Source organism: Chaetodon trifascialis, chromosome 3 (assembly GCF_039877785.1).
Source record: "Chaetodon trifascialis isolate fChaTrf1 chromosome 3, fChaTrf1.hap1, whole genome shotgun sequence".
NCBI lineage: Eukaryota > Metazoa > Chordata > Actinopteri > Chaetodontiformes > Chaetodontidae > Chaetodon > Chaetodon trifascialis.
The window spans coordinates 26,616,195-26,688,283 of NC_092058.1; the positions used below are offsets into that span (position 1 = coordinate 26,616,195).

General features: G+C 41.6%; 3 protein-coding genes across 4 annotated transcripts; 1 reads left to right on the top strand and 2 right to left on the bottom strand.

Moving 5' to 3' along the window:
* Positions 1-10,738: 10,738 nt before the first annotated feature.
* Positions 10,739-32,022, top strand: wnt4 (wingless-type MMTV integration site family, member 4). The gene is made up of 6 exons (XM_070958882.1): positions 10,739-11,377; positions 27,556-27,637; positions 27,956-28,109; positions 28,459-28,590; positions 28,953-29,095; positions 30,051-32,022. The coding sequence occupies exons 1-6, from the start codon at positions 11,301-11,303 to the stop codon at positions 30,519-30,521; spliced, it is 1,059 nt and encodes a 352-aa protein (XP_070814983.1). The 5' UTR covers positions 10,739-11,300; the 3' UTR covers positions 30,522-32,022.
* A 9,839-nt stretch (positions 32,023-41,861) lies between these two features.
* cdc42 (cell division cycle 42) lies at positions 41,862-57,055 on the bottom strand. 2 transcript variants are annotated; one of them, XM_070958346.1, is made up of 6 exons: positions 56,981-57,055; positions 49,034-49,174; positions 48,118-48,190; positions 47,663-47,772; positions 46,955-47,152; positions 41,862-43,747 (listed from the first exon to the last, which is right to left on the bottom strand). In XM_070958346.1, exons 2-6 carry the CDS (start codon positions 49,136-49,138, stop codon positions 43,658-43,660), a joined length of 576 nt encoding a protein of 191 aa, XP_070814447.1. In that variant the 5' UTR covers positions 49,139-49,174; positions 56,981-57,055; the 3' UTR covers positions 41,862-43,657. The 2 variants fall into 2 exon arrangements, with proteins under 2 accessions (XP_070814447.1, XP_070814448.1); XM_070958347.1 differs by lacking the exon at positions 41,862-43,747 and adding an exon at positions 44,529-45,625.
* Positions 57,056-57,806: 751 nt separating this feature from the next.
* Positions 57,807-62,689, bottom strand: snrpe (small nuclear ribonucleoprotein polypeptide E). Its single transcript, XM_070959020.1, has 5 exons — positions 62,511-62,689; positions 61,890-61,916; positions 61,735-61,797; positions 59,957-60,035; positions 57,807-58,002 (listed from the first exon to the last, which is right to left on the bottom strand). Exons 1-5 carry the CDS (start codon positions 62,562-62,564, stop codon positions 57,947-57,949), a joined length of 279 nt encoding a protein of 92 aa, XP_070815121.1. The 5' UTR covers positions 62,565-62,689; the 3' UTR covers positions 57,807-57,946.
* Between the last annotated feature and the right edge of the window lie 9,400 nt (positions 62,690-72,089).

Here is a 72,089-nt window from a genome sequence, read left to right on the forward strand (position 1 = left end):
GTATCACATTTTCTGACAAAACTCTCCTCAGACCTCCCTCATGCTTGTTAATCTCATGGAGACAAACCCATTTTCAAGGTCTAATTATGATTTCATCTGATTCCACCCAACTACGCAGGACTGTGTTTTGATTATTTTTGTTTTAGATATGTGAGCAGACATATCATTCCACTGTGGTGTGGGAGAATTTTTCTCTAACGTCTATAAAACCTGCAGTGAAACTTGCCTCGCCCAGTCTGCAATCATAACTTATAAAATTTCACCAGTTTGACTTTCATGGGAGAGTTTACGTGTCCCTTCATGGTCAAAACCCTGTTCCGGTGGCATTTCCATCCTGACAAGAGGAGCACTCTGTGGCAGCTGATTTTTCCAGTCTTTATGCCAGCTTGAGTGTGTGCATGTCGGTTAAAGTGTGTGGTCAGTGTTGGATTTTTGCTGAAAGCCAAAGCTCTTCCAAAGCCACAGACAAAGCCACAGCAGGTGGATGGGTAGGAGGGTGGAGGAGAGGAGCAAGGGGGGCCGAGGGGTTTCAGAGAGCTCAATGCCTCTCCTCATCACGCTCCTCGACTCTGAAGAAAAGGCTGATTAATCTGAGCCTAATAGGATGGAGGGGCCACACTCATCCTTTAACTGATGCTGGACAGGCCTGCAGGACAGCAGCTGACTGACAGACGAGAACCTGTGGAGTGAAAATTGAGAGGACTGGTGGAAAAAATGCTTTATATCAGCAGGATGAATAATATATTTTTCAAGAGCATATTTTTTCATAATGGCCCCTAAATATGGGCCTGAAGTTGAATTTCCCCAATACAATGATGACTATGTTCTGCCCCGTCTCTTCTAATTAATTTTCAGTATTATTATTGAGACAGTTGTTTTGTTTTTGATGAAGTGAGAAAAGAAGTTTCAGGCTAGAGGGATTCCCGCTGCTTTGATTAGATTAAGTGAAATAAAATTGCTCTGTTTGATTGCCTAAAAGGAGGGAAGAGGAAAGTGAGTTATGCAGCAAGTCCTCGCACCTAAATGGCAAAGTAAAACCAAAACAATGAAGTCTGAAATGCTCTGAAGAGCTGAAGGAGAATGCATAGTTCCATTGTTAATATTAAAATAATGATTAGTGCAGCTTTAAGGTCAGAGACAGACTGTGGTTTTGGTCGAAAGAAATAAATTTTCCACTTGTAGACAGGTGATGAAACTCTGCTGGAGGCTAGCATCCTGAGGCCACATTAACCACTACTTGCATGACACACTATTCTCTTTTGAGTTTGGGGGAATGTAAGTGCCAGGTTTTTGACAAGAAGAAGAATGTGTACAATAAATAAGCCAATATCTCTATCTTTTTAGCTGGTTATGATACTTGCTGATAAAGCATCACACTGTCACAGTGACTGAGAGTGCCAGGGATGGGGCCCATGGGTGACCCATTGACTGCTGTTGTCCTATGACGCCTGCAAGGCTTTGTAACGGACACCTCTTGGGTCCTCTCAGGCAAGCTCAGTCTGGCCCCTGGACCCTTGCAAGGCCCCTGGGAGCCTGCTGTAGACTCCCCATTGTCTGTGTGTGTGTGTGTGTGTGTGTGTGTGTGTGTGTGTGTGTGTGTGTGTGTGTGTGTGTGTGTGTGTGTGTGTGAGTGTGTGTGTGTGTGTTCATGTGTGTGTGTTCAAAGGGGTCTTTGGAGGCCTCCTGGGGGCCGGTGACTCCTCTTTGTCTCCGGTTGGCCTGCTGTCAAAGTGTCTTTGTTATGACAGTTGGGCTGCTTTTATACAGACTAAATCACCGCTCTCAGCTGTTCATTTTCTGGCCTAACCCCAGACAGCCCTCGTGACACCTAGCAAACACACTCTCTCTCTCTCTCTCTCTCTCTCTCTCACACACACACACACACACACACACACACACACACACACACACACCTCCAACATCATCCTCTTCTACTTCATTGCATCCCTCGACTTTACAGAGAACATATCTACGTCCACCCTGTGAACCTCTCTATGGCTTCTGCTAAGTAGAAGGGGAAGAGAGAAAAGAGGATGAAACGAAAAGGAGGATGAGAAGGGAGGGTAACAAAGTGAGGGAGGGGAGGGGGCAGGCCAAAGGGCATTTGACCTCTGACCTTTGTGTTATGGCTGGGGCACTGGGGGGTCAGAGGACGCAACAACTCAGGGTAATCAGTAACTATAGGTTAGATACGACAAACAAATAGACAGAAGAGAAGCGCAACAAAATTCAGTCCAATTGAAATCTGACTTATCTGTGTGACAGGAAATGAATGAATGAATGAATGAATGAATGAATGAATGAATGAATGAATGAATGAATGAATGAATGTGTTCAAGGTAGTTATTATAGTGATATTGCAAGCAGAGCAATTAAACACAAACTTAAAAGATTCCCTCTGAGGCCTTTTAGTCCGTACAGCAGTTCAGTAATAACTGGGCCCCTCCAGAAGACAAACACAATAAAACAGTAAATCACATTCAGAAAGTAGAATCAGTAAATGTGAAGTCATTTTATCCCGGCCCCTGCTTTACTGAAAAACAACTTGCAATTTGGTCTGATTATGAAGCTATAGTTCCAGTCAGAATTACTTACAATTATCTTTCCATTGACAGATTAGATTCAGTTGTTTGGAGCAAAATTACACATTAGGATTCATCAATGAAATAAATGCTCATGGAGTGCAGAGAGAACGGCAGCGTGATGTCATCACTGATATCTACTGTCAATATTGAACAGCATGACCTCGCCTGTGTTTGAGACAGGAAGCGCACACAGCACTGTGTGCGTGTGTGTGTGTGTGTGTGTGTGTGTGTGTGTGTGTGTGTGTGTGTGTGTGAGATGATGGTGATGATGATTATGAAGTTTTCTTATTGTCTGCAGCAGCACAGGTATGTCTGTGGTAGTTTCCACACCTGTAGTAGGACAGGACACGTTGTTGTCTTTTAGTTCGGGTCCACGTCAATTTCTCTCTACTTGTTTAGTGTGCATCAAAGTTTGACTGACAGCTTTCGTACCAAATAAACCCAAAGCACTTTGTTAGGCCTTTTCCAATACAAAAACAACTTCCAGTGTAACCATTGTCACTGTTGCTAATTTAATTACATTTCCCACTAATAGAGCAGAGTAGTTAGTTCAGATTATCATCTAATATTTTATGTGAGCTATTTTTTTCCACTAAGCCGCAGGACAGCATGACCAAATGTCACAATATTTGATTTCTCCTGCAGAAAAAACAAGCAGTAACTACTGATTCTTCACTGTCACTATTTTCCATTTCAGGAATCAAACTACAAGAGTGGGGCTGACAGCTTTTGGTGGGTACTTCAGGGCAGGCAACCTGTATTGAGTGATGCACGCACCTGTGGAGAGTCAGTCAGTACTGTTTTTGCTCTCCTATACTTATACTGTTGCTTAAAATCCACAATATGTGTATGTAAAGGAAGCTCTATACTAGCACCACTTTCACAACTGATGTCTATCCAGAACTCACCTACAAAAAAGAAAATGAAAATGACAAGGCAGAGCCGAGAACCCAGACCTTAAGGGTTCTTGCAGGATCAGGTTATTGAAGCTCAAAGTTAGAGGTCATTAAGATACGGTATTTGAATCCTCTACATCCAACAGATCTGTATGTTCTGCTCCAGCTGGTTCCTCAATAGTTTAGGATGAGCCCAGTTTGGTTTCTTAATGTCTCTATTCACAACATTGCTGGATTTTACTTTTCCATAATATCATCTGTTTATCCTTCATATGAGCAGTGACTCTTGTTTAGTGTGACATTTATCACGTTTTTTTATTTTATTTTATTTTTTTGTACAGTTAACCATTTAGTATGTAACCCGCACACAAGTTAGATGATGCCCAGAAATCTGGATCAGGCTGTTGTCACGGAGTAGCAGAATTTTTGGATTTTTCAAAGCCAGAATAAAACCTCATCTGAGTTTCTGAAAGTCTAACATGAGGTTTAAATGTGCAAACCTAAAACCAAACCTCAATTCTGCAAAAAACAAACAACAACAACAAAAACAAACAAACAAACAGATCTTAGCTGCAGTATGACATGCATGTAAATGCACTGGTTTACCTTTAAAGCATCCATGACGCCAGTTTACCTTTTTCCTCCTCATCCTCTTTTTAAAACATCTCCGATGTGTCTCTGTTTTCAGGCAGCATGACGAATTAGGCCCATCTTACAAAGGAGGAAGAGAGAGAGAGAGAGAGATAGACAGAGAGAGAGAGAGAGAGAGAGAGAGAGAGAGAGAGAGAGAGACAGAGAGAGAGAGAGAGAGAGAGAGAGATAGACAGAGAGAGAGAGAGAGAGAGAGAGAGAGAGAGAGAGACAGAGAGAGAGAGAGAGAGAGAGAGAGAGAGAGAGAGAGAGAGAGACAGAGAGAGAGAGAGAGAGAGAGAGAGAGAGAGAGAGAGAGAGAGGAAGAGGCTTGTCAGAATTGTCATAACTCTTCCAGGAGGTCACACACACTCTGTGTGTGTGTGTGTGTGTGTGTGTGTGTGTGTGTGTGTGTGTGTGTGTGTGTGTGTGTGTGTGTGTGTGTGTGTGTGTGTGTGTGTGTGAACAGTTCATTTGTGCATGACTGTGTGTGTCGCCTGAAAGTAAATGTTAGCGGGCTGAGCAGCATTAGTGTTACCGGGGTGATGGCACAGGAGTGTAAAGCCAGGGGCAATATAAAACCTGTTCTTTCCCAGAATGCCTTTGTGCCGGGCGTGTGTGCCAGCTCCCGTTGCCATGGGGATGGGGGGTCATTGGGGTAGCACGTCCTGAGTCAGACCTTTTCTCTCATGACCCCTTTCACTGTGTTGCATGTGTCCAGCAAGAACACACACCGTCCAGCTCTCTCACTGTCTTTATCTGTCACACAGTCATGCACAGATGTGTGTGTGTGTGTGTGTGTGTGTGTGTGTGTGTGTGTGTGTGTGTGTGTGTGTGTGTGTGTGTGCGTGTGTGTGTGTGTGTGAGAGAGAGATAGAGAGAGTGTGTGTGTGTGTGTATGTGTGTGTGGGCTGCCTGCACACTGTGTGTAGCGAGCCCAGATGTCTGGGGCTCCATGGGGGATAATGGTTTCTTTCACAGTCAATGGTGTGTGTGTGTGTGTGTGTGTGTGTGTGTGTGTGTGTGTGTGTGTGTGTGTGTGTGTGAGAGAGAGAGAGAGAGAGAGAGAGAGAGAGATTTAGAATGAGTATGTGTGTGTGAGCTTGTGTCTCCCTCAGCAGCGGCACATGCTCGCAGCGATCTGACTTCAGCAAACTGAATGGTAGTTAGTCACACACACACACACACACACACACACACACACACACACACACACACACACACACAGCGCTGGAGAGGAAGCAGTGGGTTGAAACTGCTGAGTGTTGGCTCGTGCACTTGCGTGCTTGTGTGTTTTGTGCAAATTAGATTTGATCGTGATTGTGAGCAGCAGAGGATACTTCAGGACACAGCAGGAGTTCAGTTCACAGCTGGAAACTAAGGGTTCAGTCAAAACCTCCACATGTCCACTGACAGCTGTGTGACTGCTCAGCATTTACACACTCTGAAATACAGAAAAAATATAGAAAGTTAACCACTTCTGTTACGTCAGAGAAAGAAAACACCAGTCAAATGTGTAATTAGTCCGCCTATTTAAAGCTGTAATCCTTAGAAGGTTTTGTTCAAACAATTCCCAGAGTTCTGTTAGAAGGACCTGTTGATCAATCGCTGCGGGCAGGAAATGAGCCTTCAGCAGCTACATGTGCAGGTTCCCATGGACACCTTTTACTTGCACTGCAGACTTCACCACTTAAAATTAAAACTGCGATAGAGAAGTAACTACCATGTGTACACACATTTCATGGATATAGCAGAATAAATGCCAGCCAGAAAAAAAAAATATATATATAAAAAAAAATTGAGTTTAATTTGATGAAAATGATTAACACTTTTAAATGCAGCATCTATTTGAAAAAAAAAAAGTGAAAATCTTTGATTGTCAGAAAATGTCTTCCACACAGAAGATGTATGTTTTATTTTATTTATTTTTTAATGTCATTTACAGTTTTGCATTTCTACAGGATTATAATTACACCACAAACATTAAACAACACAAACAAACAGATTCAGTTCAAGTTAGCCCCACCTCCACCTCCACCAATATTTAAATGCTTCTTTTGTGTTGTAGGAAATGATTAGATTCCAATTATATAATGCGTAGTAAGTTCAGACAGCCCAAACTGGTGAATGCATACTTTCATGATTCATACCTAAACAGCATTTTGTTGATAAAACACAGTTTACTGAAGTGAGACTTTTGGCTTTTATCTGTAATGGTGTCTGTTTAATTGTGTTGTATCACTACTTTATCTTAAGTAAATGATCTAAATACTTCTGCTATTGTTGATAATCAATTGTGACTTAATCCTCCATACAAGCAAATGTATTATTTGAATAAGCCTTCCACAGTGGGCACTCTCTCTGTTGCACCTCATTTCACTTTGGTTTGGCTGCTGCTGTTTTATGTTGTGTGCATGTTGTATCCATTAACAAGCCATTTAGCTTGGTTTTGACATTGCAGTTCTCATACGTGTCTCTGCTGCAACTCAATTTATTATAGGGATTTCCTTTAATCAAGTTTTTTTTTCTTCTCTGGGAAAGCTTGGATGTGGACGCCTTACAACATTAACCCTTTAAGAGCCCTCCAGGCCATCTGGTGCAGCACATTTTGCTCAAAGTTGCACTGAAGTCAGTGTGATTGAGCCATCTCAAGTACTCGTTTGAAGCATGTTAGGTCCAAAGCAAATTCCCAGGGTGCACTGCAGATTTCGAGTTTCGAGAAAAATCACTTGTGGCTAGTTTCAGGGGGCTTACTGAAAAGAATAATAATAATAAAAATGTCTCACGTTTGACAACATGCACATGGATTGGCAGAAAAGTTCACAGATCAGCAGAGAGGCAAATAAACGTCATGTTATGTCATTGTATGTTTATTGAAATTATATTTTTGTCAGAACTGAAATTATGTTATTGGGATTTCTCTGACTTTAGAGATTTAAAAACATTTTGACATTAGAAAAGAGCAGGTTATGAAAGTAAGGTTTTTGGTTTTATATGACTTCTTGAGTTCATTTTTTAATTTGTTTATATGTCTTAAGTTTTTACACATTGTTCTTATCCATAAAAAAGTGTTTTGTTTAGTGCCATTTAAGAGTTAAACACTACTTTAGCAATACTAAATTTCCATGTCATTCAACATTGCAGAATTTTCCAAACAGAAATGTCAGTTTGGAAAGAGACTCTAATTCTCCTTAATTTAACTGTTCTCCACCTCTTTCTCACAAACCAGCATTTCTCATCCATTCCTCTATACAGTATGATGATGGTTTGACAGTAAGGTACATTTCAGTTATGTAAGAGCATTCTCAACAAGCTCCTTTGCTCACTTCCCCCCTCTGTTGGCCAATCAGCAGCAGAGTTGGTGCAGGTGACCTCTGGGAAGCGTCCTGGATGCACTCGGGGATGTTGTTCGCTTCATTTCTTGTCACAGCTGGACGCTGAAGCCTTTGCAGCAGCAGATTGCGAGGCGGCACCTCTCCTACTCACTGTGTAATGCACTGCGAATTTTATATACTCCCCTGAGCTCAGTGCAGGTGCCATCTGTCTCATTGTGAAGCAGAAATGGGTTCAGTGGGAGCAGAAGTTTGGAAGAAACTGTCAGCTCAGAATGTAGGTCAGCAGGTTCCCACACCAGCTCCGCTCTGCTGTCCAGAAGCTTCGACTCGGCTTTTTCTGAGGAACCTGCAGACTTTCCGCTCAGATGAGGAGAAAACTTTAGAGCCCCTTGTCAGTTACTGTTTTCAATGTTTAGTTGATACTCTTGTTTTTGGGCTCAGGTTCAACTTTTTTCCATTGCTGAATTCATTTGGTTTGGCTGCTGCGGCAAAATGTCCCCACAGGGATCAATACACATTTATCTTATCTTTAAGTATCTAAAATCAAACAGATGACTTGTCTTAGTCAGTGCTACAGTGTGTGTGTGTGTGTGTGTGTGTGTGTGTGTGTGTGTGTGTGTGTGTGTGTGTGTGTGTGTGTGTGTGTGTGCGTGTGCGTGTGTCTGGCAGGCAGGAGCCACGCTGCACACAGCTGGTGGCGCGGCTGCAGCGTCTCGTCCCAGCAGGGTGTATTCTTAGCTCCCTAAAACCCAATAAGTGAAATGAGATTAGACTATATACACACACACACACACACACACACACACACACACACACACACACACACACACACACACACACACACATATAACCCAAACCTCAGCCACCACCACCGCCACCCACACAGGAACACACACACACACACAAACACACAAGCTTAAGACTGAGCCCATGTGTGACGTGAGGCTGCTGCTGCTGCTGAAGTCTCCTCTGAAGTCTGAGTTTTTTTTCTTTCCACATCTGCAGGTTGTGACTGAGACCAGCTCTGATCTCACATGTTAACATGTTCATTGTCCTTCACCACTTTATATGAAATGTTCTTTTTAATTTCCCCCTTAACTAGCTTTAAGGTTGGAAAATCAGCTTGTTTCACACTGTCTATTCTATATGAGTTTGTACCAAATATTCAAAGCCATTTTTTACTGCTGCATGATTCCATTTAAATACCTTATGCATTGTTTTATGCACATTTTCTGCATAAAATGCAGAAATACTTCAGATTTTAAAATTAAGTTCTGTGGGTTTGAACAGAGTTTGAAGATTGTAATGAGTTATCCACCAGATAAGTGGACTTAATGCTTAGTGTGTGTTTTTATCAGATTTGCTCTGCTCTGTTTTGTGCACTTTATTTGTTGATGTTTGCATATTGTATATGTGTACTTTTTTTAATTTATTGCATTTTTACCTATATTACATATACTAGAATGTGTTATACCATTATTATTATATTAATACAGACATAATTATATATTATTACTTATCATTTTAAATTATACCCTGTTGTACACTTCTGTAGTATTTTGCATCATTTTACTCTTATACCCACATATAAATACAATATTACATACATTATATAAAAGATATTATTTAACTGTCACGTGATCATAATATTACATGTGGTGTCCGGCATACTTTATCTTACTGACTTTCCGCTAGATTGACCTCACCACTGCATCACTTTCGTAACGCACTATTAATTTATAGTGCAACACTGATCCTGATTATTGTGTATAGCTTGTCTTGTAATTCTGACTCATTTGCTTTCATGGGTTTTATTGTGTTATGTTTTTCTATTCTATTAATTTTGCTTATTTTATTTATTGTTTCTTACTTTTTTCTAATTATCTGTACTCTGTTTTCTTCAGTATGTTATATTCATATTCATATTATATTCATTATCATACTATTATCTGTATAATATTAGTATATGTACACACACACACACACACACACACACACACACACACACACACACACTGATTTCAGGCAGGCTGTCTAACTTTGATTATCAGTATCCTCTTCCTGTCTTCCTCTCTGCTCTTCTTCTTGTAATGCTGTTGTAAAACTGCATTCCTGTCCTGCGATCAGTACATTTAGATATTATCTTATCTTGTACATGGTATAGTTTATACTCTTTGTAGGCATGTAATATATAACTGTATGTGCAGTATTTCTTTCACTGTCAATGTTGAGCATATACAAACATTTCCATCAGGTTGAATGAATTTGTATCTTGTTTTAAATTAACCTCTCACACCCTGGTTTTAAATATCTGTAATAACTGTGATAATATCTACTTGTTTTTTCCTCTTGCTTATATTGAATGGATACTCAAACCTAATCTAATGCCAAGCTTCTTATGGCAGCGACATGTTCAACACAAATACTCCACATGTTTGTGCATCTTTTAATACACCTTTCCCCATAACTCAGTCTGACATATTTGGTATAATTGGAAACTTCTGGGATTCTGGGATCCTCATTGGAGTTAAAATAAAGTCCTGTGGGTTTGAACGAGTCATTTGTAGTGATGGACAGGGGCAGCATTGATTCCTGTACAATAAATAAGGCCCATGTGTTTTTTCTCATGTTCATTTTTTTGTTATGTAAATAAAGTATCACCTTTCAGTCTTCAGTCCTCCACCTCGCTCTTCTTCTCCGCCAGGATCAGGTGAGTCATATAGAGTCCTCAGTGGTATTACATGAGGCCAGCATGGCTGCCTCACCTTATTATCCTCCTACAACGTTTTCATCAATCAATAGTGTGTAGCTGACATTTGTCATATTATTGGGATTTGCTGGTTTCAAATGCAGACATTTTGCAGCCAAGCTTTAAATAGCCCGTTGACCGCAGAATATTTGGTTGAGTGTGTGACAGGGAGAGTGAGGTGCTGCCAAGAAGTGTGTGCGGTTTGAGGAGTGTGTGTGTGTGTGTACGTGTGTGAGTGAAAGAGAGCGTGTTTATGTGTGTGTTGGAGAGGAGTGGAGGGCGGCTGGGGAGGGCATTAGTGAATGGCTGTGCTATTGCATCCTCCCAGGAGACCTCTAAAACACACACATTGTCCCGTACACACACACACACACACACACACACACACACACACACACACACACACACACACACACACACACACTACCTTCGCAGCGCACAGAACCCGCCTCCTTCATCCTAAAAAACTCCCATCTCGCAGCCATACCTCTATATCTTCGCGCCGCCCCTCAGCTAAAGTCAGCACACACTCGCTCCTCTGCCAGACTCACCGAGAGACGGTGGTGTGTGAGGACGGCCCGTGCGTATTTACGCTCAGAGTGTGTGCATGTGTCAGGGGAGAGTTGGAGAGTCCGCGGCGCGCTGACAGGAGAGCGACGCTTGTCTGCGAGCGGGACTCGGCAGCGGGTGATAAGCCTGCAGAGAGGAAGGAAGAGAGAGCTCCCCTTTGGTTTTTATTTGACTGCCCCTCCACGCGCTCTGTCGACTGGCGTAAACGCGTAGCTGAGAAGGAAAGCAAACAAGTTGATTAAGAAGAAGGGTCCGATTCAGCCCGAGCGGCTCCAGAGTTTTGATCGTATTTTTAGCATCCCTCCTTTCCCCTCTCCCCGTCCCTTCTGAGTGCGGAGTGGCAGAGGGAGGGACGGGAGAACCGGGCGGACGGACGGTGAAGCTGCGCGCCTCCCCGGTGGATGTTCCACTGGATGCGGGACGATGGATTAACAGCCTTGTCCGGAGCCTTCCACTGCTTCTTTTTCACCACCGACCCCCTGAACACCTCGGGATTATTTCAGCTCTCACCGACCTCCCCTCCCTCCCTCTCGAGATGACCGAGGAATATGTTTTGCGATGCGTCCTGATGCTCTGCTGTGCGCTCCTCTCGGCCAACGCGAGTAACTGGCTGTAAGTTGGATTCCACGTCTCTAATCCTGATTTTAGAAAGTGGGCCACATCCCTCTCTCTTTTCCACCTCCACTGTTATCACTCACCTGACCTCCTCCTATTCCTCAGCCTCACATGTCCGCTCATCTTCTTCTGTCCCCTTTCCCTTCAGCTCAGTGGCCGCTCAGGTTAATTGTTAACCATCACACACACACACACACACACACACACACACACACACACACACACACACACACACACACACACACATCCAGACTTAATAACTTACCAACACCACTGCATCCTCCCCTCAAAGACCCTTACAAAAAAGTAACCCACAAGTGAAAACGCACATGTTCTTTTTGGAAAGGTTTCCATAGGTGAAATTTCATATTCTTGATTGAAAATGACATTTTGCACGTGAAAAAAGAAGCTTTACCATGAAACTAATATGTTTAATAGCAGGTGGAAATGTGACAATAATATACATGTCCAGCCTCAGGAAAAAAGTTTCTAAAGTTGGTGTCAGATGTAAGTTAACAGGTGTGGTTTTGCCCGATTACTCTCAACTCCATTTATTCATATATCAGACTCTTTTGGAAATGATGCCTTCGAGACCTTGCAGAGAGAATGACCTTTTTTAGAGCAGCCTGTAAAAGTTTATGTGCCCACTTTCTTGTAAATGGGAAGAATAAAATGTGAAACTGAACAATTCTTTACTCTGTCAATCTTTCAAGGAACTGTGAGGAGGACCCGCATCCTTAAAACATTTTGTATAAAAGAGATAAATGTCCTAACAAATTTCCAATACCCAAATAACACACAAATATTTCACTGATGCTAAAATGTTAAACAAAACACAAATGAATGAAGTAGAATAAGACCACTATTAATTTACTATCAAATTCTGCAGGCAGACGCCGAGCGTGTATGAATGTAACAGTAAGAATATGGAAAATCTCAGCAGATCAGGAAAAATGAAAAGTTCAACAAGGTCACTACAAGCTCACAGTCGAATACCAGAATGTTTTATTATCCGTTTATTTGTGTAATTTGGGGCGCTGGTAGAGCAGTCAGGCTATGGGGGCTCTAAATCAGCGTTGAGGATTACACACAGTGTGACTCTGTAGTTGAACTGCACAGTGCCACCTCTTCCTGGGGCCGGTCTGTTGGGTCGCATGTGTGTGCCTGCTCTCCCGGCAGCCTGTGGGAGGTGGTTAGGTGGGTTTCTGCATTCCTCCGCAGGCTCCGCTCCATTTTCTGCTGTCATTCAGTCCTCTTCAGCAAATTTACAAGCAGCGTTCATCATTTAAGGGAGAACCTTTCTGTTCTCCTCCAGAGAATCAAGGCTCCAGTGGTGTGAATTTTACCTGACACTGATAGTTAGTGTTATACAATACAATTCTCTCCTCCTATAATCTTCCTATAGGGACTTAGATTGTGGTTGCTGAGCCAAATAGTGACTGGATGCTGATTTTCACATTTGCCTCTTTATTTCCACGTATTAATACCACTGGAAGATTTCTAATAAGATCATGAAAGCCTTGTGTGTTTACATCAGGATAGCGCTGCAGACGGCCTAACTGATATCGCTGACAGATTCATCAGAATAAATCAAATTAGAGCCTTGCCAAACAGCACAGCCTACCTTGAACTCTGTCACTGAGTGCAGGGTAATTTTGCTGTTTGGGGCTGAAGGCGTGGTGACAGCAGCGCAGAGCAGGCATGTACAGGCAGGCTGCTGAGCTGCCAGTCTGCTCGACGAGATTGCACTGTTGAGGAAAATGTGTGTGGGGCTGTATGGACTGTATGTCATTCGTCAACACCTCAACAAACCCTCAAGCTTCAGTTTCACCTCCACACAGCAGCAGGTGAGACTCAAGGTCGCAGGATGGGAAGCAATTAGGAGGGAGGTTGTTGCTGTTAGTTAGGACCATAAAACGGCAACAGCCAATCCGCTGTAAACAGCAGCTTCCCACAACAGCACATGATTGGACAGGACTCCTCATGACAATTGTCAGTCAAGTGAACATGTCCCTGCATCACAGCTGTTTGTTTGTCTTCACCTGTCACATGTGACTGCGACTGACACGTCATGTAGTTATTTCTTATCTGGGCTTACGGTAAATGAAATATCTCAAGAAAATCCAATCCCTTTTAAAGCCTGATTGCATTATCTAACGATAATAATGAGAATGATTAATTGACATTATGTGTTTTGTCAAAAAGTAGGCCGACTACGACTCTTTTGTTCTTTAACTTCCCGTCTACACAGGGAGTGGAAATGTGTGTTGACGTGCTGCTTGTGATCACCTTGTGTCTCCATTTTAGCAAATATATTATCTAACACACAGCATGAAGGAGTGAGCTGGTCGTCTTCTACAGCAGTCTGACAAACACAGACTGATATTTACATATCGGCACTAATTTGATATCAGTTTTCCTCCACAGCTCTGGGATCAGCTCTTCAGGCTACTGATATAATAGTCCTGGCCACTGGTCAGAATGTGTTGGTATTTGTGTTTTGTTAGTGTTTATAACAATATGATATTGTTACATAAGTTGTCTGAATTGTTGGTTTCTTTGTAGATAAAAGAGCTTGGTCTGTACCAGCTCTATATGGAAAGTGTCCTGAGACAACTTCTGTTGTGATTTGGCGCTATACAAATAAAATTGAATTGAATTGAATTGAATTGAATTGAATTGAATTGAATTGAATTGAATTGAATGGCCTCTCCAAAACTACAAATTTCACAGAGTCAGATGACACACTGTCAGGTTTTGTATGACATGGCCTTATTATTGTGTTACAAGTTAAAATACATATTATATTACATTGTTGAAGTACATGTTGATAAATCAGCTGTCAGACCAACAAAGTTCAAATCACATGCTTTAGTTAGCTCAGTTTAGTGTAGTTATGCTAATTCTACATCACACTGAACTGAAGAAGTTTTATTTAATCTCTTATCTGTGGTGGGTGTGCTGTTATCAGGTCATATCCTCCTCATGCTGAATATGGAAGTGTGTTCTTGACTGTGAGAAATGTGTCACATATGAAAATCAATCGATACAGAAACTTTTGAGCTTTTCACTTGTTTTTATTTACTATAGCCAGCATGAGCAGTTCAGATTTTTTCTCAGACCCGGCAAAGCTCCTCCAGAACCACAAGCTTAAGGCGTACCAGCTTAATTGGGTTGTTCTGTCTGTTGATACTTTTTGTAACTTTTGGTTAAAGTAGATTACAGTTTGCGCGCACAATTAATAGAAATGCAATTCAAATTCAAACTGGTACGGTCCAAGCAAAAAAACTACCCAGTCCTTGAAAGACTGTGCTTTAGAAATGATCAAACAGCTGCAGTCTTATGATTTCTTATATTATTGTCACCATCAATTGTGACAATAATTCACTGAGTCTAGCTTCTCAAATGTGAATATTTTCTGTCTTCTTCTATACTGGGTTTTGGACTGTTGGTCAGATAAAAGAAGCAGTTTGGCCTCCTTGGGCTCACCTTGGGCCCTGGGAAATGGTGACAAGCATTTTTCTCTATTTTCTGAAACTGCAGCCTGTTTGTTTACCTCACCTGTAGCTCTGCCTGTGCCTGTCACCTTTAGCCCGTCAGCCAGGATGTGATCACTTTGCCAAATCTCTGTGGCTGCTGAGTCATGATTAGAGTCCTGCTGCCGAATAGGGATTTGAATGCTACTTTTCATTAGTTTGTCCGTCACCACCCTCCTCCTCCTCCTCTTCCTCCTCTTGCCCTGCTCCGACTGGTTCTACTGCACCTGCATGCTGCTCCAGGTCTGCCGTGTGTGTGTGTGTGTCTGTGTTTCTGTGCAGGTGATTTGTCTTCGATTAAGCATGTAAGCTGGCACCTTCCCCAACAGTGGCACACACTCAGTAATTACTACACTGACCACAGATGAATGGTAGCCACTTACAGTGCACCAAGTCACACAGACGCACACACAGACAAACACAATGTTACAGAGGAAGCAGCTGAGTTGTGTGTCTGGTGTCTGCATGCATGTGTGTTGAATGAAAAGGAATACACTGGTGAGTGAGAAAGCAAATGAATTATCAATTAGACTCACTCAGCATACATTAGGCAGTGGTGGAGAAAGTACTCAGATCAGTAGCAGTACTGTAGTGTAGAAGTACTCTGTTACAAGTAATAGTCATAAATCCATTTAACTGGATTATAATCATGAATAGATTATAGAATATATACCATTTACATTAAGAGACATTTGTAATATTTTACTTCTTTAAATAAAAAATAACAAAGCTAACAGTCTGAAGTCATGCTAGCAGCTCTGTCGGTACAGCAGGGCTTCCAGCTAAATGCTATTGTCAGGTACTAACATGCTAACGTGCTGGTGTTAAGCAGGTACAATGCATTGTCACTGTTTCAGTTTAGCGTGTTAGCATTCTAACATTTGGTCATAAACCATATAAACAAGCAAATGACATTTCACTGCACATCAAGACATTATAGAAAAAAAATAAAATAAAATTCTGAGCAGAATTCTGAACAGAGCTCTGTAATGTCTCTTAATGCATTACATCTTTCTGCTGTCTATTGGTTTGAGTCCACACTCAACAAATTCCTGACTGGTCATATTATTTGGTCATAAACCGAGTTAAGAACAGACATGGTTAGGCTTAGGGGAAAGGGTTTGTAATTAGTAATTAACGTTAATTAAGGTTAGACAATTATATTAATTGGAACCAAAATTCTCCACCAGATCTGGAACGTCGTCATCTTCTTCTTCTACTGTTGCGATCGACGCTTTTCCATCCGCAGCCTGTTTGGGCTGGAATTATAAGTTTTACCGTTAACTCTTCCATCCACTCCGATGTCCTCCCTTTGCAGACAATTCACCCTGAGGTAGACATGAATGTCTATATCAGATTTCATAATCCATCCAGAAGCTGTTGAGATATTTCAGCCTGGACCAATTGGTGAACTGATTGACTGACCAGCATTTCCATCCCTGGAGCCATGCTGCCACATGACTTAACATTTAACTTAATCTGTCTTCTGTTTATATAGTTTAATCATGTGTAAAACACATTTGTAATATATATGATAGTGATTCGAATAAATTGTTTTTGTAGATAAACAATCATTTCTTCCATTTTCTGTGACTTTAAAGCAGCATGGCTCCAGGGATGGTGTCGGTCTGTCAGGCTGCCTGTCGGTCCATCACTTTGATGCAGACAGAAAAATTGATTGATTGACTTTAGTGATTCACTGATTTTTCATCTAGTGCAACGAGTGGGTCGAAGTTCTCTCATATCCTGTGAAAACCAATTAATGTTGGTACAAACATTCATAGTTTGAGATGAATCTGAGGAGTTTTGGGATCCACTGAGCAGACAGGCCGAATGACACTGTGCAACATTATTCTTTAAAAGGAATATTTTTTATATTAATACCTGATCAATTTGTCTTTGTTTCGAATGCCATGCCATTGACCTAAGAAAAAGAAAAACCCTAGTAGCTGTGAATAATAACTTTTGCACTGCTGTGGCAAAAGAAGGATTCCGTTTGGCTTCAGTCTAAAGAAAAGACAAAAACGAGAGTGGCCTTGGTTTCATTTATTTGTTTGCTTAAACTGTCATGAATCTGCTCTGGAGAAAGGATTATGATCCTCATTTATTTGCTCAAGAAAGCCCATGCCCTTTAAAACCTAGAAAGAGTTTGAGTGTTTGCTTTTTAAACACTTCACTTTAAGGAGGACAGCGGGTTCAAGTTTGGATGCCATTTGCTACTGTCAACATGAAGCAAAAGATATGGCAGCAAAGCAACCAGAAGATGGAAACCAATGTGGTTGGAAGTTCATATTATGGCTAAATGCTCTAGTTTAGGCAGAATATATGATTTTTCCTCTAAACGATCAAATACACCATACATCACTGCTCATCATCGTGTCTTTCAGATTGTGAATGTGTGAATATACATGCATGTGTCATGGGCAACCATGGTGAGGTGCTAAAGAGAGGGCAGCTGATTGGTAACCAGAGAAAGCAGAGACCTTGGCATTGCAGTACATGCTGGCGCCTCACACTTCTTTCACATGCACACACACACAAATGTGGTGAAGCTGTGGCATGTTATTTCGAGCCCTCTTGTCACCAGAGTGTGTACAATTATCATGACACACTTGGAGCCGCGGGGAATCGCTCAGGATGACCAGATTACCGCCAGGAGAGCTCGGGCTGACGAGGAAACACCTGGGTTGCTGAAAGACAAGAGACAGTTCTGGCAGATCCACAGAGAAGCGCTCAGGGCTTTTAGGAGACATAACATACCGTCTGGCGGCCATGTTGGTAGGCTTGTGCTCCTGTGCAACAATGGCTGTGAACAGCTGATTGCATTTCTGAATGTATGCTGCAGCTTTTGTTAGATGCATTTGCTAGTGAGCAAATTAAACAAGGCAGCAACAGTTATTTTCATTAAAAATGTTTTAAAAGTGTGTCTGTCATTGGCAAATATCAGTTGCTATAAAGCAGAGGATTTCAAAGTTTGAGGCACGTGTCCCCATGAGAGTGCAGGAGAGTTGAAGGAGAGGCATGGAGGGAGAGACATGAGGCAAAGAAACAGTTGAGATGAAAGGGACAGGTGCACTTATTGTTACCTATTATTACTTATTGTGGTTTGGTCCACTCACTGACACAGTCAGCAGTTCCAACAGAGCAGTGGCTGTGATATAAAACGCTAAAGTACTTTAAAACGCTTTGTGCCCAATTGTTGGGCACTCTAACTCAAAATCTGAACACACAGACATGATACACATGTTTTTAGATTTAGATTCAAATGGGACAGTTAGTTAAATGGAGTCCATGTCCAGGGCGCTAACACCAGACAAATTCATAAAATTGGACAAATGACCATTGCATACCTGTCACTTCACGTGACCGAACTCCGTGGTCAGTGATTGAATTCACCTTCACCTGTTCATCTCTGTTGCTGTCGCAGTGTTTTGGCATAAGAAAAGTTTGTTTGGGCTACACGAAAGCCTATCATTGAAAGTAAAATCGTGTCTGAGAGTTGGCAAAACATGGGGTCAACATGTCAATTTGTCCGCTGATTTTATTAATCACCAAATTCCCATCAGTCTCAACTGGACTTTGCTTTTTGTAGTAAATGTTAGCTTGCTAACATGCTAAAATAAGATGTTAAACATGGTAAACATTAGGCTCTTACATAGCATAGTCATTGTCAACATGTTAGCATGCCATACAGAAACAAAAAACAGAAAACATGTTTCAGCTAGGGCGGCACGGTGGAGCAGCAGGTAGTGCGCGTGCCTCACAGCAAGAAGGTCGCCGGTTCGATCCCCGGGTCGGGCGGGGGCCTCTCTGTGTGAAATGTTCTTCCCGTGCTTGCGTGGGTTCTCTCCGGGCACTCTGGCTTCCTCATTAGGTTAATCGGTGACTCTTAATTGTCTGTAGGTGTGAGTGTGAGTGTGAATGGTTGTCTGTCTTTGTATGTTGCCCTGCAATCGACTGGCGACCGGTCCGACCAATGCCAGCTGGGATCGGCTCCAGCCCCCCCGCAAACCCCAAAAGGGATGGTCAGGTATTGACAATGGAGAAAGTCAAGAAACAAGAAAAGAAAACAAGAAAACTAAGTGAGAGCTAAAAGCTGCAAGCCTGCAAACAAACAAGGTTTTATAGAGACTTGCTTCCTCAAAAGCTGATATGATCATACATGCCTATCACCATCATCCTACCGAACCATCACAACCATCAAGTCCTGCATTTAGGAACAATCAGCTGTTCGCGGCTATTGTTTCCAGGAGCTACAGACCTCTAATATGGCCGCCGCAGTGTCTGTGGCATCACCAGAAGGACTGTTATAGACAGAAACAAGTCAGTAGGAAACATCACAAAGACTCAGAGAACAGTGACACACACACACACACACACGCACACACACACGCACACACACGCACTCATGGAGTCCTAGCCTTGTGGGACCACAGCAGTGACACCTGGCAGGAGATTAATTTCATGCCTTTTATTGCCACTTTTCCCATATGTGTGTGAAAGCGTGTTTTGTGCGTATGTGTGTGAGCACATGTGTGTTTGTGTGAGGGTTGTGGTGTTGGCAGAGCATGTTATTTTTAGGGGGAAATGAGCTCTAGTGGAGCCAGCAGCATATAAATACACCCAGACACACGCATGGACACACACACACACACACACACACACACACACACACACACACACACACACACACACACACACAAGCAATCTCTAGTAGTGTGAGCCTCCAGCTGCTCAGTAACTGTTAATTGAACTCATCAAATAACTTTTACCTTCTCCCTGCCTGCATCCATTTCTCCTCTTCGTCACTGTCTTACTTGAAATGATTCCCGTTGACCTTCTGACCATCCTCCCCTCCTTCTTATCTTTCATTCTTTTCTTTGAAGGCACTGTCTCCCACCTACATTTAGTTTATTTGTAACTGAATACATAAGAGCATGGCTATTTTGAGCATTAATACTCAAAATTAGATCTATGTAGTCCTTCATACAGTAACCCACACACCGACCCATTATTACCAACGCCACCCTGAGGCTGCTGAACCAGCCGCTGCTTCTCAGCAGTACTTTAATGTTTTGTCTCATAAGGACTGAGGAAGAATTACAGATTGCATATTCCTTGAGCAAATGCAGGCTCTCATTCCCAAAAAGCTTTGCTCTCAATTTTTCAAAACACAGTTTATTTCATATTTTTTTCTAAGAATATTCACTCTTTTCACAAGTCCACTATATTCTTAATATTCTGTTTTAATATTTCATAGATGAGATCAACAACAGTATGCAAGATTACAATTCATGTAAAATCCTGTCCAACCTCCAAACAGACCATTGAAATGGGATGATTCTGGGATTCCTAGATTCAAGAATTGTCAAGTGTTTTCCTTCACATTTTATTATTTAACACACGCACGCATGACACCTGTGCAATAGTAAGGTGTGGCTAGAGTTAGACAAAACCATTTTCATCAATGTTACTGTAGGACCATTATGGTTATGTCCAAGAAAAGTAACTCTTGATATGATGATAAGATGCAGCTGCAGGTGTTTTCTTTGTGCTACATACACTGCCTGTTGATTAGATACACCTAAGTACAGCGAATGCAGTCTAATACAACAGCCCTGCAATAAATCCTACCTTCATGAAGGTTATAATGTTAAGTTTCAGACAGGTATTCCTGTTCAGCAGCACCACAAACGGCAGTCTCAAAGATGAGAAGACAGTTGAAAAACTGTTTCAACAAAAACAGATGAAACATTGTCGAGGTTACTCAGCCTCTTTCAGTTTAATATACATTGCTCAGTGCGTGCGTGCGTGCGTGCGTGCGTGCGTGCGTGCGTGCGTGCGTGCGTGCGTGCGTGCGTGCGTGCGTGCGTGCATGTGTGTGTGTGTGTGAGTGTGTCCTGATCTACTGTGTAAAAGGCAGCCTGGGCAGAAAACCTTCAGAATGTTGATGTCCATGAGATCCGCTGGTGGTCTGTTCTGTGTGTGCGCTTTATTAATGGGAAGCAAGTGACTCAAAATGAGCTACACAGCACTATTCCAGCCAATCAGCAACAGGTGGCGTTGGTGCTCGTGCACAGGACAAGGGGAAGGAGGATGGAGATTGGGGGACGAGGAAGAGGGTAAATCTGGAATGCTAATGTGTAATGGCATTATGAAGAAGGTGAGGCAGTAATATCAACCATCTCTCTGCAGAATGACTCACCCCACCTTTAAAATGATATGACAGATGTGCTAAGATAATTGTTAGACTTGAACACACAGGTTCAGAGGTCCATATGAGGTTTGAGCTGGCCTTTTTTTCTTCCCTTGGGTTTGGGTGTCCGCTTTTGTTGGATGTGTGGATTGATGTAACAATATCTCATTAAGATGGCAACTTAAGGACATTTTATGGATTTCCTATTATTACTCACATGTTTCTCCTCTATGCTGGTGGTCTTTAGTGTTAAGATCTATATCCTGAATTCAGACTAAATAGATGTTAAAATCTCTTTCATTATGAAATAGTCCATTCCAGGCCAGTTCAATACTTCTCCAAGACTTCTGGATCTAATGCTGGGAAGCAGAAACTGTATACACCAGTTTAAAGGCTTGTTCCATCTGCCTGTATTTAAAGCACTTAACCAGTGCACATAAATTCAACAGAGGTGTTTTCTCAAGAACATTTTGAAGACACGTGGCGTGACATTGGCTTTTCCTAGCAGTGTGATCATCTGAAACCATCAGGAGTGCCTCGAAAAGGTTCACAAGGGAGGAGAGAGAGCGCAGTGCTGTGGCTCAGTCGAAGTGGCTGAATATAAACTGAGAGAATAGTGCCCTCTACAGGTCACTGTGTGTGCTTTAAATACTGTAGGTGTCCAGTGCAAAGTGGACAGGGAGGGTTAGCTCAGGTCATACCGCAGTCACACTTGTCTTTACAAGCAGTTTAATTCTCTGCTGGCTTTCTACTACTGCTAAATGTCAGGGTTTCTGAGCTCTCTATTGGCCTACAACTAAAGAAAAATATTGTCCATGCATCAAGTCAGAAACTCGACTGTAACTTGCTGCAGTGTGGCTTGCAGGTCAGTTTGCCTCAGTAGAAAAGACGTTTCTTAGACTCTCTCTTGCAGCTCTCCTCCTTGCATTTCCCATCCATGCTATATTTACCTGTCACTGTGTACCTCTGCTGTGTGCTCAGTGCTGGAAAGGCAAACATGAGGATATTTTCATATAAATACACATTAGAGATGATGGAGGCACAGAGAGTGTGCTGCAGTTTGAGAGCATTTGTGTTATTTGTGTGTGTGTGTGTGTGTGTGTGTGTGTGTGTGTGTGTGTGTGTGTGTGTGTGTGTGTGTGTGTGTGTGTGTGTGTGTGTGTGTGTGTGTGTGTGTGTGTGTGTGTGTGTGCAGGAAAGCTGAGAAGTTTACTGAAGCACAAGACTGTCATGCAGATGTGTCCAGCTTCTACTGTATGTCCCCTCCCTCCGCTGCACTTCTGTCCCTAATTTGTCCTCCTTTGGCCTTCATTCTAGCAGACTTTTTACTTCCTGAAAAAGAATGTGTCAGGCCCGTATTTTCAATATTGAATAAACAGAGTGACAAAACAGCCTAATAGGTCTCACATTTCATGCAGGAAAGTGCTGCACCATAGGAGCCAGGTAAATACAGGGTTTAAAAGAGGCATTTTTATTTAAGCACAAAAGGAAAATACGACAAAAGTTAGCCCAAAGATAGTCCATTTAGAGTCCTACAAGACAAAAAAAAAAAAAAAGAAGCAGCAAATGTCAAGCATTTTTGCGTGGGAAATGGAAACAGTTTGACTGATTTTAGGAAGTACGCTTATGGACTTCCAGACACAGCTCCTGGCCACAATATAGAACTAGTGTTTTTTTTTGCCCATAACAGGATACATTATGTGAATTAGTGAGTTTCAGTCATACTTGTAGGTGAATTTTTGCCACCTTTTCAAGCTCGCTGTGTCCTTCATTGTTGACCTTTGGTAACAGCTTATTTAAGAAAATAATAACACGACTCAGAGGTCCACTTACCAGCTTTCAGAACTTTCATCCAGGTCTCACACGTTAGAATGAAGCTCTGAAGGCTAGTAAGTGAACCTCTGATATTATATCATTTGGAGTAGTAATTCATGAAAAATGCACTGAACTGGTTCAAATGTGATTTTTGTGTTGTATTCACCATTTTCATGTTAGCCTTTATTTCCTGTCTGGAGGTAACAACCCGCATCTCCTCTGTTTAGAGTGATCTCTTGTTTTCAGTTTCAGCCTCCTGTGAGGCCGTGGGGGGCTCTGGGTGGGATGTATGGAGCATTCCACCTGGACTGTGGTGCATTCGCAGGCCGCTGTGTGTTTGTGTTGCATTACATATCGCAGCCTTCACAACACCACTGGCTCCACTGGGCTTAGGCCCCTGGGATTTAAGCACGCAACCACCAGAGGCCAGAGAGACTGAGAGAAAAGAGGGGGAGGAATGAGGATGGGATGTGGGATGACGCTGTGTGTGTGTGTGTGTGTGTGTGTGTGTGTGTGTGTGTGTGTGTGTGTGTGTGTGTGTGTGTGTGTGTGTTGCTCTGTCCTTCTGTGGGTTGACTCCTCTGTCTCCTTGTTGAGGTGTTTTGTTAACCTTGTCTGTGAGAAGCGAAGGGTATACACAGCAGAATGAGCAGATAGAGCGAGACAGAGCACTCGCCCAAGGCCTGTGCTGAACTTTTCCCATGCGTGTATACACACACACAAACGCACATCCAGAAAAATCACCTGAATAACAGCTTATCCATTGTTTATTAAATGTTTCCAGGGTGAATGTCAGGCCAGCGGGATGCCATGCTGTCTATGTGAGAGTGGCGGTGCCGTCAGACGGGCAGGTTTCTGTCCTCCTCTGTTTTCTCAGTGGCTCGTTTTTATCGCTGTCTGACGGTCTCCCAGCTGGTACTTCGACCCAAACGTAGCACCCTGCCCAAGGCTACACTATACAACAAAGAGGGATCAAACACCACACATGGCTTTGATGAAAGCCCTGCAAAGTTCTGCAACAGAGCAAATCAGAGCAGGGCAGAGTTGGACTCAATCCACACCGGGAGGGCAGCTGGACCTGTAGATTTGAGAGGAGAAATAACCTCACAGAGAGCTCGAGGACAGACAGTGGGGCTCAGGATTCCACCAACAGTTCAGATTTACTGCAACTCAATTCCCAAAAAAATGTCCATGTTCCAGAGATTTTGAAAATGTTATTACCAGGTTTTGTTCTTACCAGTGTTATCTTCATTCCTTTCAAATGCTTTTCTTATAGCTGAAGCACTTCTTTGACCAGAGTGTTGCATCCCCTCCAGGTTTGTTAAAACGTTAGTGTGTCATGTAAAAAAAAGAAATGACACATTTGACCTCTTACAAATGAAAAAGCGACATAAACAATAAACGTACCATTGCTCAGTTGAAAACACTCTCTTGCTGCTGCAGCCTCACTTGGTCTGGTATGAGCATGAGCTTATGATGGCGACAGTTTGCAAACTATAGCTTGATATTGCTGTGTATTTGACACTGCTGAGTCATGTGCTGACTCTTACATGTCACAGAAAATATTTTAAGCTCAAAAAAAAAAAAAAACAGGAGGCATATGGTCCCCTGTCGTCCCACCTGCACTCTCTCTCTCAGTCAGGATGTCTAATGATGTCTTTAAATCTGCAATAGCTTTTTTAGCCACTTGGAGGCAGCTGAAACGAGTTGTAAACATTAATGGATAATCAACATGATATGCTAAACTTGTTAGCAATCAGGTGCCTATTTACACATTCAGCAGTTATAGAGCAACATTAGCTTGCATTCACTCATGTATATGGCCCCTTTTTTAGCTCTATTTTCAGTCCCGAACCAACTCCTGAGGGAGACATCTGGCTCTTTAGCTACTAAATGCCCAACTATGTTCACCAGCTAGTTGCTAACTGTGTCTATCTGCTCTTTGGTGCTGGCAAGGTAGTGTATTGTTGGTGCTGCAATTGAAAATGGTGCCAGTGAAGTCAGAGTCGGAGTTTGACAGCTAAACAATGATAGTAAAGCTCCATGAAGCTGAGGGGAGCTACGGATTCAGGTGATAATTCTTTGTAGGTTCATCAGTAGGTTCTGAGGAAGAGGACTGACACAGGACTTGACAAATTATACTTAGTTTAATCTGGTCAGGGTTATTGTCAATGTGCACTAAAAGATGCTAAAATGCTCCACAGAGCTGAACGTAAGAGTTGGGCCTCATCCTTTCGTGGTGCTCCCGAGGAAATTGAGTCACCCTTATGAGAGAGTGAGGTCACTCCTGAGGATGGATGTGAGCGGATGTGGCTGAGATGCAGTGGAGTGGTAGAGAGCAGGGTTATCACTGCGATGAGTGCTAAATACTGAAAATGAAGGCCATCAAAGAGAGAGAGAGAGAGAGATTATCTGAACTGTTGAGAGGAGGAGATGAGAGGGTGAATGGAGGGGAGGAGCTGTTTGACCTCTAAAAGGATGATGTATAATTATACTACGACATTTACAAATAGTACTACACATAATGCATCATTGATAAACTTGTAGTCCAACTACTTCTCTTCCTTTTACCTGCACTGCTCAGGAGGTGATCTATAGCTGATCTACACATAATGAAACAATCAGAATGTTGTAAACCCTTTTTAGCTCATGTCAGTTTTATCAGCTGGTGTAATACATTCAGTAGCATGACTTTGTGTTGTGTATTATAGCTTTGTCAATAATCTGACAGCAGAATTCTCTGAAATCTGGATCTGTGCCACAGCTTGATTGAGACGGGCTAACAGGGCTTTACAGAGGTATGTGTGGTCTTGGGAACTCATAACCCGAGACTCATAAAACAAGCTTGAGAAACCTTAAGGAAAAACATGTCTACTTGCACAGAATGGTAGCCTAAAAGTTAATTTTGCTGGCATTTGCCTTCACTTTATTATTAAGGGCCATTTTGAAATACAAATACTGAATTCATTCCTCATAGTAAAAGAGTTCACATTCATACGACTGAACATTTGTCCTTCAAGACTCTTTTTTTTTTTTTTTTTTTTTACACATTTGTGGTGCCACATGTCACATTAGATGCCAGTTTTAGTTGCTGTAATTTAGGTGAGCATGTACCACTGTGTAGATTAATACAGTGCAAAATGAAATGGGGGGAAATTATCAGGCCATGGACAATCTGATGCAGTCTTTTTTTTTTATTCTGGATGTGAGTACTTAAATATACTTTGGATTTTGTTCAACAGTGCTGTGTTTTCTTAATCATCCGTGAAAGGCAAAGTTCAACATTTTGAGAATTACACTGACTTGCTGTCTCTCTTAGAGTGACGTAAGAAGATCGATGTCAATATCTGTTTAAGTAGAGAGCTGAAGTGAAAAGTATTATTCTCACTGCATGGCACGGCTCAGCTCCTCTCACTTTTGGTACCAAGCACTTTTCCCAGTTTCATTTTCCTCTGCAGAAACTATCCCTTCAAAGCAGATGGAATTCTTTGCTGACCTGCCATGACATCATCTTCAATGCAGCACAAACAGTGCAGGAACAATGCAGGATATCAAATGGATGCTGTTCTTGATTCTTTCTATGGGGCTGCTGCTTACAACAAGGAGACAAGCGGCTGAAGGCCTTTGGAAATCCTACATCAGAGGGCAGTGATGAATCTCTGACTGTCTGCAGTGTTTTACCTCCACCTTTTAGTATTGGCTCAGCTCAACAAACCTCCTGACTCCACCACTGTATGAGGAGAGAATGTGGAAGTATTCCTTAAAAAAATACAAATGCAGTTTAATGCTGTGTTCTGCTCGTGGAAGAGCACAAATAAGCAATCTGAGAGCAGTTATCACTGAGCAGTTTTTTCCCTGCAACTGCAAACAACGACTTGAATGTGTTGGATGCTGCATAAAAACATTTATCTCAACAGTGTTTTTAATCTAGTATTTAGAGGTAAAAATACAAACACAATTTCCACTTTTTACAGTGTAAATGAGCTTGTTTAGAAAATGAGGAGTGATCCATTTCCATTGTTTGAAAAAGCTCAGATTTTCAGACTCAACATTTGTGTCGATGACAACACTTTGAATAGAGTAGACAGTACACAGTCAGGGCTGCTCGCTCTGCGGAAGACTCACTGTCAGCTTATGAGAAAACCTATTTCTGTAAGCTGCAGCTGGGACTGGAGATATGAGAGTGAAGTGAGGTGAGGTGGGTGTGTGAGGGTCAGGGCATCCAGACTGATGCCATTTTCTCACATATCTTAGATTGGGTGTGTGTATGCAGTATCTCCCTGACCCGTCTGGCCTGGAGGTGGTGTGTGTGATAAGCCACTTCCCCTCCTCTCAGTGTCCTCACAGCCAGACTTTTATCCCAAACATTCCCACAGCATCATGGGAACCATCCTCCTGTACTCGAGCTCTGCTTCATCTGAATGACATCAAATTCGGTCATCTGTGCTTTGAAACTTTAACTGTGACTGTGCCTCTGAGCAGCCTCTATCTTACTTGTATCACATCTTGTGGCACTATGGCACACGGATATCAGATTTGGTTCTTTCAACTTCTCCTCCTCGATGTTGTGTGTCCTGTCAGGCCTCTTACTGCCCACTAAGGAGGTCCTGTTCTGTTTTTTCTGTCAGGTACCTGGCCAAGCTGTCATCAGTGGGAAGCATCAGGGATGAGGAGACGTGCGAGCGGTTACGAGGCCTCATCCAGAGACAGGTACAGACCTCTACTTACTCACATCGTAACCCTGTACACCACTCCATCACTGTTGATACATGATGGACACTAGACTCACAGAGTTACTCATACACCTCAGTGGGACTCATTCACAGCCTCTCGAGGCTTTAATTCAATCAGCAGGGGCTGAATCCTAATGGGTTTGGTGATCCTCTGATTTTTCCCATGGCACCAGGAATTCAGCATTTCCACTTGTCCTGAGAAATATCTCAACATCTACTCAATGGATTAGTATTTTGTTAATGTAATGTGTACTGTGTTAGTGGCTGATGTTGCTCCTGTGTGTTTCTGCTCCAGGTTCAGATCTGTAAGCGCAATGTGGAGGTGATGGATGCAGTGCGTCGCGGAGCCCAGCTGGCTATAGACGAGTGTCAGTTCCAATTTCGCAACCGTCGATGGAACTGCTCCACTCTGGAGACCATGCCTGTGTTTGGCAAAGTGGTCACCCAGGGTAAGATTATACACTTTTCTGTCACTCAGCTTTTCTATCTGCGTGCATTATAAAATGGGGACGTTAATATCTTTGATGTCATATCAGATCTGTTTCCAAAGCAGATCTGATGTGCATTGTTTGTTGTTGTGCCTTTTTAAAATATTTTTGAGCTCGTTTCCATTTCTATTGGCTTAACCAGGTCCTGCATGGCAACGTCCTGCCTCCTTTCCTTGGACTTCCACACATTCTTTATCTTCATACACACTTTTTGCCTTTCAGAATGAGAGGGTCTTTCAGTTACATAATGAAACAATATGACTGTATGTGTTTGTGTCTGTGTGTCTGTGTTTGTGTATGTGTGTGTTAGGCACCCGTGAGGCAGCCTTTGTGTATGCCATCTCAGCAGCCAGTGTGGCGTTTGCGGTCACAAGGGCCTGCAGCAGCGGAGAGCTGGAAAAATGTGGTTGTGACCACAATGTACATGGAGTCAGCCCAGAGGGTAAATCTCTCTCTCTCTCTGTTTTTTCTCTTTTTTTCACACACACACACACACACACACACACACACACACACACACACACACACGCACACACGCACTTGCAAAGGAAACATAAGGACCAACTGATCCAGCACGTTTTAATACAATAAATTTAAACACTAAACAATAATTGTTTTATTTTGAAAGGGCCAGGCAGATATCGTTGGTAACATATCAATTATGCCATCTTATCTTATGTGTTTATATCCAGATTTTTAACAATAATACCATCAATACTGAAAGAATGAAAGGTGGCTACAAATTAGTGTTCAAGTGGCATACAGATGACCATCTTCTGTCTGTATTTTAATGTCTTACCATAGGTTTCCAGTGGTCGGGCTGCAGTGATAACATTGCGTATGGAGTGGCATTTTCTCAGTCCTTTGTAGATGTGAGGGAGAGGAGTAAAGGCCAGTCCTCCAGTCGGGCTCTAATGAACCTGCACAACAACGAGGCTGGCAGGAAGGTAACTCACTGTCCTTCATGGAAAATGTGATTTTTTTTTTTTTCTGAACTACTTTTGTATTTACTTGCAAAACATTTTGCAGTCCCTCACAGTAAGTTTTGTTTTACCTTGTAAAGTTTTTTAGATTCCCCTGATCCAGAGGAACAGTCAGTGTGTTGGTATGAAATATGCAGATACCACAGCGAGGAGATATGTTGTGACACTTTACAGTATGCTTGTGTTGCTCATTACTCAAAGGCTGAGGTCCGACAGAGACTGGCTTTGACCACAGCTGAAGCTGCTCTGCCAGGCTGTGCTGGTTGAAGCTGTGGATATGGCTGTTGCTCAGACCACAGCTGCATTCCTGCTCCTATTAACAGTAACCAAGAAATGATCATCAAGCCACACAGGATTTCAACCTGCAGTGCTTCTGTTATATCACACTAGTATATCATACATTTCAGCGTTTCTGTCTGGACCAGAGGGAGTGCAGAGTGGATTGTGAGGGAATGCAAAATATTGCGAGATGGCACAAAAGAATTTAAGAAAAAGAAAGTCCCACCATGACCTTTCAGGGGCTCCGTATTTTAATGTCTGAGGGAGATTTTTTCTAAAATTCAGAAGTTTTGCACATTAGTTTAGTTATTAAAAATGGCGGCAAAAGCAGTAACACTGAGAAGAAAAACAGATAGAGCTGTTCAGGTTTCAAGTTATTTGAAACAAGTGCAAATCAAGTTTCAAGTGATTCTTGACAAGTTAAATCTTACGGCACTGAGGTCTGATATACAGTGTGTTAAGTCTCACAATAGTCAAGTCCAAATCTTACCCCAATCCTTCATTCTGCGACTCAAATCTGACTCAGGTCCAAGTCTCCAGTCTACAGGTCTGGTAGCAGGAGAACATTTTGTTGTAGTTGTCACTGTTAGTGTGTCAGTTGTTCTGTCTGTTCACCTCATGCTCTTTGGCATCTCTGCAGGCCATCCTGTCCCACATGCGTGTGGAGTGCAAATGTCACGGCGTGTCAGGTTCCTGTGAGGTAAAGACCTGCTGGAAAGCCATGCCACCCTTCCGCAAGGTGGGCAACGTCATCAAGGAGAAGTTTGATGGTGCCACTGAGGTGGAGCAGCGCAAGGTTGGCACTACCAAAGTCCTGGTGCCTCGAAACTCCCAGTTCAAACCTCACACAGATGAAGATCTGGTCTACCTGGACCCCAGCCCAGATTTCTGCGATTATGACCCTCGCACGCCGGGTATGCTTGGCACGGTGGGCCGGCAGTGTAACAGAACCTCAAAGGCCATCGATGGCTGCGAGCTGATGTGCTGTGGCCGTGGCTTCCAGACACAGGAAGTGGAGGTGGTGGACAGGTGCAGCTGTAAATTCCACTGGTGCTGTTATGTCAAATGCAAACAGTGCCGCAAAATGGTAGAGATGCACACTTGCCGGTGATGGGAGTGGGGATAACAGAGGGCACTGCTGATGAACAAAACAAACACCCCACAACTCCTACTCCAGGAGCAAGGAGGACTTGTGAAGCTCCATCTTCCCCTGCTTGAAACCACCCCACCCCTCCTACTACTGGTCAACGGAAACAGACTGAGTGGCTGAGAGGTCAAACGTCATCCTATTCATTTTATGCCATCGTAATGGATATCAATAGTTAATGCATGGGATTTCCTACAAAGCTACAGAGGCAGTTTGTTTCTTCTCAAGTAGAGAGCATCTTTCACTTTCTGTCTCCCTCCCTCACTCTCATATTTGCTTTGTCATTGATGCTTCTTATTTTTGTAATGTTTAACTTATTTGTTGAGACTGAGGAGATTGACAGTGGGTGGACCTAGAAGGAGGGGACAGATGAGTGGAGACAATAAGGGACAAACAAACTGGACCCATGGGTGGACAGATGGGTGGGTGGGGTTAAGGGTTTGGGGTGGGGTCAAGAGGAGGGTTGTTTGCCCTCTGTCCTTGCTGCTGCTGCTGCTGCTGCTGCTGCTTCGGGGACTCACTTTGAGTGCTGGATGTCAAAAAGGGAGATGCTGAGTCTATCAGAGGATGGACTCGAACAACAAAGAGGAGCACGTCTCAGACGGACTCTGTGATTTGCTTCCTGAGTGTACGTGGCTGTGCTGCGCTGAAGTTCAGTTGCTGTTGAGTCATTCATTTTCCCCCCTGCAATGCCCTGATGCTGCTCCACTCACACTCTCTCTCTGTGTCAGAGGGAGGATGATGATGGACAGGTGAAAGCCACTGTCAGCTGCTTCCTGTCTTTTCTGTAGGCACTGGCAGGTGATGGGCATGAGACACACAAAACACACACATACCCAGCAAACACTGCGCCAAGACTACACCTGTATATCGACAGCTGCTACCTGCAATGGGAAACCAGAAACCTTATATGAAATCAGTTTCCAGATCAGATTTGAAATGAGTTGTTACCATTTCAAAGCATCATATTGTGAAAATCTTGTGTGTTCGTTTGGACTGATGTTGATATTGGGCTTCTCCTGCTCGTCGCCACCTGCCAAATGCTAGTTGGCTTAATGCAAACACAAGTAAACACACAGAGACATGCATGCACCAGCAAACACACACAGTGTTAACACACTCATATACAAAGGGGTCTGCCAGAGGGTTGCCGAGCATGTTCACCATGCATGATGACTGAAGCACTTTCTCTCCAAGCGCACATAGAACCCTCACCCCATAGCATCTGACCACACATTCAATTCAAATCACACGGACACACTCACTCACTCACTCACACACACACACAGTTTCCCATGCCACTGTGAGGACTCTATTGTTGTCTTGTACCACCACCAAAAAGCCAAGCTTTCCTATAATAACGTGCTATCATTATAGAAACATACTGTAGATCTGTAAAGACTTATACACTGAAGAAGACTATACTGCCTATGAATGTATGTTAATACGGAATATATGCTGTGTCAAAAATGACTGTTGTCACTTCTTTCTAAAGAATCTTCATGTTGTGTGTGTGTGTGTGTGTGCGCGTGTGTGTGTGTGTGTGTGTGTGTGTGTGTGTGTGTGTGTGTGTGTGTGTGTGTGTGTGTGTGTGTGTGTGTGTATGAGTGTGAGAGACAGAAAGAATGCCTCAAAAACAATGTTGCCCAGAAGGAAAAGAACTAACATGAGAGGAGAGAAAGATGGAAAGTGAAAATGGAGCAGATCCTATTCCACCACCGAGCTCTGAGACACACACACACTCACACACAGCCCTGCTGACAGACATACACATTTTTCAATAAAATCGTCCATTTCCCGTGTCTTTCAGCTGCATTATTATGTGGCCACAGTGTGCACTGTGCAGCATTTTGTGTGTGTGTGTGTGTGTGCGTGCTGTTTGTGTGAGGCACATTACACCCTGAGGTCCTTCCCTGCACCCCTGACACCTATAAACATAATTTATGCGCCATATATCACTGCATGCAGTATATCAAGCAGAGATGAATGGATTTGTTCCCCGCAGAAGTAGAAACCTGGTAGTCTGGTTTTGGGAAGAACCAGAGTGGCCACTCGGGTTTCAGCGACCGTCTGATTGGGTTTGGGCTGAAGAGGGAACAGAGGCAGGAACACCAGGCTAGAACAGGGATTACAGTGAAATGCAGACCACATGGCACAAGCTTTTTCCCTTCTTCTGTCTCTATCAATATCTTACTACCCCCCTACAGCTTTCTCGCTCTTTCTCCGGCAATATCTTTGCCTTAGACTGGTTCCAGTCCGCTCTCCATCTGCGGAAAGTGTAACCCTAACCAATCTTGGTCTGCAACGTTGGGGATCTGTCCTTCATTAAGCCACTATGATGGCCTAGATGAGGTGGGTGGTGGTGGCCACACTGATTAGGAAAGTCTGCTGGCATGTGTGTGTGTGTGTGTGTGTGTGTGTGTGTGTGTGTGTGTGTGTGTGTGTGTGTGTGTGTGTGTGTGTGTGTGTGTGTGTGTGTGTGTGTGTGTGTGTGTGTGTGTGTGTGTGCGTGCACTCAGTCTGTCAGACAGCCAGATGTACAGTAAGGCAGTCCATCAGTCAGTCAGAGAACTGTAATGCCTTTTGTGGTTTGCTGCAGTTGTGGCGAGACAAGAGGCTGACAGCAGGGTTTTACCACTTAGTGTGTTTATGTGTGTGTGGGAGTGTGTCTAAATTAAGATGGGTTCATGAAGGCTGGAACTGTAAGTATTAGTATTGAAAAATAAAATGCCATGTCCCTTGCTGAATCAGTATGGGACACCATTTTCCCCTTATTTTAGCGCACAGCCTCCTCTAATGCATGCACGTCAAAAGTTTCTCGAGACAGAGCAGAGAAATACTAAATAAAAATTTTCCTATTGTGGAATGACAGGAAGGTTGTATATCACTCAACATCATCACTGGCCTAGTTACGGAGGCTCATGCTTGTTTTTCTGAAAATGTCGGCAAATACTTGCAAGTCCATCCGTAAAAAGACAGGGCTGTCCAAACACAGATCTGAATGACAGACCAGGCACGAGTGGGTGAATCCAGCCAATCAGAATGATTGCAAGGCAAACTCTACTCTTTGCCATAAAGTATTTCCTGTCATCTGGTTGTCACTGGCCGACCTGAAGCAACATTCAGCAGAGGACGCAGAGAGGAGAAGCTCACTTCATGATACCCCAGATTTCCACAGAGTAAGGTTTTGGTGGCTAATGTCTGAACTGTCATTACTCGATCTACTGTGTTTAGAGTCATGTGACAGTTACCTACACGGTGCCATTCTCCCAAGATGACAGTTCTCTGTGGATGTAAACAGGAGACCCGCCCCCTCTGCTTGCTGTCCATAATCAGCGACAAATCACCAACCACTGCAACAGTTGCTGTTGGAAGTCGAAGCCTTTGTACTTAAGTTAAATAATTACTCAAGCATATAAAAAATCTAAAGCTCCCATGAAGAATGACCAGCACAGCAGCACAGGTACTCGTGTCATCATAACTGGCCCTCCTCCATATCTAAAAAAAATAACCGACTCCCTCTTCTAAAGTGACTTTTCAAACTTTATAGCCATAAAATCTGCTGTCTGAAAACTTCTACAGCATTAAGTTCTCTCTGTCCTGTTATTATTACAGACATGTCTGAGCTAACCGCGGCCCTTCGACTCACTCACAGCCGAGACTGTTAACCCACGATGGTCTAAGGCTTATGGGAAATGGGTTCTGTCAAAGACTGCTAAAAGCAGATGTGTTAAATAAACAAAACAAAATTACATCATTTTTTGTTTTTTAGTTTAAAATTACCAATGTTGAAGTGAGCCACGCAGCCTGCTGGTGAGTGGGGTTATGTTCCAAGGCTGGACTAGTTATTTTACGTTGTTACAAAGGCCAATGAGATTTAGAGGTTTAGATCTAGAGCACACTCAGAAGTTGTGGTCTCAGTTCAGCTCTCTGTAGCCACAGCATAAGCATGGTTGTAAACCGACTTATTGAGGGCCCAGAATGCCACAAAGTGCTGGCATAAATAAGGTTGTGAAAGCATCTGCCCTGTCAATGTGTACAGTTTGGACTTTTGAACAGGCTTCTCCTGGGCATACAAATCATATCAACATTAACGTGGCATGTAAAAACAGCAGTGCAGGCACTGATGACTTAGGAGCAGCCCACCATACATAAACCACACAAACTTAATAAGCAAAATAACATAATAAAACAACATCAGGGTAATGAATATGATTTGACTGTGCTGTCTAATTAGCATGATTTATTCAAAACCCACAGAAGCACTGGTGCGTCTCCAGTAAATACTTCCTGAAGGTATGAGAGGTAATGAGATAACGATGGTGTGATTTCACCATTTTACATTAATCTTCCAGTCAATTCTTCGTCCTGACAGGAAGCTAATAGTTCAAATTACACCTCTGCATACCTCAGGTTAAAGGTTTTCTCATGCTGTCTCTCTTTCCCTGTCAGTGTGTGTGGTGAGTGTGAAGGGTTAACCATGCAGGTTGGCTGGATAATAATGCCCCTTGCTCATGGAGCCCAGGAGAAGGCTGGCTTTAGCCCAGGGCCCGGCCCTCCCAGGCCTCTCTCAAACTCCCAGATCTCTTCAGCATACTTCTCATATTAAAAGAAAACAAGTTACACAAATGAGACAGATGGTTCTTGTTTGTGATGACAGTTGCAATTCTTTCTCCCCCAGTCCTCCTCCCCTCTTCTTCCCTCTCGGCTTTCCTCTGGTGTCTCCGCTGTTTTTTGCCCTCAAACAGCCACGTTGTGCAACACAAGCAGAGCGGGCGTGAGAGTCGGGCTCATGGGCATCGAGACATGGACACCAGGCTCCACATCTGACACGGCTACGAACTGGTGCGGAGGACTTTCCATGAACTCATTGTGTTTTATCTTTACACTTTATACTTAGGCTTGTTAGTTTGATGTCCCTTCTATCCACAAGTGCACATTAGGTCAGTGAAAAGGTGGGCATCCCCATGTTTCATTTTCAGTCAAGCTTGCCCTCATCTTCCCATGCACAACAGTGTCTTCTATGAATTCTGTCCTCATGCTGTGCTGTCAGCACAAATTACAAGTACGAGAAGGGACACAGGCCGTTAACCTTCACACACGTTTCCCCCTCGCTTCTGTTTTGTGATACGAATGACACGATTTCCTGCAGCTACAAAGGTAACTCACTCACACTCATACATAAGAACGCAGCTTATTGGAGAGAAAAGGATCGCTGTCACATGACTTTTTTTCATGTACATTATTGACAAAGTAGGCTCACAAAGGGTTATGTTGGAATGATTCAGCAGAGGAGGTAAAGACGGTTGATCATTGTCTAGTTTGAAGTCATTATGGGGGAGGGAGCGGTGACAAACACCACAGGAGAGGTGGATAATGGGGGGTTGGTGGTTGACTTTGAAGAGTGATGTAGGTGACCCAGAGCTTACTGTTTACATTCCTCTACTCTGCTGGTTAAACCCCTGAGTGCCATGACAGACAGACAGAGACTGAGAGCTGTGTCCTGGAACTATGAAATGAGCACATTATCTAATTGTGTTTTTTAACAAGACCAAGCAGAGAACTTAACCATGCCAGTGGTGTAATCTGTGGGTGCTTACAATTTGGCTAATGCGGCTCCTTGCTCACCTCATTCCCATCTGGTTCTTGCGTCTTAGCCCCAACCAGCGGTGGATTCAAGAGACAGATGCGAGGAAGACACAGGAGGGTTGGCAGACTTGCATTCACCAAATGGGACATCTCACTCACTCCAGTGTCATTTTAAGGAGACGGAAACTACTCATGAGCACAGCCTCTCAGCTGCCCTTGTAATGTCAACAGTCAAATGTGTAGAAATCAGTAACAGTAAAACTTAAGAAAATCACGTGGTGTCTGATGAGTGCTGCATGCTGCAACACGGATTATAGATCTATTGTGGCATCAGGGCATCGTAGAATATGACAGAAATATCATGGACAGACAATTAAACTACCTAGTTTGTGAAAGACACTACAGTAAGTCTGACATCCTCCTCAGGCTCAGGAGGTCATTAACACGTACACTTTATTTAATCAAAAGAAACCTGAGAACAAGAAATATTCATGACCAGACAACCACACAACCAGCATACAAAAACAACATACACAAGGCCACAAATCACAATCGACAAAAAACTGCTAAAAATCAATAGTAGGAGTCATAAAATATCAAAGGGTAAAGCTTTAAGTTTGTAGTTCATTCCATTTAAAAGGTGAGTGTCACCTAGGACTAGTTCTGCCAAGACACATGGAAAATCTAAGGTTACAGTTATTGGACTGTGTACTGTAGATACTAGATTTCAGTGATGGAACAGATGAATCTGCCGCCACCATCTTGTGTAAATGCTTTTAACATGAATAAGACTCAGACACTTACTGAACATGGTGAGTGCTCAGAAAGATGACACTTGCTCGGAGAGATTTGACACCTGTCTTGGACTTCAAAAGACCTGAAACAGCTCAGGGTAAAATGGCACAAACAGACACACACTTGAATTTAACCAGTCCTGTTTTTCACATCTATCCGTACAAACCCACTGAGGGACCTTTGGTTTGTAGTGAATTCCAAGCGCTCATCTCAAGGCCATTCAAGCCACATTTAAACCCGCCGCGATCAAATCAGATAAGGATGGATCAGATAGAGAAGGAGGAGTGAAAGTGACAACACGCAGCCCCCTGCTGATGATAGCTTCATCTCTGGATGCTGGTATGGAGGATCACTGTGATCTTACCTCACACACACTTACATTCTCTCGGTGGTTACAGCCGTGTGTCTGTCGTCAGGCAGATTTCAGCTGAATTGGAAGGAACTTTCCCTTAACACCTGGACACTAAGCACACACACACACCTGAAGATGTGTGTCTAAAGGTGTGTGTATGCGGGTGAAAGGGTTTGAAGTGTGTGCGTTACATGTATCTATTAGCCAACAGCAACCGGGCGTGTCAAAATAATCCTTGCAGTGACCAGTGGTAACATCACTTGCTAGACCTCTGGTTGTCAGACACATACTGGGCTCACACAAAACACAACCAGCTCAGGTTATTATGGAATACACACACTCAATGCACACATACACAGCTATTTTTCAGACTGGAAAAAGACATCATGATGAGTGCCATGCTTGGATCTGCTTCTTTTAACATGAACATCTTTGTAACAGCAGATCAACAATGTGCTAAATATAAAATCTGCATATGAAAAGCCTGAAATAAATTACAAATTCATGAGAAACATTAGAAAAATAAATGAATTCAAATTAAATATAGTATAAAGGAGAGATTCCATGGGGCACGTCTTGATTGGGTTCTTCTCATCATTTCTTATCAAGAACATGCTGACAATTTGAAAAGCCTTAATTGATGTGGAAGCAACATTGGATGTACAGTATACTTTTTATCTCTGTGCCTTGCCAATATTTCAATCTCATCTTAAAGACTTTCTCCAAGTAACTGGCTAGTGGCACCTTTGGTTTTTATTTGTGCTATGCTAAATTTGCTTTAAAGGGTCAGTTCAACAAATCTATAAACAGACAAGTTTTCATTGACCTGGTGTCTCGCCATTTTTATAGTTTCCTCCTTGGGCAACACACTGAACCCCAAGTTGATCCTAATGGTCAGGCCAGCACCTTGCATGGTAGCAAAGTGCCATCATTGTGTGTGAACATGAGAGGTAAATTGTTAAAAAATATATATACACACACACACACACACACACACACACACACACACACACACACACACACACATATAAAAAATGCAGCAATTTACCATTTAAACCTTACTACTGACAATGGACCTACTTTACACCACAGAAATGGTTTCTGATGACAAATAATAATAATAATAATAATCCGCACTTTGTGTGCTGTTGTCTGAAATACAAGCAGCAACATGTCCAACTGTATGGATCTTTTCTTGAACTTGGACACATTGTGAAAAGAAGAAAGACAGATCTCAGAAGAGGACGGGACACCTTCAGATTCATACCGGAGCTGAGAGATAACGTTCCCCACATGATTCACAATGTGGCTGAGTTAAAAATAAAGACAACCCCACTCCCTCTTCTCTTACTCGGGCATCTCATCATACCTGCTGGAGAGCATTTGGACCAGGCACACTGGGCCAAACCTGCACCTCTACAGCACAGCCAACATCTACATGAAAACCACATTGGGCTCAATGTGTTGGCAGGAGCTTTGGGCACTGGAACAGCGGAGACTGTCAAAGGTTCAGTCCCAACATGGCTAAGCAGGCCGTGTCCTTGCTCTAGCCAGTATTGGAGATTTATTTTCATGCACACGCATAGCTGACGTGCCTCCACACTGTATATAGCTGAGATGTCTGAGTGCTGATTTACTGCTGAGCTCTGATAAACTGCTAAAATCCTCAGTGTGTTTTTCATCACAAGTCAGTATCTGTGCAGATCATCATAAAATTGTCTCATAAAAGTGGGTGCAGCACACATATAGGCCGCTCTCTGCCAGCACTGTGTGTGTATTTCAAGTTTCTCAAGTGTCCTGGTGGGTTGCTTGGTCAGTATGTCCCCACCTCTGCCTGCTGGTCCTGCCCAGATGAGACACTCAGCCAGGCTGGATGGTGATTGGACGACCCCAGAGGACAAAACATTTAGAGTCATTTGTCAAACATGATGAAGACCAATGGAGGCCAGGTGGTGTCTCTGCATTTGTGTGTGGACGTAGAGAGCTGAGGAGTGTGTGTGTGTGTGTGCGCGTGCACCAATATTTCAGCAGAGAGGAATGCCCTTCGTTCAGCTTGTGTGATAATTAATGGCTGTCAGCGTCTCTTTAGTGGAAGAAGGCGCTGACAGACAGCACTCCAGAAACGCAGGGAATGTGTGAACGCCTCACAGGGGTGGATGAGGGTGGAGGAGGGAGTCGAGGGTGGTGGGTGGGTGGGTACAGTGCAGCATCCCTCCCAGCCGTCTGTGGCAGATGATTCAGGTCACCAAACCTGGGATATCACCCTCATTTGCTGCCATTTGAGGAATTCCTGGACATCTGTGTGAGCTGTGTGAAAGCGATACTGATCTCTCAACACCAACATTACAGTGATACACTGTGTGTGTGTGTGTGTGTGTGTGTGTGTGTGTGTGTGTGTGTGTGTGTGTGTGTGTGTGTGTGTGTGTGTGTGTGTGTAAGACAGGGGATGAGAATAGCATGACAGACAAATCTTGTAAAAACTAATTTCATTTTATCTTAAATAGGAGAACTTCTGATATCGGTTTCCATACAGTGATTGACAGATTAGACAGAAGGTGTACCACACAGCTCTATTCTAGCATCTCTACTGTTTTCCATTTGGATAGAACTATGAAGGAAGATTCATGCTTGATTTTCATTTTATAGCCATTCTTGGTACATTTTCTGTCTGTTTAAATGCGTTCTCCTGTTTCAAACAGTTATCAGATATAGATAAACATCTAGATGGATAATCAAAGCTCCACGAATGCCCGACCCAACAGTTCCCATAATGCAACTCTGCAATGTCTTTTCATAGCTCTTCCACACCTGGTGAACGCCCACACCCTTCAAAGTCCATAATCCATCTTTGCAACCAAGCTATCAGTCAACAATGTGTAGTCTCCAGGAAAATAACCCAGATGACATCATCAGAGGTCATTTTCTCAAACTCGTCTTGCAGATACACAGAAAACATTATCCATCAGTTTTCACACACTGACTCATGATGAATACATTCACCTTTATGTTTGAAATTTATGGAAGTTCTCTTTGTTTTATTATTTAAAGCCATTGTTTCTGAATGAGGACCGTGTTCTTTAAATGAGCCTTAAAAAATAATCCTGGTCATTCTCATTCAGCTGATCTTTGTTTGAAGATTGATTCGTTAATCCTGGATTAAGTTATTTTGTATAATAGTGCACTCTTATTTTTAAAAAAGGCAGTATGAGCAGTTGAAACCATGATCATGATGTACTGTACACGAACAAATCTTAAGTATCTGTAGTTTCCCTGAGAATTCCCATTTCATGATGTGTCATACTTCTATTCTGCTACATTTAACAGAAATATTGTACTTTTCACTCCACTTTTCACTCCACTACACTACAGCTATAGATTCCATGTATTTCTGTTTTATTAAAAGGAGGAACTTTTTATGTCTTTTTCCATGCAAAAATGGCAGAAACATTTAATGGTTTCAGTTTCTTAATTGTAACGATTTGCAGCTTTTCCCGTGATTAAACTACAGTAAACTGACGATTTTGAGGTTTAGACTGTTTGAAGGAGTCACTTTGTGTTCTGGATAATTGTGACAGCATTTCGCACTTTAAACATATTACAAACAATAAATACAATTAATAAGATCATTCAAGAAAATAAACAGCAGAATAATCCATAATGTAGCACAATATAAAATTCCACCTCAAACAACTACAATATTAAGATGTGGCTTAAACATACCAGCATGAGTGATTATGTATGAAGATGTATATAATTATATACACCATATAAACTCACAGGGGACATTCCACTGACTCTTTAAGCAGGCTACATTTTTCTGGTGATTCTTAGGTGATTTTCTTAAGTAACATTTTCACTGCAGTATTTTTACAGCGAGGTTTGACAATGCCTCTGTATTTCAAAGTCAATTTTTTAACATATTTAATATGTTGTGCAGTTTCATGTACTTAATGTTTTCGTACCAAAGACGTTTTTATTTTCTGTATTTCAGAAATTCTCGTGTTTCATCTTAGGTCATAACTGTGAGTCATGTGCACACTCAATGCAAACAATCCCAATGTCAATATCCAATTAGTTTACACAGCAGGAACCAATGCACAGTACATTTGGAACATCCTTCACTGTTAAAACACAGAGGGGAACCCACACCAGGGACCACAATGTTTGGGTGGACAGTACCTCCTGCTGGCTGAACATGGCAGGACATGCTCATCCAGCTGTGATGGAAAGGAAACAACTGGATGTAGCCATCCTGTACTGCTCATTACATACAACCTGCCACCAATATACAACATGGATAGATATGTTTTGCCATGGAAGCCACAAAGCCATGAAATACTGGCAAATCCACCAATGTGATGGTTTTACCTTTAATGTTGAAAGCTCTGATAGAGAAGCTGTTGTGTTGGAGGATGAAGGATTTACACGTCCTTTGACACTGTTCAAACATCTTAAGATCACATTACAGACATAACTTTCCAAAGTCATGGCAGTCATAACACTATTCTGTTTGCCGTTAAGTGGATAATTCAGTCACAATTCTAAAAAGAATGGCAAAGGGAAAGTGGTAAAGGCAATTAAGGTATAAGTTTAATATTTTTGAAAAGAATGCATATACAAAGAACAAAGACTTTAGACAAAGCATTTGGTTTTGCACCAAAACAACAACAGGTTATAATAATTATACTGACTTGATCTGGATATCACCCCAACTCTAAGCCACCAGTTAAGTAAAACAACCAACCAACCACAAATAATCTTACCAAACAGTCTCTCTGCCATTGGAGGTTTTTATTCAACTAAACCAATTAGCGGTTTTCTTGCTATAAACTGGCGGGTAAGAGTTCAGATGAGTTCCGTCCCCTAAATGTAAAAGGAGTGAAAGTAACCTTTTTTTATATATTTATATATATATATGTATAAGATTAAAAAACAAAACAAAACAAACAGAAATAATGAAGAAAAAAAAAGATTTTGGTAAAAACACCTGGAGCCTACATCAACATTGTGAGCCAGCTTACATTATAATTACATCTGTTAAACCTATCATTTAGAACAGAGACCAAGGCTCAGCTACATGCAGCACCATACTGTCTGAATGGGTACAGCAGAGCAGACAGCCCTTCACACCTCACACATATAGCCTGGATAAAACACACTATGGGAAGGCACCAAATTCTGACCTGGCACAGAATTCTGGTGGAAATTCATGTTCACTGATCAGTTGACTAAATATGGATCTCCAGATGTGGCTGCCAGTACAAGCCAAGGAGCCTTTGTTTTACTCAGATGTCTCTGCTGTACCCGCTCTAAGTGTAAGGTGATAACAATGTTAAAACAGTATCCCGCTTTACCCTCCCTTGGTCCCTGGCAACGCATGAAGAACACACCACTTGTTCTGCTAACACTGTTTAAGTTCCCTGCATCTAAAAGGCAAATTCCTGTGGTTGACTAGCAGACCCATTACTGTTGACTGCCTTTAGCTCTTCAACTGATTACCACAGCCCAAATGGACAGTCACTCTGCACTGACAGTCCACTGTAAGAGGACTGGATACTAGATGGCAACATCATCCATTCAATTTCCTCGATGACAGCTGTGGGAAGCTTTAGCCGTATTGCCCCGAATTACAGAGTCCTGTCAGACATACAGAGTTTTCTTAGTGGTTAAGAGTGCGTCTACCTGGAACATGGAATAAATATCTCAGACTTCATCATCATGTGTTTGAGGAGAAAAAGGGGTGTTGGCAAACAAAAACAAAACAACACTACTCTGTTAACATTTCTTCTGGTAGTGCAGTGAAAGAACACAGGGATCGGGCGATGAGTGTGCTCCTCAACAGAGGGATGGGACCAGCAGCATGAGCAGCCACACATCAGGCCGCTGGTGGGGGCTGGGGCAGGGCTTATATCCAGGAATCCTTTACGCTTGCTGAGGGCAACTAAATGGCTGGGCATCTAAACGCTGATTAGGCCACAACACTGACTGAATCAAAATCAATCTACCAAATGCTCCACAGAATGAATTCTACTTGTATGTAAGCTTGGCATCCTGATGCCTGTCCGAGGCCGTGCCACCCTGCCTGGAGCACACGGCAGCCTGTTGGCCAGGCTAGCTTGACCTTCTGTCCCAAACTCAGCTTTAGGGGTGAAGCTTTTTATTATTGCAGACAATTATCTGAAACTTGGTAGGCTGTTTTCTTTCTAGTCTTCCCTGTGGGGGACAATGCTGTCAACCAGCCTTAGCAGAGCAAGGGAAGGGATGGGGGTGGGAGGCATGTGTGTGTGTGCGTGTGTGTGTCTATGTATTTAAGATGTAAGTATGTATGTGTTATGTGTGTGCGCTTTGAAAAGGTAGGAGCCTCTCATAGCAGCACACATTTGCGTTTCCTCTTGGGCTCTGGGGGCTCCAATGCAGCCAATATCGCCTCATCAAACACATTCTTGAGGCCTTTCTGTGAACACAAACAAACAAACACACAGGCTCAATGAGGGGGCAACGCAAATACACACAGGTCAAATTAAAAAAAGGTAGCGGGAAAGCACAGTAACAGCTTAAACAAGAGGGAAAATAATTGTAAGGGAACAAAAGCAGCATTGAATATCATTTTAGTGGCGTGTCATAAAAAATGTGAGCGTGCTGTTGGGACAAAAAAAATAATAATAATAATCGACAAATATTGTGCATAAAAGGAGATCAATCAGATCTGCAACAAACAACTCATTAGAATTTCAGAGAGCAAGTGTCAGCAACACAAATGGCATGCGTGTTTGAGTGCAAAGTGCTTAAATCAAAGGCAAGTCAAAGAAGAAAGTGGAGGAAAAAAACAGCATAGATCCTGACACCACGACAGGAATCTGAGCATTTTCATTCCAAACCGCTTGTTTTTATTTTTACCCAATTGGCTCTGCGCTTCAGATTAAAACTGCTGACTACCTCACCAAAAGAGGACATCCAGATTCAAAATAGAAAAGTCACATTTACAATCATAAGAATAATCACCACAAACTAAGTCTCTGCTCAGCCTCAGAGGTGAATGTTTCCTTTCTCTTTGTTTTGCCATGAGCAGAGCTGCTTACACCACGAGCTCGGTCATGTGAAGAAACAAGAGCTGGTCTGACAGTGCTGTCCTATGCAGTAAACCACTAAGCCCCTCAGCACTGCTTAACTCCACTAACCCTACTGAATTCTTCTATGACAAAGCACTGGAAGAAGAAGGGAGCCAGAGAGAGGAGAGCAAGTTCATGTGTCCTTTATTAATTCATTTCACAGGTCATTTCACACAGTTATAGCGTTTTTATTATCTGGGCTTCCAAGACAGCGTGATATGCACCACAGTTAATGGCACATTAGCGTCATATACAGGGAAAGTTGGGCCAAACAAGTTAGAGAGCACTTTACAGAAGACTACAACTTTATGAAACATCAAGTGTAGCTTAGCTGTAAACCAGATCAATCATAGTACCAAACAGGAAGCACTTAATCTGGTGGTTATATTGTCAAAATGGCCAAACACTCCCTACGTATGACTTTAGTACTTGAACCCCCAAGTCACAGTCAGACAAGTTCTGTTTAATTAGACATCAATAGGAATACAAAAAAACACATTAGCTTTAGAAATGGAAGATCTGTTTAGTGTTGAGATCAATCTCAGTAGGGAGCCATGTGAAGCCACCACCCTCACTTTAGTCCAAACCCTGCCTACATTAATGACTACTACATGACAGAGGGGAAAGACGAACTGAAACAATGGCTACATCCCAACTTTCATCCTACATCCTCTGTAAGATGCCGCCCCACTGTTTAGGCCAGAGGCCAAATTAATAAGCACTGGGAAAAAGTGGATGGGTGTGAGATTTATCATGTAAAACTAAGCTCATATAAACCATCCATCAAAAGTAAGATATGAAGTACATTATCAACCAAACCAAATGCCAGCAGTTACAGGTTAGAGAAGGCAACTAGTCAAGTCACTGAAGTGCAGAAAGGCCTCGAGTCAGTGAATCAGTCCATGAAACAAAGTTAGTTGCAATGCACTCTCAGAGGAGAAGTTTGGGTCAGGAGTTAGATTGGTAGCCGACTGATGGATTGGTTAGTTAGATGGCTTAGATTGAGACTGGTCTTGATTTCAAAGCAGCACATGTAAAGAGATAGAGAGGACAGGAGAGAGGTGGAGTAAAGGAATGAAAAATGCAGAGAATAATGGTAATCAGAGGAGGCGAGGAGCATAGTGGCAGAGAGTTTAGAATATACAGCATTTCCTCTTTCTCTGTGTCTCAGGTGGCTCTAGGGCAGCTAGGATAGCTTCGTCAAATACATTCTTCAGCCCTCGCTACAACAGCAAGAGAGGGAAGAGAACAACAACACAATTAGCACAGCAAACACAGAAAGGATAGAAGGGAGAGGGGATAAGAGGAACATGGCAGAATAAAGAGGAATGTATTTGTGTGAAATACAGAGAATGCACGAGCGTTACAGGACAACTGTGCGAAGGAGATGCACAGTGCAAAGATGAAGAGTGAAGATGGAGTTGAGATGGGCTCTCCTGAAAAGAGAAAGGGCTGCTGCTGAACAGTGGCCTGAAATAAGGTGTGGACTGACTGCTGAGATCCTTGACAGGAAACAGGAAATGACATCAGCAGCTATGCAACAGTTGTGCTGGGGAAGGAGGGGAAGGAGGAAGGAAGGAGCTGAGCAGCAAGGTGGGGGCTACCCTTCAGCTCCATCAACACTATTGTTCTGTGCCTGAATGAAGCCAAACTCATCTGCTCTCCTCTGAGTCGCGTTTCCTCTTTGAGTTCCTAACAGTGATGCACCAAGTACTCAGAACTTGATTGAACAGCTAAACTTTTGAAAACACTGACTGATTTATTAAGACAATCCAAGAGATGTACTGAGTACTACAATATTAAATCCAATCAAAATAAATAAATAAATAAAACAAATGCTAGTTCGTGCTGTCTGCTGTCTAATAGAATAGAATTTGGTGGATCATATCACACACTGGTCATTACAATTTTCATTCAAATGTTAACTTTAAATAGTAAAATAAAGAAATGAGGCCATTGAAGATGGTCCTCTCACAACCACGGCTCTTCTTCCAAAATGTCTAAGTTATCTCTTTATCTTCACAAACAGCAGCAGTGTCCCATGACATTTTTACCTCTCAAAGGACAACTGAAGCCATTGTCATCAAGTTATTGATATCTTAATAGGATTATTTGCTAAACCAATTCTGATAAAAGCCAACATCAGCACATCTCTTACTCGATTACCTCTTACTAGAGAGGCTTGTAGATGAAACATGAACTGACCCTCCTTACAAGAAACTCTGTGAGACTCCAGAGCCTAAACTGCTCTCTTCACCAGTACCGATACAGCTAAAGGCAGACTGAGTACTGCAACAAGGATATACTACGGGGTGAAGCAAGGTTTTTAAGCCATATGAAAAACATCTGCTAATATACACTTAGCAACACCACTAAGCTCATAAGTTAGACCAGTCACTGAAACCAAACCATGCAGAATAAAAGTCTTCAACCATGACATGCATGTTCCTCATTCCTCCTTTTTCTTAGTTCTTGCCATGAGGTGTGAATCATGTGTGTCCACGAAGTGTATATGTGTAACTGTTTGTGTTCATATATACTGTATATATTACCTGTGTGAGGGCTGAACACTCCACGTATTTCACAGCCTTGAGGTCTCTCGCCAACTTCTCGGCTGTCTCCGGAGTGATGGGCTTTTGCTTGTTCTTGGCCAGCTTCTCTATAGTGGATGGGTCATCCCGCAAGTCAATCTGAGTCCCAACTAGCAGGAAGGGGGTCTTTGGACAGTGGTGGGTGATCTCTGGAACCCACTGGATGCACACACACAGGGTAATATGATGGTCAACACACTGTGTCACAAGTACTACCCCTATTCCAAAAAGGCTGGGTGCTGTGTAAATGTAAATAAAGACAGAATGCAATCATTTGTAAACAAACTGTACCAACAATGGTTTTACAAAGTGTTCCTGAGCCCATGTAGTAATATCCCTCCTACAGTCATGCCCCTTTCATAGCCAATCATGATACTATCACCTGTTACCAATGAACCTGTTTACCTGTGGAATTTTCCAAACGGATGTTTTTGGAACATTCCAGGCTTTCCCAGTCATTTGAAACATGTGATTTGCTGACATCAATTGTCAAAAATAAAGTAAGAGGCATCTTCCTTATAAAAGTACATGATGACAAATAAAATACACACTGCAATGTCAAACTGTGACTATTATGTCAAAACATCTATTTTATTGTTAAGAGCAGATTTAATCATCAAGATATTGCAAAAAGCCACTTGCAAGAAAAAAAAGAAGGGCTTGACTTGCCTTTTCTTTGACATTTTCGAAGGAGGAGGGGGACACAACAGAAAAACAGACAAGAAAGACATCTGTCTGGGGATAACTCAGGGGTCGTAACCTGTCGTAGTCTTCCTGACCTGCAGAAACCACACAAACATGTTTAACCTGCTCAGTCTGCCCATCATGTTACCAGGACTGATACATTAGACAAAGTGGGACATCTCCATTAGCAGAATGAGGCACAGCAGCAAAACCACAGGAATACCAAAGTTTTACTAGCCTGAGTCCACAAAAAGCTATCCTGTGGATGGAAAGTGAAGGAAGACAACTTTTTCCATAGTATACATTTAGCGTCATAGAAATTCTTCATGGTACAAAATGTATTTAATGACAATGACTTAAAGGGGAATACATAATGCATTTAATGGATATCCTGAATAGACAGACCTAAATAAGTGCTGTTTGGAATAAGAAGGACATACCTGCTGTATCAAACAAGCCCAGAGTGTAGGGCTCGCCTCCGATCATTACAGTTACAGCATAGTTATCAAATACCTACAACACACAGACCAAAACCAATCAGTTGCAACTCATTTGCTCAACAGTAAATTATGTACATTTCTAGAGTTTAACAAATATGTGTACACATTAAAATATACATACTGTATATTTTGCATTTAAGGCGCTGATAGCTATTGTGTATTATTTTTAGTCAATGTATTTTAAACAGACCATCTTCATGTATAAGGTTCTGAAACAGTTCCAATCTGTTTTAGGTAGCTGCATTCAGAAAGGAACTTCGATCACGCAGCACAATATCAACACTGACTGGTCAACCATGGTTTGGTTCTTTTTAAGTAGAATGGAGAATATGGGATGGATTTCTCGCTTTCCATCCTGAAGAGCCATAATGCTGGACAGGACAGCAGACGATCTAGGAGGTTCCTCAAACACTCACTTCTTGATTATGCTCACAAATATATGACGAAAGCTAAAAGGGCTAGGCTAACCTGACTCAACGACTGGCACACTGCCAAGGCTTTCTGAATGGTACTAAGACTTCTCTGTGTACAATAACATGGCCTGTGGTTCAGCTAATAAACCTTTAGTTTTTTGGGTCATAGGGTGTATCAAACCTAAACCAGGCACATTCCAAACTTAACATACTGTTCTGAACTGTTCAGAATGAAACTAAATAATGATTCAGTAAAATACTCATACAGTATTTATCATTTATTTTATTACTATTACAAACATAGTTACAAAGGGGGAACATATTAGGTCGCGTGGGAATTAATCTGTCAACTGCGAGAATGAGCATGTGGTGACGAAAAGACCATATTTACATTTGCACAAGTCAAAGTCCTTTCTATCACCCCGACAGATGTCCACACTTACCGTAGGTACATACTCAGAGGGAAACTTGTTTGTGGTGTAAGAGATGAGCAGGCAGGTTTTACCCACAGCACCGTCCCCAACTACAACACACTTGATGGTCTGCATAGCTGTGTTTTACAGTCTTCACTATTCATTCAAGATCTGGAACAGAAAAAAAAGTTGATGGCATTGTTTATTCGATGAACAAACTGTAAAGTCACCAACAGCAAAGGTAAAAACTTCGGTCTGTAGAATATTCACCCCCTTTGGTATTTGGCTTTTTTAATGTAAATGTGAACACAACTCTCGACATATGTATCTAAATTCATAAGTAGAGGATACAAAACATTAAATTGCATAAATACTAGTGCTGTCAAAAATATTGTGTTATTAACACATTAACACAAATCAATTTTAACAGCGTCATTTTTTTTAATGGCAAGATTAACATTCTTTATGACCTAGTGCCCTTGTAGTTTTTTATAAGCTGTTAACTGCTGCTAGTAACATAAGAAAAACTACAGGATCCGGTTGTAAACTGGAAACAAAACAATAGGCACGCCCCACGCAAGTGTTTGGTCTTGCCTGCTTGCTGGCTGTGAAAGAGTAGACTACTGGTTTGTGTGGATGTCAAGTGCGAAACGCCGAAATAGATGCGAACAAGATTCTGAATGGAAAGTTTAGTTTCAAAAAGTTGCCCAATGGGTCGACTGACAAGATCAAAGTTATCTGTGTGTATTGTCATAATTATCACCGTAGCACATCAAGTCTGAAATACCATTTGATAGCCAAACACACGGCTAATGCAAACTCTCCGCCGTGTCCTTGTCAAAACCAGGCAACAATGGATGGCTTTCGACAGAGGCATATGCATGCTATTATGTTCAAAGGAAACTTAAGAAAGGAAAGTTTAAGCCATGGTAAATTCAAGGGACGTTTAGAATAGATAAAAATGTGCGATTAATTTGCAATTAATCACGAGTTAACTATGACATTCATGAGATTAATCGCAATTAAATATTTTAATCGATTGACAGCACTAATAAATACGTGACTTTGGTTTAAGTCCAAAAAACTCTACCAATTACGGCCTTGAATTTATGTAAATTACTCTGGTTAAAATTAGTACTGCATTGTGTAGTGTGGACATTTTGCGCCAGCGGCACACAGAGGGGAGAGTGTGGGGTGGGGACAAACTAATCCTCTGGGGAAGCCCTCGAAAAACTCAACACCCTATGGCACTTTCATTACATGTCATTGACAAACCCCTGTGAAAGCACGTTTCGACAAAACTGTAAGTGAGCCTGAAAAGTGAGGTGACTCAATCTAAAAATTATCATTATCTACTTGACATGGAATGTGTATGGGGAGATAACCCTGTCCCAACACTGACTAATGACTGGACCCCCCAGTCTTCAATGAACCTTGGGGGTCAATGTAAGTGTGCAGATGTCTAAATGAGGTTTTCTAATTTGAGGGATTAAGGGATCTGGAGTGTCTAAGTGGAGGAAGATGTAGAAGGAAAAGAGAACAGGGGTTTAATCCATAGTATGACACTATGGAGGTGTCAAGGAACAACAGATCATGGTGAACTGATATTCAACAGTGCTCACTGAACATGTTCATGGTTTTGGTGAACAATGAACCTAATGTAACAGTTTCGAGCCAATTACTAACCCCTGCAAGAGTTACACAAAGATGATGCTTGATGACTGTTTCCTTTAAATGGTGTGTTTTATGACACCTGACAAGGGGGCATGGCTTGTGCAACTGGCAATTCAATTATATGAATAGCTGCAGGAGTTTATGAACAAATCAGTACAGATTCCAACAGAAAAAAAAAAATCTGATTTCTATGCAAACTGTGCCCACCTGGTCTGAAAAAGTTGAAGCATCCCACCCGTCTTGGGAAATATCATAAGAAATCATTAACAAAAGTTAAGACTACAAGCCAACAGCCACAAAGTTTCTCTTGTGAACTGTGAACCTGGACAACACTGTTCACAAATACTAAAGCATAACAGGACTGCCTCATGACAGAAACATTTTCAAAGGAGGGAGGGGGCGCCAATTTGACCAAACACAGTTTATTATTCATTTTTAATCTAAAAGGACACTTAATGGTGATGATGGTGGCACTTCTTTATAGCAAACATAGCAATTGTAGTCATAACATAACAAAAGCACAAAAGTGAAGTGGAAGTGATTTAGGCTTATTGTAAGAGTGAGCAATGTTCAGGCTAACAGGGAACACAAAGTAGAACACCAACCAGTATCATTAAAAACAGAAACACAAAAGTATTTGCAAATACGAACAAAACTATTAGATGAGAAGGTAACCCCTTATCTTATCTTGTCTTAGCTCTTATCACTTTTTAGAGAGGAGGTTTAATTAAGAAAAGCATACAGTTAATGATTTATGCATATAATATTAAAGATACCGATTCAAGTATAAAACTCAGTTTGATCATGAAAACTGACAGGCAAACTGTTTGTCACCATAAACAGTCAACAATATCTGTAGCCCACATAAATCTGGGATTCAAATTTCACCTCCCAAGCAGCATACCATTTGCAACAGTGACAATTCTATTCAACACACATGATGTTTGAAACTGGAATATGGACAACATTGCCTGTGCAGGTCATACAGTTTCACCAGTAGCACACAGAGAAACTTTGCCCAATGAAATTGTGAACCTCAGTGATCATTACACAACAACTTTCAGAATCAGAGCAGCAACTCACTTAGGCCCCATTTACAAGACAACGCTCGCGGGTGAAAACAATAAAATATTTTATCCGATGTGCCTTTCGTTTAGACGGCGATGGCGTTTTTGGGGATTAAAAACGCAAAAAAGTGAAAACGCCCTCCAGAGTGGAAATCTTAAAAACGCTCCACCGTCACCTTCCCGTCTAAAGGGTAAAAACGCAAAAGTGTGCTTCGATCTGCCAGAGGCCGTCCCTGACATTCTCTGATTCCACACACTTTTGCGTCACCGTATGCATGCAGATCCCCCCCCCCCCAAAAAAAACGCTCGTCTAAACGTGGAATAAAAAGTGAGAACACAACGCCACTTTTGCATTTTCTGTTCAGATTGTTTCTGTGTAAACGTAGCCTTAAAGTCTGAGATATCTCAACTAGAGGTTCAGTTACATGCCAGAAACCAAACAGTACCGTTCCCACAGTCACTAGAATATGGATAACAACGTCCACAAGACACCTGAACAGGCCTTTTTCATAGCAGACATTCCAACTTATCATAAAAGGAAAAGCACAGGTGTTTGAAATAACATTGAAGATGGCTCTCGTCTATTCAAGTGTCCCAGTAAACCATGATGGTGTGAAAGTGAACCAGCATATGCACAATACCCCAGGACCATGAAACTGAAGTAGCGACACAGAATTCAACTAGAGCACAAACAACTGAGATAAATCAATTACTCAATGGACAGAAAATTAACATAGCTTAGTTACGGCTCTAAATTCTGCCATCATTAATTCAAATAGTCACAGCTGTATCTTCCCTACTGTGAAAATGTTGTATAAGACAGGTGAAATGAAACATTGACCTTGAACCTGTGTCTGTAATGAGCTGCATCCTGATGTCCTCTGCATTTAGAGACAACACCCTTTAAGTAGTCTATGGACCTCAGTATTGCCCTGTTTCTCCTCCACAAGTTACAGTATGTCAGCACAGAGCCACTGCAGAGCTCTGCAACACTGTGTGGGGGTGGGGGTGTCATTGAGAGAAGCAGGAGGGACCAAACTGCAGGCACCAAATGTTATAGTGTGCACATGGTTTAACAAAGGAATAGAACACAGGTGGATGCCCTGCAGAAACACACGGAATACAATGGTACTATTCCCTTTGCGAAATAGGCAAGAATTATGTTACACAGGCCTTTTTACTGTATTCAATTGAATTTTAAGAGGAAATGACACACCTGAAATTTGACATTGATTAGATAACTGTCAATGAGTGAAAATTTCAATTTAGAGCTTGTCCACATAAGTTGGTTGCCTTGCTATGAAGTAATGTGATTTACCCCAACATGCTACTGCAGAGAGTTGGAAGAGAAACCCTCTACCCTCTACTTCTCTGTATTTTATGATGCTATCTCATTGTAATCAAACTAAAGCTCGAAATAGAAACATTTCTCCAATATTACTACTATGAATTTAGATACCAAAATGACTTTGTCCATCCAGACTATTGACTCAAGTTTCCCTACTAATGTTTTTCATATTACCCACAAGACATAAAGGAAATTATCCCAAGAAACATCTGCTCATAAAGTACAAACTTTTCTGGTCCAAGACGTTATTGTGGTAGAATAGAAAACAAAAATGTGATTTAAGATTAGGGCTGCTTCTCTTGATGGCCAACTACTACATTAAAATCATGGAGGCACAGACTCAACCGTTTACAACCTTGACTAAAGGGACTAAATTTTTTTAAGACTCAAAAGAGGTTACCCTGACTGCAGACTAAACTGGGCAACTAAGGAGGAAAAACACAGACGTGAAAAGGTTAGAGCATGCCCATAGATACACTCAATGAAACAAGCCAAAGCACGGCAGACTACAATATAATAAAGTAGGGTTGTCAGTTTTGGTTTATTGTGCTTTCGATAGCCTGACAGCCATTAACTGGTAACTAACCAGTTTTGGTTGTGCTGAGGAGTATGCTGGACTGCATCTCCCATGTAGAGGGGAAAGCACATCGAGCTTGAATATTGTCACCTCTAATTCAGGAATTATTTTCACCAGACATTGTGACCAGAGAGATTTAAATATGTTGGACTTCAACAGATTTTCCCAGTAAAAAACAGTAATTGCTAGATAACGGAAACCCTGCGCCCAGTCAGCAGTGATTCAGTGACAAGTAGTTGTGATATAGCTTTTGTTTATGAGAGCTAGCTTCTCTGTCCTGGCTACCTGGGTTTTTTTTAATTCAAATTGAATTCTGGCCCGTGAACAACACCACTGCGTTACGAATAGGCAGTTACAAAGTAAACTATATGTTAAAAATATGTAACATATGTTATGTTACAAAGTGTAACATTTTCAATTTTTAAATCAATTTCTGTTGATAAATAAATTGCAAGTGACGTTGAACATGCAGCTCGAGATCATTCAGAGTGATCCTGATGAATGTGGTTTTGATGACAACATTGTCATGGCAACTGCTGGACAAAGTGTTGTGTGTTGTTGCTGCCAAGTTCACACATAAACATTAAACCACAGAATTCGCTATCAGCTCCTAAATTGCACATGTACAATTTGTCTCAATTTCTCTAGTGCATAATTTCCAACTGGACTGTAAATATTGTAAGAATATATCTGGGTCAGAAATAAATATATACTGTCTTAGCCTTGTCTGCCTCGGTTTTGTACTGGCCCAATCACAAGAGATGGGATGATTATCAATTGATAAATTATTATTTTGTTATTGAAAATTGTTCTGGACCTCTTTCCTTGAATAAAAATCAGATGTGGAGCTCTGAGTAATAAGTTTGAGAACCCCTAGTACAGACTGACAGGAGCAACTACTCAAAAACATTCTTGGTGGTTAACTGAAAAACGTTTGACCATTGACATGCTCATATAAAGACATAATAATAACAATAATAGTAACAATACATTTTCATGAACAGTACATGATAACATTTTTGTCCCACTCCACACACAGGGATGGATTCTCCATTGTGGCACCTTTAGTTTGGTTGTGTTCCAAAAAAGACAAATGCAAGTGTTTGTGGGTGGTAAGGGAGAGAGGGTTTACTCACTGTCTGTAACACAGCTGAATGGAGAGGGGGTGGAATAATGTGGATGTCCCAATAAATTTCACACTAGCTGGTGAAGATAGAAATTAAAAGGACTGCATCCTGTCAGCAGCTAACATGACCGTATGTTGAAAATTTAGGGTGACCTGGTTATAACTGGACTTCATAAGCAAATATGATGTGCTCTGATGACTTTTGTTGTGCATTATTTCAAGGACAAGTGATTAAAACTTCAAAGTATTTGATCAAAACCATCAATATACTCACTGGTGAAAGGCCTCGGTTGTATTTACTCTGTGCAGTACTGGGTACTGGGTCACAGTGTCATTTAAGCTGCAATCACTCCGCTTTTTGGACAGTTAAGTAGTCTAAGTCTGGTCTGGTGTTTTAAGTGAGGCGCATACTTACAGTGTGTGTGCTACAAACATGCTTTTAAATTGTTCTCACAATTTAGCATTTTCCCAAAAAGGTTGCTATATTCAGTGCTGTTTTGATCAATGAAGTTTAGACGGTCCATTTCTGAATGATTTTTCAATACAAAAATTATGGATTTTTGCTAAGGAAAACCCTGCCATTGTCTGGAGGAATCCTTTTGGCACTTTGGCCTGTCAAAGGACAGTTAATTTCATTACATGTTGATCACTGTTTCATGCATAATACAGTGTACGCACTGCAGAATCATACTGCATCACAAGGCCAATGTGTTTTTTCACAGAACAATACTGTAGAAAATCAAAAAAATTTCTTCTAATGGGAGATATTCTGAAATATCTTACAAACTAAGCTAAGCACTATAGTAAGCCGATGGCCTTGGGCAACAGAGGGTGGCTGCCGCTGCAATGATGCTGCCAGACTTAATCCACGCATTTGTGTTTGTAGGCCAGAAAGCACTATGAGGGCAGGCCAGCTTTTAGACTAGGAGTGAAAGCAGCTACAATTCAGTTTGATGTACCAGTTTCTCCAGAACATAAATTTCCCAATAGCTAGCTATATAGTAGTAGTAGTAGTAGTTAGCTATAGTAGAAACTAAATCTCGCAAGAAATATTGCTAGACTCTTAAAAGCTCATCAGATCTGAGTAGTGTCTTTCCATTGCAAACAGAATACTTCTACCTACCACAGAATCAAACACTGCATACGCAAAGCTGCAGCCTGCGAGGTTGCAACTGGCACTACACTGGATTTTACAACATATCCTAAAACACTGGTCACAACTTCCTCCAAAAATCATCACAAAGGCTCAATGATGTGCTAACGCACAGGCCAGGTCGCTTGAAACTTGACACTGAAACACTATATGTCAAAAAGATCAATCACAAGCATTTTCTATTGCCAACGACAAAAAACCAATGACGAGTTTCCAAACATTCATTTTCTATTATATTAGTGCCCTCACGTTGAGACATGTCTGAATATGCGACAACGAGTGATGTGACATTATTTCCATCAGCTTGTAAGTGTACAAATCGTCAACTAACAGCACATAACAAAAGCATTTCAAAATCACACCTACGAGAGAGGCAACGATACTACCAACAGCTACTGTTAGCTTGGATGCATTAGCCTTAGCTGGTGTATTTCGGCTACATCCCGGCCTCTATCTGGCCCAGTTTCCTGTCGGCTGTTTATACTGACGATAAATTTATTAATTTAGCGGTGCCTCTTTTAACCCAACCTAGTACTGTGGACCGTACACCTAATTACAATCAGAGACTCTGCTTAGGCGATAAACACAGTACTAACTTGGCGTTTCGTTACGCCTTTTAAGTTCGTCAACCGGCCGGCTAACCGCTAGCTAGTAACTAGTTGTATATTTTGCCATTTAATTGCTTTACTTAAAGGCCAGGAGATTTCAAATTCTCTTAACACGAAAACCACCAGCCCATCTAATTCAAAATATGGTTGCTACAGAGCTCGAAGAGGATTATTTACTATCCGGTCTAACGTTACAGACTGCCTGTCGGCTTGCTTTGCTAACTACTACGGTCCCAGATTGGCTCGCTAGCGAGCTAACTGAGCTATCCATAGCGGATGCTGTTGCTGAATGAGATACTTAATTTGACAATTACAACCCATGCCGCACAAATTTATAGCATATATAATACTGGTAACATTGGAACTAAAGCCAGCCACAGTTATATTACTGTACAACAAGAAATACATATTTTTTTTTCCGTACCGTATCCTCGGTGTCTTTACGCCGGGCGTTGGCAGCTCCGCGCTTGGGGCTTCCCAGTCAACAGAACAGGGACACGTTCCGTGCGTGGTGAACTACTACGTAATTACGTTAATCAATTCAACTACAACTATGCTCACTTTTCTCAGACTAACACCAAAAAACATGAACATCTTCCGTGTCTCATCGGGTACGCTGAGATTTCAATACAGCTGATATTTGGAAGTCTAAGTTTAAAAATGTATTTCAACATCTGACAACGAACCTTAACTCCAGCTCAATAGTGCTGTTTGTAAACACAGTATGTCATTCCGACATTTTCAACTGTGTTCCACCCACTGTGCACTCCAGAAGACACTAAAAGAGCTTCTTCCTTTACCGATAATCATCCAGTAAAAATATATAGGCTATATCAAGCTTGGAAAACGTAACGTAAATTATATGGTAGCATGCATAGGGAAAGCACAATGTGCTTGAATTGTGCTCCACACATTTTGTTCCATTCGACTAAATTGCTTTCATGCTTCATTAAGTGATTGTTTTATTTATTAAGTGATTATGTTTTATTCAGTACATTGCCACGTCTATGTTTAATCAGTGAATATAACCCTATTCAAAATAGTCCCTCTTATACAACACAAACAAGCTCATCTTTCAAGCAAATACTTTGTCCTGTCATACTACTGGCAGCTGCAAGTTTGACCTACATAACTACATGACAATGTTGTTGTCTGCCACTAGATGGCACTGCAACCCAATGACCCAAATACTCATTCGGGCAAATGAGGGTTACACACGTTTAGTGGAATAAGTTAAAACACCAAAAGCTCTAAGAAAAAAAATCTTTATTTTCAAAATGGAAACATGTGGTTGAAATAAACTACAATATTCATGTTATATAAACATAAACACACTCAACACCATTTGCAAAAACCAAAAGAAAAGAAATTTGTAGGTGTCTCCATTGTCCTAGTTAGACACACTCTGCAGCAAGGTAATGTTGTCTCCTTTCAACATGACCCTCCCTGGGAGACAAAGATAGAGGAAGAAAGAGGGAGAAACCCAAGTGGAGGTGGATCAGAAGAGCAAGATGATGGATGGAAAGAGATACAAAGTGTCAGTTCACTTTCGGACAAAGCACTGAGCCCATCAAATTTGCTATAGATGACAGGGAATCTAGTGCCACGGTGCAAGTAGGATCAATAGCATGTTTGTTTTTCTCTACTAGCAGTGTTTCATATCCAAGATCATTTCAAGCTGCAGTGTGTTTTATTTTGCACCACCAGAAGATATTTATCGAGTCTGCAGACATAAGAAGGGCTTTAGACACATATTTGCTTATGTAGTTGTAGATGTAATTTAATAAAATGCTTTGAGACCCACCCAGATAGCCTATGTCCTATGGTTGATCTTGTTTCTCCTTGTCCTACTCTGCCTCCTTCTTCTCTCTCCTGTCCTCCTATCACTTCTCTTTCCATATTTTACTCTCCCCTGTGCTATGAGTCGTCTTGTTCAATAGAATACGTGAAGTAAAGTACTTCATTAATGGTCCTGCGTGTAGGATTTAGAGTGGTCTACTGGCAGAAGTGGAACGTTATCAGGGCTGCACAGTGAAACATAAACTGCATGTGCTAGGAAAAAATAATCGGCCTGTGGAATGAATGAAGTTACCGCAGCAGCACTTGTGTGATACAGCTTGAGCATGTGTGAGACAGTCTGAAATGGTGCTTAAACACTTATGTGGACATAGATCGTGCTTGTTTTAAAATAGCGTTTTTAAATAAAAAAGTATGGGAGACAGAGACTGAAATGTCACTTTTCTATATGTTTATGCTAGTTGAATAATTGCATTGATAATGTATTGGCATTTAACTCATGAAGGTTTTATTGCACTTACAACAACAATAGTAGTTGGAGGACACCAACAGAGCCGAGGGGATGCTGCGGCGTGATAATAAATCACACCAAAACATTAAAGAGTGCCTGCAATGTCTAGACTTTTCAGTTTGTAAACATTTTTTTGCGAGCAGCTAAGATTTTTTTCATTTCTTGCTCGAGGGATTTTTGCCCATTCTACCTTGCAAAAGGCTTCTACTTCTGTGAGGGCCACTGCAAAACCTTCAACTTGTGCCTCTTGATGTAGTTGAGTGTCGATTTTGAGGTTTGTTTAGGATGATTATGCTGTTGTGGAAGCCACCCCCTTTTCATCAACAGCTTTTTTACAGACTGTGATGTTTGATTCCAGAATTTGCTGGTATTAAATTGAATCCATTCTTCCCTCTATCAGTGAATTGTTCCCTGCACCACTATTTTTTTACTAAATTTCCCCACTGTGAGATCAGTTAAGTCCCATCTTATCTTGTCTATCTGCAACACTAGCCCAAAGCCTGATTGACTGATCTGTGCTGTTGGAGAGGTGCTCTTTTCTTGAAATTCTGCACCCTTTCTTCTCCTAACAAAACTTTGGTCATTGTGGCCAAAAAGTTCTATTTTAGCTTCACCAGGTCATAGGACTTGTTCCCAAAATGCATCAGGCTTGTTCCTTGAATCACTTGGGGTGCCCAGACTTTTGTATGGCGCTCCTTCTTTCCCCCACTCTAAAACAAAAATAATGCAGCACTACAGTGCTTAAAACATTGAAGAGAATGTTTCAACTTTAACTTTATCACATTTGGAGATCAGTCCATCCTCTACCTACTTAACTATTCACAGTAACAAATTTTGACAGGGGGTGCTCAAACTTTCACATGCCACCCACCCACACACACTTCTGTGAATTGGTAGGTAGGCAGCAGAGCCTTCATTGCTGCCAGTTGCACTTTCGAACATGTTATGTTAAACAGTGGCAATGTCTGGGGATGTTTGATTTATTATCCTTGCTTGTCCCCAACTCTGGCTGCTTGTATAATAAATGGAGAGTTTATTGAGTTGGGGGATAATTTTATATTGTGGTGTCAAGTGTGCTATGTATGTTCTTACCCAGCGGCTTTCTGCTCTTAGTCTTCATGTGGACTTCCTCAGCATCATCTAGGACCAGGTTCATGTACTCATCAAAACCCTAAGAATGGGAGGGTTACATATTCATTTTCATATTGTCAGAAATTCCTTGCATTCTTCTGGGTGGCTTGCTCCTATTGGATTCATCAACTTGTCATAAATTGCTTCTCAACCAGATGAATGCCACCTGTTCATAAGGAAATTGCGTGTTTGTGAGATTTGATCATTAGCATCATCAATGAAATTAGTAAACGATCAAACAACAAATGCTACAATATCATTAGTAATATTAAAGTACCTGAAACACCATGTTATCAGAGCCATTAGATGTTAAAATACTCCAGGAAGACTGCAAACTATTGTTGGCCATCACTTAGCAAACTGAGCCACGTGGCTTTGATTTCATGTGCACAAAATAAAATGGCCACAACAGACTTCCAACAGAAAAGCATGAGGTGAGAACACACCCTACAGCTTCTACAGCATGAGAATTTCAGATTCACTGACCTCACATGCCAGTGTTATCGGATCTTTTGACACTTCAGTGTCATGTGAATGCGGATGCCACATTAACACAATGCTGTCACGACATTTGCAGTCTAGACGGGGGGTTAGGGGGCACAAGTGTCCCTAGAAAAAATTAAGATCGGAGCCCTATCCCAGTATGGAGCTCTTCAAAAGAGCTCTCCAGTGTGGATAAATCTGAAAATGCAGGCTCTATTTTCCCTAGCATGGAAAATAGATCTCTTACAAAATGACTCCATATACCTGTCCACACATGGTCAGAGGATATGAGGCAATATACTTTCTGCTGCCTCAACTTTCATTTTAAATGTAAATACAGACAATAACAGAATACACCTCCACACTGACATCCATTTATATTAAAGAGGTCTGAAAACTCGGAAAGGAAAAAATGCCAATTTTATCTCAGCGCAGTAATAACTAGTAGAAAAGGATAGGAGTCAAGTCCGAACAGAAGAAGTTTTGTAGTATGTGTGTGGGTGTGTGTCTTAGCATGTGAAGAAAGAAAAAAATTATCCACTTTTATGGGTGAATGTAGTTTACCATGTGACTAGTTTCCTCAGGTTTAACAGCTTTAATGTGGAAATGTTTACAGAATCTCCTTCAGACTAGACCAAGGTCCAGACCTGTGAATCCAACCATTCCACCGAGTTGACGGATTCGTGTCTGGCATCATGACATGAAACAGCAGTGTCTCAGTTAGAAGGTAATTGATCTAATGAGCTCATCGAGAGGACTAACAATTAGCTAATCAGCACAACAGATGGGAATAACGCGGTTGTCAAGCTCTGCACGGGAACCAAGGAGGAGTAATGACAACAAAAGCCACCAATATAGAAAACATAGGTGCTGCTTATCAAGCCTGTTCTAAATTTGAAATCCAAACAGCACTCTGCTTTGAATGCATTTATTTACGGCTGCGCATCAGCATCAACTTTAAATTGTATTTGAATCAGGCACATGATCGCTAGTGATTGGTTAGGGAAAATCAAATCCAACTCCCTAATGGAAATCAGAGAGGGGGAAATGTCAGATCGACAATGTAACTGATTGTAACAAGTTGAAAATCCTGTCTGACATAAGGAAGCCTCCAGACCATTCAGTCTCTTTGCTGTACTTCAGTAATTTCCCTACACTTTTCATTAGTCATATGTTAATGAAATGGCTGTCTGAAATCAAACGCTAACATTTTATTTTCCAGGTCACAGAAAAAAAGAGAAAAAAAGATAACTCACAATGATACAGCCCTCTATCCGCATGTTCACCTGTTCATACAGCCAGACCTGGATCCGTGAGCGCTGGGAAAGAGAGAAGAAAGCACAATTCAATTTTATTCATCCACCACGTGAAACAAATCAGAAGAAAACAGGTTCATAGATTAAATACTTACATTTTGTAGATACCTGAAAATTAGGTTCTGATACACGGAGTCAAGGAAATTTAATTCTTAAAAAAACAAACACGATACAAGATGAATATGTTCACGCATGGGGTTACAGCACAAATACCTGATCATGGCGCTTTTCAGACTGTTTCACAGCAGAAATAGGCGTTTGAAAAACTAACAATACGTTAAGTAAGTCAATGTAAAATTCTACTTACGTAATGCAGACATCGTCTCTATTTGAACTCAACCTCATTTTCTTTAGGATATTGAACTGGTAACGGTGGCAATGTACGTAAATCTTTTGCATGTAACTCGAAGGAGCGTCGAAATAAATACAATTCCAGAGGTGCTGTATGCACTGTAGCGGGCTTTAGGTAGGTAACGTTAAAGCGGCTATTTCCTTTGAAGGCATTTCAAATAAGCGGAAGTATTTACACAAGTATTTCTAATCAACACACAACATCCTGCTTGTATTAAAGCATTATAACTCCAGATAAGCCCGTTAAAACTATGTCCTCAAAGCTATGTTTCCAGTTAATGAATGCAAAAAGGTTAGCTTAGCTGCTACGTTATTGTATCAAGCAATTCAACCGCGTCTGTCGTTCATTGCAATGAAAAGGATACAATGGGCTGCACCATAACCTTCTGGACCTTCTGTCCTTGTCCTCTGTACGCCATGACTCCAACAAAATACAAACGGTAGGTATAAAATGAAAAAATTGCACCTTATTAACAGAGTGCACATAAACGAAACGCTCACGTTGTGAGGTTGCTTCAATGGCGGGTTTCCTTCCGCGTGTGGTGCCAATTGCGAAAAAAAATGCCACGTAATGTGGCTCAGTGCCCCTCTCGGTAGGAGGCCAGTACTGCGCCTACTTGTTGCTTCACAAACAGGACACAGTTGATCGCGTATATATAAATTTTTTTAAGATGACAGTAAAAAGTAAATAAAACAAATGTTGTATTGGCAAGCAAGGATTGATGATAACAAAATTAATCTTTTACTGCAACAGCCAACCACAGCCACTGTTCACTGTCATGGTTCACAGGCTGGAAATGCCATTTTGAGCCATGTAGACAGCTCTAAATCCACCATCAGAGCAAAATGAGCTGTTTTACACAAACCGTTGTCAGTGTTTCCTTGTTGCCATTTATTATGACCACTGATCCTGATCCTGTCTACACCCACACTCACCTTTAAAGTCAATAGCGAATATTCATTTTAAGTCATATACTTTGTCAGTAAGATAAGATAAGATAAGATAAGATTTGATTTTAACTTAATTAATCACCGCACACACATGCTACAAGGAGGGGACTGCACACATGCCATGCTTCCTGAAATTATTTTTCTCCGCGTTTGACCCATCCTGGTCTGTCGTTCCTCCACGGCAGACCAGGAGTAGAAGGTCAATAAGCACTCTCAAAATCATTCATAAGAATATAACATTTACTTTTTATAGAAACTTATTTGGTGTATTGTTGTGCTTTTTGTAATTGCCTGAAATAATTTGTTTTTTGTTTTGGCAGTTATGGCCAGATCAACCCACCAGGTGGCCTCATGGAAAAAGAAAACTATTATGGCTCCCTCTCATCTGCTGATGCTGCCAGCGATGACTTACATTGTTCATTCAATACATTGTGCACAACTGTTCCTGGAACAGGAAAATCTGATATAATCTGCAGCTCCATATATTATGAGTAATATTGGAAAGACATTAACGCACGTGTAGTTTCAAGGGCCCTTGAAAGCCCACCACACAGCTCCCTGACCTGCCTTGTGCATGATTCAACCATATGGATAACAGTGGTTTCTCTATTCTAATATACCACATTTGAACTTGAGGTTCTATTAATAAATGCACCTGCATGGGAATGGGAGCAGATTTCTGCAGTCAAGTTCCAAAATCTGGTGTAAAGCTTGAGACCAAGAGAAAATAATGCAGCAGAATAATGGCCATGAGTGACATGTTCATTAATCTTACATATTAGTGTAATGTTCAGGTATTTACATACTTTAGTATTTTTATGTTTTTGATTAACTTGTAATGAGCAGGGACTCTGTCCTTGAAGTGGACTGCCTATTTTGAAGTCCAGCTGTGGAAGAAAAGATATGCTTTTTCAAGATGAAAAATCAATGACATTTTAATACTTCTTATTAAAACATTTTGCTCTGACAACCGTCTTTCAGAATGTATGTGGTTTTAATTCCCCTTTGCCATTTCCACAAGTTAATTTCAAGATATGCAATTTCAAAAACACAATATTTTTTTTCAGGTTGCAGCATGTTTGAATTCTTTATCTTGTCGAAATTTCACCAATCCAATTTGAGAAACTTGATTATGGACTTGAGTAGAACGTTTACATTCAAAATGTATAATGCAGTATTTCAAATATTGGAAACTCCTTAAAAAATATTACAAATTCCAAAGAGGGGAATTCAAACGTTAAAGTTCAGATTTATAGTTTTCAGTTTAAGGTATACTGAAATTTCAACACTAAATCATCTGTATTGTTGAAATTTCACAACTGGGTATTCAGTTGCTTTTAAGATTCTAATCCATATGGCCTTTCTCTGCTTTCATACTGCTGAAATGCCCTTGAGCAAGCCACTGAGAATTTGTAACAGCTTGGGGAATGTTGTTAGCTGACCTTGCTTAAACAAGCATAAATATATTATGAAGAATCCCATTGGACTGGCAGCGATTTATTATAAGAAGTGTAATAGGGATGAATAAATTGGGATGAAATAGCATAAAATTGGCTCAAATGGAAACCAAAGGAAAAGCAAACTGGACAAGTGTAAGTAAAAAAGATGCATATAAAGTGATTGCAAATCAAATCAATGCCTTCTTCATTCTTGCTGTTTGCAACCCTGATAAATGCAGTGAAAACAGCAAAGAGTCCTATCAAATGTTTACATAAAATAATTTTTAAGCCACTGGATATGTGATAATAACTTCCGCTCTTAAATTTGCAAGTAGGAGTAAAAATGAAAGATTTTTACATTTAACTTTCACTCATATCCAACATTTCAGTGTCAGCAGGTGGTAAATACAGGTCCGAAACGATTCCATGATATTCACCTGTAGAGGGCGCTGTGTCATATCAAACGTTACAGCAGATACTCCACTGGCGTTTTGACAGAATTTCTGACCTGCTTGGTAAAGTGAACAGCAGTCTCTCTGGACCATGGGACGATAAATGGAAATCAGCATTCACTGGCATTTACCTCTTACATATTGGCTACTTATTCTCAGATTAAGGCTGTAGAAAAACAATCTCTCTCTTAAACTTTAATCTCTTAAAAACACCTCCTGCCTTTAGGCCTGGAAGAAAGTCTGTTGCCATCAAGCAGTCTGCATCTAACCATAACTGGCCAAGGTATTCCCTCTGATATTTATAGATGGTATTATATAAAGCAGGATTGCCAATTTCTCTGTTGTGTACAATATACCTGTAACATGATGAGTTGGGTCAGAGAGGCCAGCCTTGAGTGTGCAGTTAACAATAGTATTAATAACATACAACACAGGCCTGTCTCCCTGCTCAGAAGAGAAAGTGTGATGGAAATTAGCAGCCGAGGACAGACAAGAGTCCGCAAGTGGGGGGAAAGAAAAGACGCAAGGAGCCTCGGTGGCGCAGGCTGAGGTGTCACCTTTCAGGGCAGGGACCCCTCAGCCACATCTTAAAAGGCAGGGCTGCTGCAGCTTGTGGTGGCGTGCGTCGCTCATCGGGCATCGCTGTCAAGCGCTACATGCTTGTCTTTGTGCTATGAGAGCAGGAATGGGCTGCTGACTCTCAATGCCACACGGCTGTTCACATTCTCAAGGAAGACCGAGAGAAGGGAGACACTGCAGACGCTGGCACTCCAGCTGGCCGCCATAGAGGCCCTGGAGTCAAAATAACAATGAGGAGGCTAGTGTTAACATGCACACACACAAGTGCGTGGTGCCTCAGACTGCTGTCATGGCCTCATTCACAGTCAAGGTCATATGGGCATCTTGTGATATCTGTCAGGACAGGGAACTGTGTTCATAATGATCAAACCGAGCAGGAGAGAATATAAATAGTGTGAATAGTAAAGAATAAACATCATGAGAGTTATATCACATGAGTTAAAATACATTCTCTCTCCTAATACATGATCCTGTTAGTCACTGCTGAACACCACAGACAACACTGTGACACACACATTGCTGGAATAATCTATAAATAGGAAAGTTACACACATGCACTCGCACACCCAAACAGGATACCCTGCCACTACTTGCTGCGTGTGTTTTCTATCTTTTCTCACTTCCACGCCTGTCTTTCCTACCTTCTCTTTCCTCGTCTGACCCGGCCAAAGGAATTGCCCTGGTTAGATCAACCTCCTCTCTACATCACTTCCTGTTCCTGTTGGTGGTGATTGTTCTGAGGGGAAGGGAAGGCAGACGGGATGGGGAAAGAGGAGGAGGGGGGCTGGTGGTGGTTCTTTGTTTCACTATCTGCCTCACCTGCCTAACCCCCACCTGACAGGCTTGACCACTGCAGGCCTGGTAGAGCCTGCCAGACAACCCGCTGGCTGTCTGTTTCCTGCCTCGCTGACTGACAGGATATTCATAGCGTGCTTGGAACACAGTTTGTGCTAGACTGCCAGTCTGAGCAGATATTGATAAAAAAAAAAATGCCTGTCACAGTTTAATTACATATTTATTATATAACTTATGCTTAGATACAAGAACACAATTCTGGGGGGACACACACACACACACACACACACACACTGCATACTCGAATATCTATATTTACTGAGAATGAACTGTTACATTTAATGCTGCAGTGTGTAACCTTTTTCAAGGCTGGATGAGTGCTGTTAGTGGAGTTTAATCTGAGGCTAGGTGATCCCACACATTAAAGGGACAGACAGTTAATGTATGTCATGTTTGGTTCAGTTTGTCTTTGTTTTTCAGCTCAGCTCCGGCCATGTCCATTTGACACACCTGCAGCAAACAATACCTGCTCAAAAAAGCAGGCCACGTTTTCCTGAAACGTGGCAAAAATAAATCTGAATTCATGTATTTATTTATCAGATGGGTGAAACTGCTAATGCATTCCTTGAGTCCTCACAAAATAAGTGATGCTGGAAACTTAGTAATGCAGTGACTGCTTGCTACCTCCACTGGTCAATCCATTAATCGAGTTTTTCCATTGAAATGAACTGATTACTCTTCTAAAGTTCACAGTTTTTATGCTGGTGTGGTCAGACCTTGTAGTCTGGTGCAGTTTGACAAGCAGCTGATGGTTAATGTTTGCTAGGAAACTTGAAAAACTACTTCAATTTTGTTGCATGCGTAATTTAGGATAATGCAAGTCAGTACCTGCCAGTCATGATGCAAAATGATTATGATTCATGAAGGGCAAAACACTGGTGTCAGACATGTCAAAATTCCTGAACCTCTTATTTTTACATAAGCCCACATGTACACCAGCAGCATGACGCACGTCAGCTCATCACGATACACTGCTGTCCTTTTTCGCAGTGTCAACATACATCTCTTCAACAGTTTTATCACCTTCGCTCACCGACATCCCTACAACATGATCACTCCTCCTGCCTGTACAACATATGGTGTGTGCTATGGGTGTCATAATGATGCAACACCGAGCAATGTGTCAAAAATCTCTAAGTACTGCTCCGTATAGAGTAAACTCTTCATCTTTTATTATGAAGGGGATAGTAAATGAGCGAACAGGAGGGGGTTCTGGAACACAGCCTTGCTTTCGGTCGGGTCACCTAATGATGATGTCTTTGCATATGTAAGCCTGGAACACAAATAGTCTCACTTAGATGTTGAATATTGCCATAAAATATCTACAGGCAGCTTGAAAACACATCAGTATCAGTGTTTTGATATGAATGAACTGTTTAGTCAGTGACTTTGAATTGGAGCAAATGGGTACGTGAGCATTTCGATGATGGGGTGTTTCACCCTGTACGTGAACCCTCCACCTATACTACACCTATTCATGCTTAGTGTGACTCACAGGTCAGTATTTGTGGCACCATTCACCACCATCACCAAACAAGCATGATTACTGACATGTTTATTCCCTTTATTCAAAGTAGACAATCAGCTTGCCTCAGCACAGGGTGGAGTGACTCGTTATGGCTCTACCCTGTGATGTAGGAAGCAAGTAATTATAAAAACATGTGCAATCATGTTTCTATTTTCTGTGCCTGAACTTTACCAAATATGGACTTCACTAATGTGACTCATGATATAATTATCTCTGAGTAAATTGAAGTAGTCCATCAGTAGATGCTGCAAAACCAGGTTACGGTTTGTGGCATCTCACCTCACTGCATACACCCATATTTGTTTATTCTGAAAGCACTGCCATATATGACCTGTTAACCTTGTTACCATGATTTCATGGATTTTCATGCTTTCATTTTACATGATTTATGAAAATTGTACAATCCTTAAGGCTTTTCTGAAACTTTTTCTGAAAGGAGGGGGAAAAAAATAAACGCACCATCATCAAGCCAAAAAGTACATTTGTTAATTCATGCAAAGCTGTCACTTTCTCTATATAAGGTGGCTGTACTTGTCAGGAACAAAAGCAAATAGAGAGGTGAGGTCCTTTGTGGCCTAAGGTGAAGAAAAGCTCGACAGCAGCTGAGAATGTACGATTGTGAACGAAAGAAATATAACCTCTTTATTTATATTCATATAACCAGTATGATCTTCTCCACATCTGCAGGAGCTGACTGTAATGTTCAGGGTACTTTTGGAAAAGCAAATGTTCTTGACTGTGGTTGCTGTTTGGGGGAATACACACAACTTTATATCCATGTGTCGAGCGGTTGGGTTATCAGCCCTGTTTGCTTTGGGTGGTGATTGTGTGTGCTTATAGTTGTAACGTGTCTGCACAGGTTTGGCCTCTGACCTTTGTTGCTTGAATGGGTAATGCCAGAATAAGTGACAATAAATAAATGACATAGCAGGGGATTACCAGATTGGTCACATACTGTGAGCAACGCCAAACCTCAGCACAGCAGAGAGATGGAAAAAAACAGTGAACAACTTGTTCACACTTTCTCCATTAAACAATTCATTCAATGGCCACTGCCGCAGACCTGTTCGTGTAGTTCTTATCTTGTTTTAACAGCGCCATCGAGATGCACAATGCATTTATTTTCCCTCCAATTAACACGATGAATAATACGCAGGTCTGATAAGGGCTTTTTGTTTCAAACAGTGTTTGTGAAACCGGGGAAATGTGGAGGCATTTTTCATTGTGAGGTTGTTTGGCCGTAACGCTGGGGATCTGATGAACACGTTGGCCAAAGCTGCTCTGCAAGTGGCAGGGGTCAGTGAGCAGAGGCACAGAGGGGAGAGGAAGGGGGGAGGAGAGGAGGAGGGGGAGGAGGAGGAGGAAAGCTTCAGCAATATCTCTGGCCATCTCACTGCTCTCTGATATTAATCAAATATTATTCAAACCATTATTTTAACACTTCCTAGAGTGCTTACATGTTGTTGAGTGTATGAAAGTATGAAATACCCTTGAAGCTGCTCTTTGTTCATTCAACACACACATATTTTGTGTGCTTTATCTTTACTGTTGCTCTCGATATTGAGATAATAATTAGAGATACAAACTGCTGTCCATAAACAGAAAAAGTGACCAATGGCAATTTCACAATCAATTAATTAGTTTAAACATCTATTAAAGCTGCATCACTCATTGTTTTTATATGAACAATGGCTCCTATGACGGTAAGTAATGTGAAAGTAGTCATAGTCAGAATTTGTGCAGACCAGAACAGAGCTAAAGGAAGAGTGAATGCTGGATTCACACTCACCAGGAGGAGTCTCCTTGATGTGTTTGTAGGTAACTGTTTGCTGGTGATCACAGAAGTGATAGTATGTCAGTGTCTTTAACTTGTTCCACTTTCCCCCCTACTGGAAAAGCAACATCCACCAATGCAGCTTGAAGTAAAAATATCAAATATTTGGAAGCCACTGTTTCTCAATGATGAGAATTTGTTCAATTTCATTCTAAACCCTTGTCAATTAAATATCTTTTTTACATTTCCATTTCGGTCAGAGTAAAGAGAAAGTACATAAGCAAGTAAGGTTGGTTTAAGTAGATCCAGGTGTCTCAATACACTTTACAAACAAGAGAAAAAAATTCAAGCAATTTTAAGACATCCCTTTAGATGTGATGTTAGCTTTTGTAGTTTGTCGTTAAATTAGAGTCTCTCTGTTGTAAAGCTCTATGCAACAGACTCTACATGCCAGCAAAGAGGACTTTGTCCAGATCTTCAAGGAAATGAGAAGAGATCCATGTCACAGTTTAAACCAAAGGACTTTCAGGGTCTGTTCTGACCGGGGTGGAACTTTGGTCCTACAGCATTATTCTGCAGGTCTCCCCTCAAAACAGTTTGCATCATGAGACCTCAGTGACCTCACCGTCTGCTAACGGGAAAATCTGCACGAACATGGAATTGTTAGGAATGAGTGTAGTTTGAGAAATGCCTAAGGAAGTATTATTTGAAAAAAGTGGTTTCAGCTGTTGACCAGGGTGTGTCCCCATGTCACAGTCAAGTCACCATGCCTGGAGTCATGGTGTGCTACCAGTTGTGTAATTATTCCCTGTGAGCACCAATATGATTTGTCTGAAGATGATGGCATCAGTATAGCTCTGCAGTTTCAGGAGGGACTGATTCAAATTCAGGCATTTTGCTGACCTCTATAATCTCTGCTCTATTTCATTTTATGTTTTATGGTGGATTCTTTAGTAGCAGCAGTCCTTCATGTTTACACCTTTGCATTCATTATGTCAGCACTAAGAGGATGAAGATGTGCTGCTCCTTTACGCTACATTGTGTAAAGACTACTGAGAACTCGAGTTACTGAAACACACCTGGACACACATTTTACTTTCCTGTTTTTATTTACATTTCATATAATGACTCTAATAATCTTCTAGTGACTACAGGATTACCTGCACTGCCTTTGAAGACTTTCAAAAAAATCTGAAGCAAGCCTTTCCCCTGAAAACAAGAGTGAGAAGAAAGGAGAAAGAATAGGAACAAAAGCAAGGTTTTGATGGATGCACACTCATTTCTCATGACATATTTGATTTTATTTTCTGCTCACTAGTACTTTTTTAATTTATTGTTATTGGTTATCACTTTGACAGGATAGTTCATGTCACGTATCCCGCCTCCACTTGACTCATGTTCCGTTTTCGTCCAGCTCATCATGTTTTCCTGATACCAGCTCTTTTCTCATTGCAGACCTTGTCATTCCTCACCTGAACGAGCAGCGGCCCTCGCCCCTTCCCACCTTTATCCACCTGATTCTCTGCTGTCTGCACACCTGCCTGTCATCATCCAATCAGAACCTCAGTGTATAAACACCTGCTCACATGCCCGTCCCATATGCCTGATCATCTATTGTGTTGATCTGCCCGCTCGCCTGTTTTTACCACCACCTGCTCAGTTTTGGATCTTTTCCCTCCTCCCTTTGAAATAGCTTGTCTTGCTGATTCCTAACTGTTGCCTTTATTCTAACTGAAGCTGTTTGCATCCTGCTATTGAGTTCTCACCTTTATGCTAAAACTGTTACAGTTCCTGGTATGTACTCAGCATCTCATGATGTGTGAGGTTGAAATATCTGCCAGATGTTTCTGATTCCAGCCTGTGGAGGTGTGAATGTCAGAGTTGACATGTTACATTGTGCCGCTGTGTCCACCAGCTGCATCAATCTGCTGTTACACGTCTGGTCTATTTATGCCAGAGTAGAGCAGCTGTGAATTGTGGATATACAGTATATTGACTTGTGCAGAAAGTCAAGTTTCCCCAATTGAAATAAATGAATGAAGGATGAAGCATGCTGCCTCACTATGAGCTCAGTATGAAGTGGATTTCTCACCGACTTGTTAAATTCCCATAGCTATGACATGTAGGACATTCTTTGTTTTATTTGTGTGAATGAAAGATTTAAAGTTTTGAGTGACTGTTTGAGTAATTGGCAAACTCAATGCAACAACAAATAGGTATGCATGTGAAGTGGACACAAAATTCATTTATCACAACATTCACATTTTGGTGCAGCCAATCTACTAAATATACAGATCACAAGTTTAAAGTTTAGGCCAAAATCACCTAGAAAAACCTGCAGCCAGAGTGACGGCAGATTGTGCAAA

Excerpts from the sequence above, each read along its gene's own strand:
- wnt4 (XM_070958882.1), top strand. The coding sequence starts at position 11,301 with ATGACCGAGGAATATGTTTTGCGATGCGTCCTGATGCTCTGCTGTGCG. Across the intron at positions 27,638-27,955 it reads GAGGCCTCATCCAGAGACAG|GTTCAGATCTGTAAGCGCAA; the intron begins GTACAGACCTCT and ends TTTCTGCTCCAG. Across the intron at positions 28,110-28,458 it reads TGGCAAAGTGGTCACCCAGG|GCACCCGTGAGGCAGCCTTT; the intron begins GTAAGATTATAC and ends TGTGTGTGTTAG.
- cdc42 (XM_070958346.1), bottom strand. The coding sequence starts at position 49,138 with ATGCAGACCATCAAGTGTGTTGTAGTTGGGGACGGTGCTGTGGGTAAA. Across the intron at positions 47,773-48,117 it reads GGGCTTGTTTGATACAGCAG|GTCAGGAAGACTACGACAGG; the intron begins GTATGTCCTTCT and ends TGGTTTCTGCAG. Across the intron at positions 47,153-47,662 it reads TCGAAAATGTCAAAGAAAAG|TGGGTTCCAGAGATCACCCA; the intron begins GCAAGTCAAGCC and ends GTGTGCATCCAG.
- snrpe (XM_070959020.1), bottom strand. The coding sequence starts at position 62,564 with ATGGCGTACAGAGGACAAGGACAGAAGGTCCAGAAGGTTATGGTGCAG. Across the intron at positions 61,917-62,510 it reads AGGTTATGGTGCAGCCCATT|AACCTAATTTTCAGGTATCT; the intron begins GTATCCTTTTCA and ends TCCGTGTATCAG. Across the intron at positions 61,798-61,889 it reads TTTTCAGGTATCTACAAAAT|CGCTCACGGATCCAGGTCTG; the intron begins GTAAGTATTTAA and ends TCTCTTTCCCAG.